At 35.6% G+C, this 72089-nt stretch overlaps 2 protein-coding genes and 2 long non-coding RNA genes across 4 annotated transcripts; 2 read left to right on the forward strand and 2 right to left on the reverse strand.

Annotated features, from left to right (window-relative positions):
• The first annotated feature begins 1340 nt into the window (after positions 1 to 1340).
• On the forward strand, positions 1341 to 2063 carry LOC127846225 (zinc finger CCHC domain-containing protein 10-like). Its single transcript, XM_052377395.1, has one exon. It carries the CDS (start codon positions 1341 to 1343, stop codon positions 2061 to 2063), a length of 723 nt encoding a protein of 240 aa, XP_052233355.1.
• Positions 2064 to 25793: 23730 nt separating this feature from the next.
• LOC127843974 (uncharacterized) lies at positions 25794 to 39261 on the reverse strand. The gene is made up of 10 exons (XM_052373900.1): positions 39173 to 39261; positions 36419 to 37440; positions 35473 to 35643; positions 35096 to 35268; positions 34112 to 34253; positions 31852 to 31948; positions 30473 to 30645; positions 29401 to 29552; positions 28776 to 29044; positions 25794 to 28458 (listed from the first exon to the last, which is right to left on the reverse strand). Exons 2-10 carry the CDS (start codon positions 37436 to 37438, stop codon positions 27746 to 27748), a joined length of 2910 nt encoding a protein of 969 aa, XP_052229860.1. The 5' UTR covers positions 37439 to 37440; positions 39173 to 39261; the 3' UTR covers positions 25794 to 27745.
• A 2580-nt stretch (positions 39262 to 41841) lies between these two features.
• LOC127844016 (uncharacterized) lies at positions 41842 to 45615 on the forward strand. The gene is made up of 4 exons (XR_008032512.1): positions 41842 to 41910; positions 42408 to 42487; positions 42904 to 43118; positions 43435 to 45615. It is a non-coding gene; the product is annotated as an uncharacterized LOC127844016 (long non-coding RNA).
• A 344-nt stretch (positions 45616 to 45959) lies between these two features.
• Positions 45960 to 48718, reverse strand: LOC127844012 (uncharacterized). The gene is made up of 3 exons (XR_008032506.1): positions 48506 to 48718; positions 47843 to 48028; positions 45960 to 47136 (listed from the first exon to the last, which is right to left on the reverse strand). It is a non-coding gene; the product is annotated as an uncharacterized LOC127844012 (long non-coding RNA).
• Between the last annotated feature and the right edge of the window lie 23371 nt (positions 48719 to 72089).

Genomic DNA, 72089 nt, shown 5'->3' on the forward strand with positions numbered 1-72089 from the left:
CAAATAATGTGAAAGATTATTGTTCAACATGTGATGTGTGTGCAGTTAACAAGCTTTCACGAAAGTCAAACAAAGCACCACTTGGTTGTTATTTAGTTGGCGAACCAATGGAGCGTGTGCAAATGGACATACTCGGACCACTTCCAGTTACAGATAATGGCAATCGCTACATACTTGTTATCATCGATTGGTTCACCAAATGGACAGAATGTATCGCTATATCTGATTTAGAGTCGAGAACTGTTGCAAAAGCGTTTTTGGATAATTTTGTATGTCGGTTTGGAACTGCCCTACAGGTGTACACAGATCAAGGCCGTAGTTTTGAATCTAAACTTCTTGAAGACCTTTGTGATTTCCTTGGGATTCAAAAGACGCACTCCACTTCACGACCTCAGGCAAATGGACTGGTTGAAAGATTTAACAGAACACTTCTTGCTATGCTGCGGTCATATTGTCAAGACGAACCAGCCTGTTGGGACGTCTATCTGCAACAAGTATGTACGTATGTATGTATCGCTCTTCACCTCAAAGTAGCACATCCGTCACGCCTAACAAGATGGTATTTGGCAAGGATATTCGTCTTTCGTTGCAAGCAGTAGTAGGTGTACCAGAAGAGGACACACCGGAAACAAGTGTAGATGGCTATGTTGTCTGCTGAAAAAGAAAATTAAAGGTTGTCATGATATTGCAAGAAGTCACCTGAAGGTTGAAGAAAAGTTGGTATAAGCACCAAACAAGCTGTGAAATGGAAAGGACCATTTCTTGTCACAAGGATGATAGACGATCTCGTTTGCAAAGTAAAGCAGTCGTCAAGAAAGGCTCCAAAAGCATATCATGTTGACAGATTATTTCCTTATACAGGGACTTGCATTCCAAGTTGGATAAAGAAGGTCCAGCTGCAAAATTTAATGGAAAATAATTAACATTGTGAACACAACTGACTTGAACTGTTTATACTGTTAATGTATGAATAAACTTTTTTACAAATGTGTTAAACTTTTAACTATGGTGGAGACCCTGTGCGTCTGGTATCGATATGTGTCTGTCTATCAAACTATTTACAAATTAATATGTTGTATACAAAAAAAAGTCTGTGCATGGATTGTCAAAGACAAATTTAACATTTTAAATATTGTTACATTGGATTGTTGGTTACCATGTGTCGGTATTTCAGGGAAAAATGCTGGTTGTGTGACAGGATGTCACTTAATGTCCACCTGATCTCTTCAGCCCATTGACGACTTTCTGTGATGTGCGCTTTGTGTGAGGGGAAAGAGAACGTTTACACCCGTATAGCGGATCTGGAATCCCATGTGAAGAAAGTCCACCGAGAGGTAACAATGAGCAAGGACCAGTTTACCAGGGCGAATGGGTTTTACTTTGCCAAGTATCCTGAGGACTACGCTAAAGTAGTTGACAATATCAACCCTTACGACTCCAAGGCGGCCTATGAAGCGAGGAAAGCCATGAGAAGTTGGAGCGATACATTTTCGGACAAGCAAGCTAGGGGAGATCAATGGACGGCCGGTTGGAGGAAAGGATTGGAGATTTTAAGAGGTATGGCGAAGAAGAGGGAATCCAGGGAGCGGAGCGTGTCGCGAGACAAGAGGACCTTGGTTGAGAAATCCGCAAGAACTGAAAGACAAGTGGTACGGGAAGATAGCAGTTCGGTTGCTCAGTTGGAACAAGGCACAAGCTCGAAAGTAGCAGCTGAAGAAGACAGGCCAAAAGAAACTGAAAAGGGACTAAAACGTAGGAGGAAAGAGTCGGAAGGGGATCAAAACTTTGATCACAGGGACAACATAGAGTTGGGTGAAGAAGCCGTTTCGGAAAGAAATATGGGCCCAGATCGAGACAGGGTTGTTTCTCCAAGTGGTGAGATATCTTCCTCCTCCTCCTCCTCCTCCTCCTCCTCCTCCTCATCTTCCTCTTCAGCGTCGTCCTGCTGCTCATCCGTGCTGGGTTCAAGCAGCAGCTTAAAAGGACAGAGCCTTCCGGATTCTGAAGAAGGGCTGTATGCCCATGTGTCCGTCTGCGAAAAGGGACTGGTCATTGGTCAATGAATTCTCAATGGAAGCAAACAACCAACAGCAATCTGTTGGCCGCCAGCAAATTGGAAGAAGATGACCCCTGATCAGAAACTCATGGCCCATGAGTATGTGGCCATCTTTCTTGAGCGTGTGGAGAGCACCAACTTCCCAACCTTGTCCAGGAGAGCCCTTTTGGACAAGTACAACTTCATGTCCCTCGAAGCTGAGGGTAAGCCGACAGTGGAAGAAGGAGAGGCAGAGAAGATGGACTCAAAAATTAGGTATTATAACTTTAATTACCTCAAGGCCATCGTAAATGGGGAAGTGGAGGAGAGTCGCGTGGCAGAGGGTATTGTTTGGGGACTTGAACTTGCTGATAGGTGGAAGGACACAGATATTATCGCTGAAAAACTGGATGAGGCAAACATTAAAATACGTGTGGGTGCATAAGAGTTTTCTGATGTGTGTTATTTGCAGACTGAGAATAGTTACATTGTTTTTCAATTGTTCATTTTGCTATGCAATTTGTCTGATGTGTGTTATTTGCAGACTGAGAATAGTTACATTGTTTTTCAATTGTTCATGTTGCTATGCAATTTGTCTGATGTGTGTTATTTGCAGACTGAGAATAGTTACATTATTTTTCAATTGTTCAGGTTGCTATGCAATCTGTATGATCTCGTTGCATAAATGTTAAAAGTGCTCATTTGTTATTTTATTGGAGATAATCCAGGAGGATTATTTTAATAAAGTGGGGGGAAGTGTAATATAATGGACTACAAGTAATCCTAAGCAAAACTAATAATAAGGTTTCATAACATGTTTCATTATCTAGGATATGGGCAAAGACCTACTCACCGAATGTTGACAGATTCTGACAGTTCGTTGAATTACATGACATATGCATGTTGAACAGTTTACTGAGGTTTCATGCATATATCATTTTATCTACATCTTAATCCTTATAATCCTTAAATGTTACTCACAACTTTAGTTATTAAAGGGGCCTTTTCACAGATTTTGGCATATTTTGAAGTTTGTCATCAAATGCTTTATATTGATAAATGTAAACATTGGATCTTAAAAGCTCCAGTAAAAAATCAAGAATAAAATTAAAAAAACAAAAAAAAGTAGCCGGTACCAGGGCTCGAACCAGTGACCCCCGGAGTCCTGGAGTAAGTCTTAAGTAAAAACGCATTAACCATCTCGGCTATTCCGCCGGGTATACACAATGTAAGTATTTTATACCTTATATAAGCAATCTTCGTAGTTTCATAAATTTAAACGACAACAACAGAACTCTCCAAATTATTCAATCGTTTCGCGTTGCAACGCTTTGTAATTTTTAGGTTTTCAAATCGTCAAAAGATACATATAATGGCTATATTGGACAATAGGTAATATTCAGTAATTCTGTATCCTCACAAATATCATAACTAAAACGAAAATTTGCGAATCTGAAACATTTTTTTTCAATTTTGTCAATTTACTAAACCGTGAAAAGATCCCTTTTATTGTAATTCCATAAAGAATAACACTTCCTTGTCACTCATAAACAGTGTCGACCATGCTTGTGACGTCATAAAAAGATATTTGTGATTTTAGCAAAAGACTGTGCCATATAGTTAAAGGTTACAGTAAACTATGTTTTATTGTGTTAATGTTAACGATTTGCTACTGTTTTATATCAAGTTATTGTTATTAGATTGATAAGCATAGATATAACATTTGGAACTATTTCCTGATGTGCGGAAGCGTTTTGAAGAGTTCATTTGGCGCGCATATTTGATTGGATGACAGCGATTCAAGCATTCTGATTGGTCGGAGCTGTCGCATAACCGTTTACGGAGTCTGAGGAATTGTATCAAGGGGCATCCATATAAAAGACGCGCCGCAGACGACTTAGGACACATTCAACTTTTCGGCCACACAACATCCAAAATTATTTAAACTTTTAAAACCTTTAATTATAATAATAACAAGAAAGAACTGGGATGTCGGACAAAATGTAACTATATTATATTCTTATACATTTGTTGTTTCATGTTGGTATAATTGTGAGAAGTATAAATAAATTAAGTCTCACTGTTTTCATCTCTTTATTATTGAAGACATCTATTCACAGACTAATAACATTTTAATAAACTAATAACTACCTGGTTGATAGAAAGGAAACAGTATTTATCGACGGCACGAAACCGTTACATTGGTGTCAGAATTGGGGATGTAAAATATACTTTTAGCATCTCAGAACTTTTTCGTCACCACGGGGAAAACAGCAAGGGACAGAAACGGGAACGGCCTGACGAAAACGGGAACGGCCTGACGAAAACGGGAACGACCTGACGAAAACGGGAACGGCCTGACGAAAACGGGAACGGCCTGACGAAAACGGGAACGGCCTGACGAAACGGGAACGGCCTGACGGGAACGGAAACGGCCTGACGAAAACGGGAACTTCTTTACCAGAACGGAACAGCTGCACAAGAACGGAAACGGCTGCCATAGAGCGGGAACGGTTGCAATAGAACGGTAACGGCTGCACCAGAACGGAACGGCTGCATAAGAACGGGAACGGCTGCAATAGAACGGAAACGGCTGCACTAGAACGGAACGTCTGCACCAGAACGGAACGGCAGGGACGTTAAAAGACAGAAACAGAAGTAGATGATCGTTTCCTAACTGCTTGTTGTGTAATTGTGTAAATTTATATGATTTATGTTTTATTGTGAATAATAAAGTGCAAATTTTCAAGTTCTTTTTCTTTGTGCCATTACCTTCACATTAGTCGTACAATGGCTGACAACAATGACCAGTCCGACTCCGAGGTTGACTTCAATGTGAACGAGAACGGAAGAGGCGAAGGTCAAGAGTACCAAGAGGGCCAATTTGACGAGGCATATGGTGGCTTTTACAGACGTGGACCGCGTCCAAACATTAAACCAGACCCTTATTCCGGAGATGAAGATTAGGGACCAGTACATCGCATACTTCGAAGATTGTGCAGAGCTTGCACAATGGAACGAAAAGGAGAAGTTACTATACCTTGCTACATCTCTTAAACAGCAGGCTCGCATGCATTACAGTTCGTTACCTGTTGCAGAGAAACGGTCTTGTAAACTCCTGACAAACAGATTAGAAAGAGGTTAAGAAGCAAAAGACAACAGAACAGATGGCTTTCAAAGATGCAAAACAGAATGAGGGGAAAAACAGAAACAATTGCTGCTTTTGGGGATGAAATACGACTACTGTCTCAGAAAGCCTATTCAACACTAGATCAAGAGGCCCAAGAAATGCTTGCATTACAACATTTTTATAAGAATGTTTCAGCCGAGATGAGATGCCGTTTAATGGATAAAATTGCCAGACAATTAGTGAAGCTGTGGAGGTGGTTGAGCGTTATGAAGAGGTGTTGGGACGTCCGGGGCAAGGTGTAGGAGCGCAGATTAGGGGTGTTACAAATACAAGCAGCAGAGAGAGATCTTTTGAAACCAACCCGGTACATGAGGGAACTTATGTTTACCAGTGCCATTAAGCGTATTGAGCAACGATTGGACGAACTTGAATCTACCATGGGAGGCAGAATCTCTGGAAGATCGTGCTACAGATGTGGTTCTACAAACCATTTCATCAGAGAATGTCCGATAAAAGACAACAGACGAGGACTGTAGCAGGAAAACTTCAGACCGTCACGTCAATAGGTCGTGATGCGACGGTTCAAGTGAAAAATCGACCGAAACAAATAGAGGTGCCATGCAGACCAGATGAAAAGGCATTGCGGGTTGGTCACTGCAGCGATCTGATGAAAACGAAAGACAATTGTTTGATTAATAGACGGAACTGCGGTAACCTTGCTATTAGATAGTGGAGCAACAACCACTTTAATATCTAAAGACACCCTTGAGGCTATAGGAAAGAAGACAGATGATTTGCGTGAGCATAATCGTACAGTTCGTGCCGTAGACGGCACACCTTTAAACGTTCAAGGTTCTGTAGAGTTGATGTGTCGGGAGTTTCACGACTGCAATTGACGCCACCGTTTGCGATATACCAAATATTCAAGGAATTCTGGGACAAGATTTTATGGCAAACCACATTAAATCCTGGGACATTCAAAATCATAAACTTCACACACTGGATGGAAACAGTTAGTTTGGAAGCAGGATATCTTGTTGGCGAGTGTTTCCCAGTTGAGGACCCCATAATTTCTAAACAATTTCAAACAGATACGTGCGCGACAGTCAAAAGTGACACGGGTGTGCAGTCTGAAGAGGTCATTTTGCCAGAACATGTGAAAAAGATGTTTGACGACGGTGTTGAATATTTGGATCCCGAACAGAAAAACAAGTTTGCAAAATTGTTGTATAAGTACCAAGATGTGTTTGCAAAGTCGTCCGACGATCTCGGGTGCACAAACGTCGTGAAACACAAGATAAACACTGGACGTGCTAACCCCATCAGGCAGCAACCTAGACGACAGACATATTGAAAAAGAGAAGTGGAACGAGAAGATGCTTCAAAAGGGTGATTATAGAACCGTCAAACAGTCCATGGTCTTCGCCAATAGTACTGGTGTCCAAAAAGGTTTTGCGTGGATTATCGAAAACTTAACGATGTGGCAGTCAAGGACGCCTACCCTATTCACAGGGTAGATGACTGCTTAGATGCACTCTCTGGATCAAAATGGTTTAGCTCAATGGATCTTTGTTCAGGGTTTTGGCAAGTGGAAATGGATGAGAAGGACAAACTTAAGACAGCTTTTTCAACGAGTCATGGCTTGTACCACTTCAAAGTTATGCCGTTTGGACTTGTTAATACAATGGATAGAGTCATTGCTGTATATCGATGACATCATAACCCCTGGTAAAACAGTCGATGAAAGCTTGACACGGCTTGAAAACGTTTTCGAACGGTTAAGAAAGGCTCATCTCAAACTGAATCCTTCCAAATGCAAATTCTTTCGAAAATCAGTGTCTTTTCTGGGTCATATTGTATCCGCAGAAGGTGTTGAAACAGACCCTGAAAACGTCAAAACAATTAAAGAATGGCCAGTTCCAGAGTCAAGTAAGGAGGTTCGGAGCTTTCTTGGCCTAACATCGTATTACAAAAGATTCGTAAAGGGATTTGCTGACATTGCCAAACCACTTCACAAATTGTGTGTGAAAAATTCGAAATTTATTTGGAATCAGATGTGCCAAGAAGCTTTTGATTTACTCAAAGAGATGCTTACATCAGCACCGGTGCTAGCGTACCCTCAACTGGGTTCTCAGTTCAGATGTAGGTGTTGGAGCCGTTTTGTCTCAAGTTCAAGACGAGCATGAAAGAGTTATTGCTTACATGAGCAAAACAGTGAATGTGCATGAGCGGTCTTATTGCGTAACAAGGAAGGAACTTCTGGCAGTTGTAACCGCTCTAAAACATTTCCACAGCTACTTATATGGACAGAAAATACTTGTCAGGACTGACAACGCAACGTGAGCTGGTTAAGATCGTTAAAAGCACCAACTGGACAAGTCACACGATGGCTTCAAGAACTCAATACATATGATTTAACAGTAGAACATAGAGCCGGAACAAGCCACAAGAATGCCGATGCTTTGTCCAGAAGACCATGCAAGTCATGCGAGCACCAACAAGATAATCAAGAAGCGATGATAGATAAAGCTGAATCGACTGATAAAATAATTAGGTCCGTTACAAGAAGTAACGTGGCTGCACAGTCAACAGAACTTAAGATATCTCATTGATGGTTGGGCACATGCAGACATCGCTTACAGACAACTGAGTGACAGTGCAATAGGTGTAATTAAGCTTGCAAAAGATGGAAATGAAACCAGACCAGAATAGAAAGACATTTCAGATTCAAAAGCTGAAATAAAAACTTTGTGGAGACAGTGGGATCGCCTAGTAATTGTTGGAGGGTTGCTGTTTCGGAAGTACGCGGAAAACAATCGTGACATTTTACACCAGCTGGTAACTCCGGCTGATCGACGTGATGTTGTTTTGAAATTGCATCATGATGTTGCCAGTGGCAGTCATCTTGGGGTGGAAAAGACTCTGTACAAAATCAGAAAAGCATTCTATTGGCCTGGTATGGCAAATAATGTGAAAGATTATTGTTCAACATGTGATGTGTGTGCAGTTAACAAGCTTTCACGAAAGTCAAACAAAGCACCACTTGGTTGTTATTTAGTTGGCGAACCAATGGAGCGTGTGCAAATGGACATACTCGGACCACTTCCAGTTACAGATAATGGCAATCGCTACATACTTGTTATCATCGATTGGTTCACCAAATGGACAGAATGTATCGCTATATCTGATTTAGAGTCGAGAACTGTTGCAAAAGCGTTTTTGGATAATTTTGTATGTCGGTTTGGAACTGCCCTACAGGTGTACACAGATCAAGGCCGTAGTTTTGAATCTAAACTTCTTGAAGACCTTTGTGATTTCCTTGGGATTCAAAAGACGCACTCCACTTCACGACCTCAGGCAAATGGACTGGTTGAAAGATTTAACAGAACACTTCTTGCTATGCTGCGGTCATATTGTCAAGACGAACCAGCCTGTTGGGACGTCTATCTGCAACAAGTATGTACGTATGTATGTATCGCTCTTCACCTCAAAGTAGCACATCCGTCACGCCTAACAAGATGGTATTTGGCAAGGATATTCGTCTTTCGTTGCAAGCAGTAGTAGGTGTACCAGAAGAGGACACACCGGAAACAAGTGTAGATGGCTATGTTGTCTGCTGAAAAAGAAAATTAAAGGTTGTCATGATATTGCAAGAAGTCACCTGAAGGTTGCAGCTCTATATCAAAAGAAGCACTATGACAGCAATGTAAAGAAGAAGAAGTTTTTCCCAGATAAGGTTGTGTGGTTGCATGATCCATCAAGAAAAGTTGGTATAAGCACCAAACAAGCTGTGAAATGGAAAGGACCATTTCTTGTCACAAGGATGATAGACGATCTCGTTTGCAAAGTAAAGCAGTCGTCAAGAAAGGCTCCAAAAGCATATCATGTTGACAGATTATTTCCTTATACAGGGACTTGCATTCCAAGTTGGATAAAGAAGGTCCAGCTGCAAAATTTAATGGAAAATAATTAACATTGTGAACACAACTGACTTGAACTGTTTATACTGTTAATGTATGAATAAACTTTTTTACAAATGTGTTAAACTTTTAACTATGGTGGAGACCCTGTGCGTCTGGTATCGATATGTGTCTGTCTATCAAACTATTTACAAATTAATATGTTGTATACAAAAAAAAGTCTGTGCATGGATTGTCAAAGACAAATTTAACATTTTAAATATTGTTACATTGGATTGTTGGTTACCATGTGTCGGTATTTCAGGGAAAAATGCTGGTTGTGTGACAGGATGTCACTTAATGTCCACCTGATCTCTTCAGCCCATTGACGACTTTCTGTGATGTGCGCTTTGTGTGAGGGGAAAGAGAACGTTTACACCCGTATAGCGGATCTGGAATCCCATGTGAAGAAAGTCCACCGAGAGGTAACAATGAGCAAGGACCAGTTTACCAGGGCGAATGGGTTTTACTTTGCCAAGTATCCTGAGGACTACGCTAAAGTAGTTGACAATATCAACCCTTACGACTCCAAGGCGGCCTATGAAGCGAGGAAAGCCATGAGAAGTTGGAGCGATACATTTTCGGACAAGCAAGCTAGGGGAGATCAATGGACGGCCGGTTGGAGGAAAGGATTGGAGATTTTAAGAGGTATGGCGAAGAAGAGGGAATCCAGGGAGCGGAGCGTGTCGCGAGACAAGAGGACCTTGGTTGAGAAATCCGCAAGAACTGAAAGACAAGTGGTACGGGAAGATAGCAGTTCGGTTGCTCAGTTGGAACAAGGCACAAGCTCGAAAGTAGCAGCTGAAGAAGACAGGCCAAAAGAAACTGAAAAGGGACTAAAACGTAGGAGGAAAGAGTCGGAAGGGGATCAAAACTTTGATCACAGGGACAACATAGAGTTGGGTGAAGAAGCCGTTTCGGAAAGAAATATGGGCCCAGATCGAGACAGGGTTGTTTCTCCAAGTGGTGAGATATCTTCCTCCTCCTCCTCCTCCTCCTCCTCCTCCTCCTCCTCCTCATCTTCCTCGTCAGCGTCGTCCTGCTGCTCATCCGTGCTGGGTTCAAGCAGCAGCTTAAAAGGACAGAGCCTTCCGGATTCTGAAGAAGGGCTGTATGCCCATGTGTCCGCCTGCGAAAAGGGACTGGTCATTGGTCAATGAATTCTCAATGGAAGCAAACAACCAACAGCAATCTGTTGGCCGCCAGCAAATTGGAAGAAGATGACCCCTGATCAGAAACTCATGGCCCATGAGTATGTGGCCATCTTTCTTGAGCGTGTGGAGAGCACCAACTTCCCAACCTTGTCCAGGAGAGCCCTTTTGGACAAGTACAACTTCATGTCCCTCGAAGCTGAGGGTAAGCCGACAGTGGAAGAAGGAGAGGCAGAGAAGATGGACTCAAAAATTAGGTATTATAACTTTAATTACCTCAAGGCCATCGTAAATGGGGAAGTGGAGGAGAGTCGCGTGGCAGAGGGTATTGTTCGGGGACTTGAACTTGCTGATAGGTGGAAGGACACAGATATTATCGCTGAAAAACTGGATGAGGCAAACATTAAAATACGTGTGGGTGCATAAGAGTTGTCTGATGTGTGTTATTTGCAGACTGAGAATAGTTACATTGTTTTTCAATTGTTCATTTTGCTATGCAATTTGTCTGATGTGTGTTATTTGCAGACTGAGAATAGTTACATTGTTTTTCAATTGTTCATGTTGCTATGCAATTTGTCTGATGTGTGTTATTTGCAGACTGAGAATAGTTACATTATTTTTCAATTGTTCAGGTTGCTATGCAATCTGTATGATCTCGTTGCATAAATGTTAAAAGTGCTCATTTGTTATTTTATTGGAGATAATCCAGGAGGATTATTTTAATAAAGTGGGGGGAAGTGTAATATAATGGACTACAAGTAATCCTAAGCAAAACTAATAATAAGGTTTCATAACATGTTTCATTATCTAGGATATGGGCAAAGACCTACTCACCGAATGTTGACAGATTCTGACAGTTCGTTGAATTACATGACATATGCATGTTGAACAGTTTACTGAGGTTTCATGCATATATCATTTTATCTACATCTTAATCCTTATAATCCTTAAATGTTACTCACAACTTTAGTTATTAAAGGGGCCTTTTCACAGATTTTGGCATATTTTGAAGTTTGTCATCAAATGCTTTATATTGATAAATGTAAACATTGGATCTTAAAAGCTCCAGTAAAAAATCAAGAATAAAATTTAAAAAACAAAAAAAAGTAGCCGGTACCAGGGCTCGAACCAGTGACCCCCGGAGTCCTGGAGTAAGTCTTAAGTAAAAACGCATTAACCATCTCGGCTATTCCGCCGGGTATACACAATGTAAGTATTTTATACCTTATATAAGCAATCTTCGTAGTTTCATAAATTTAAACGACAACAACAGAACTCTCCAAATTATTCAATCGTTTCGCGTTGCAACGCTTTGTAATTTTTAGGTTTTCAAATCGTCAAAAGATACATATAATGGCTATATTGGACAATAGTAAATATTCAGTAATTCTGTATCCTCACAAATATCATAACTAAAACGAAAATTTGCGAATCTGAAACATTTTTTTTCAATTTTGTCAATTTACTAAACCGTGAAAAGATCCCTTTTATTGTAATTCCATAAAGAATAACACTTCCTTGTCACTCATAAACAGTGTCGACCATGCTTGTGACGTCATAAAAAGATATTTGTGATTTTAGCAAAAGACTGTGCCATATAGTTAAAGGTTACAGTAAACTATGTTTTATTGTGTTAATGTTAACGATTTGCTACTGTTTTATATCAAGTTATTGTTATTAGATTGATAAGCATAGATATAACATTTGGAACTATTTCCTGATGTGCGGAAGCGTTTTGAAGAGTTCATTTGGCGCGCATATTTGATTGGATGACAGCGATTCAAGCATTCTGATTGGTCGGAGCTGTCGCATAACCGTTTACGGAGTCTGAGGAATTGTATCAAGGGGCATCCATATAAAAGACGCGCCGCAGACGACTTAGGACACATTCAACTTTTCGGCCACACAACATCCAAAATTATTTAAACTTTTAAAACCTTTAATAATAATAATAACAAGAAAGAACTGGGATGTCGGACAAAATGTAACTATATTATATTCTTATACATGTGTTGTTTCATGTTGGTATAATTGTGAGAAGTATAAATAAATTAAGTCTCACTGTTTTCATCTCTTTATTATTGAAGACATCTATTCACAGACTAATAACATTTTAATAAACTAATAACTACCTGGTTGATAGAAAGGAAACAGTATTTATCGACGGCACGAAACCGTTACATTGGTGTCAGAATTGGGGATGTAAAATATACTTTTAGCATCTCAGAACTTTTTCGTCACCACGGGGAAAACAGCAAGGGACAGAAACGGGAACGGCCTGACGAAAACGGGAACGGCCTGACGAAAACGGGAACGACCTGACGAAAATGGGAACGGCCTGACGAAAACGGGAACGGCCTGACGAAAACGGGAACGGCCTGACGAAACGGGAACGGCCTGACGGGAACGGAAACGGCCTGACGAAAACGGGAACTTCTTTACCAGAACGGAACAGCTGCACAAGAACGGAAACGGCTGCCATAGAGCGGGAACGGTTGCAATAGAACGGTAACGGCTGCACCAGAACGGAACGGCTGCATAAGAACGGGAACGGCTGCAATAGAACGGAAACGGCTGCACTAGAACGGAACGTCTGCACCAGAACGGAACGGCAGGGACGTTAAAAGACAGAAACAGAAGTAGATGATCGTTTCCTAACTGCTTGTTGTGTAATTGTGTAAATTTATATGATTTATGTTTTATTGTGAATAATAAAGTGCAAATTTTCAAGTTCTTTTTCTTTGTGCCATTACCTTCACATTAGTCGTACAATGGCTGACAACAATGACCAGTCCGACTCCGAGGTTGACTTCAATGTGAACGAGAACGGAAGAGGCGAAGGTCAAGAGTACCAAGAGGGCCAATTTGACGAGGCATATGGTGGCTTTTACAGACGTGGACCGCGTCCAAACATTAAACCAGACCCTTATTCCGGAGATGAAGATTAGGGACCAGTACATCGCATACTTCGAAGATTGTGCAGAGCTTGCACAATGGAACGAAAAGGAGAAGTTACTATACCTTGCTACATCTCTTAAACAGCAGGCTCGCATGCATTACAGTTCGTTACCTGTTGCAGAGAAACGGTCTTGTAAACTCCTGACAAACAGATTAGAACAGAGGTTAAGAAGCAAAAGACAACAGAACAGATGGCTTTCAAAGATGCAAAACAGAATGAGGGGAAAAACAGAAACAATTGCTGCTTTTGGGGATGAAATACGACTACTGTCTCAGAAAGCCTATTCAACACTAGATCAAGAGGCCCAAGAAATGCTTGCATTACAACATTTTTATAAGAATGTTTCAGCCGAGATGAGATGCCGTTTAATGGATAAAATTGCCAGACAATTAGTGAAGCTGTGGAGGTGGTTGAGCGTTATGAAGAGGTGTTGGGACGTCCGGGGCAAGGTGTAGGAGCGCAGATTAGGGGTGTTACAAATACAAGCAGCAGAGAGAGATCTTTTGAAACCAACCCGGTACATGAGGGAACTTATGTTTACCAGTGCCATTAAGCGTATTGAGCAACGATTGGACGAACTTGAATCTACCATGGGAGGCAGAATCTCTGGAAGATCGTGCTACAGATGTGGTTCTACAAACCATTTCATCAGAGAATGTCCGATAAAAGACAACAGACGAGGACTGTAGCAGGAAAACTTCAGACCGTCACGTCAATAGGTCGTGATGCGACGGTTCAAGTGAAAAATCGACCGAAACAAATAGAGGTGCCATGCAGACCAGATGAAAAGGCATTGCGGGTTGGTCACTGCAGCGATCTGATGAAAACGAAAGACAATTGAAGGATTAATAGACGGAACTGCGGTAACCTTGCTATTAGATAGTGGAGCAACAACCACTTTAATATCTAAAGACACCCTTGAGGCTATAGGAAAGAAGACAGATGATTTGCGTGAGCATAATCGTACAGTTCGTGCCGTAGACGGCACACCTTTAAACGTTCAAGGTTCTGTAGAGTTGATGTGTCGGGAGTTTCACGACTGCAATTGACGCCACCGTTTGCGATATACCAAATATTCAAGGAATTCTGGGACAAGATTTTATGGCAAACAACATTAAATCCTGGGACATTCAAAATCATAAACTTCACACACTGGATGGAAACAGTTAGTTTGGAAGCAGGATATCTTGTTGGCGAGTGTTTCCCAGTTGAGGACCCCATAATTTCTAAACAATTTCAAACAGATACGTGCGCGACAGTCAAAAGTGACACGGGTGTGCAGTCTGAAGAGGTCATTTTGCCAGAACATGTGAAAAAGATGTTTGACGACGGTGTTGAATATTTGGATCCCGAACAGAAAAACAAGTTTGCAAAATTGTTGTATAAGTACCAAGATGTGTTTGCAAAGTCGTCCGACGATCTCGGGTGCACAAACGTCGTGAAACACAAGATAAACACTGGACGTGCTAACCCCATCAGGCAGCAACCTAGACGACAGACATATTGAAAAAGAGAAGTGGAACGGGCTGAAGTTGAGAAGATGCTTCAAAAGGGTGATTATAGAACCGTCAAACAGTCCATGGTCTTCGCCAATAGTACTGGTGTCCAAAAAGGTTTTGCGTGGATTATCGAAAACTTAACGATGTGGCAGTCAAGGACGCCTACCCTATTCACAGGGTAGATGACTGCTTAGATGCACTCTCTGGATCAAAATGGTTTAGCTCAATGGATCTTTGTTCAGGGTTTTGGCAAGAGGAAATGGATGAGAAGGACAAACTTAAGACAGCTTTTTCAACGAGTCATGGCTTGTACCACTTCAAAGTTATGCCGTTTGGACTTGTTAATACAATGGATAGAGTCATTGCTGTATATCGATGACATCATAACCCCTGGTAAAACAGTCGATGAAAGCTTGACACGGCTTGAAAACGTTTTCGAACGGTTAAGAAAGGCTCATCTCAAACTGAATCCTTCCAAATGCAAATTCTTTCGAAAATCAGTGTCTTTTCTGGGTCATATTGTATCCGCAGAAGGTGTTGAAACAGACCCTGAAAACGTCAAAACAATTAAAGAATGGCCAGTTCCAGAGTCAAGTAAGGAGGTTCGGAGCTTTCTTGGCCTAACATCGTATTACAAAAGATTCGTAAAGGGATTTGCTGACATTGCCAAACCACAAATTGTGTGTGAAAAATTCGAAATTTATTTGGAATCAGATGTGCCAAGAAGCTTTTGATTTACTCAAAGAGATGCTTACATCAGCACCGGTGCTAGCGTACCCTCAACTGGGTTCTCAGTTCAGATGTAGGTGTTGGAGCCGTTTTGTCTCAAGTTCAAGACGAGCATGAAAGAGTTATTGCTTACATGAGCAAAACAATGAATGTGCATGAGCGGTCTTATTGCGTAACAAGGAAGGAACTTCTGGCAGTTGTAACCGCTCTGAAACATTTCCACAGCTACTTATATGGACAGAAAATACTTGTTAGGACTGACAACGCTGCCGTGAGCTGGTTAAGATCGTTAAAAGCACCAACTGGACAAGTCACACGATGGCTTTAAGAACTCAATACATATGACTTAACAGTAGAACATAGGGCCGGAACAAGCCACAAGAAGGCCGATGCTTTGTCCAGAAGACCATGTAAGTCATGCAAGCACCAACAAGATAATCAAGAAGAGATGATAGATAAAGCTGAATCGACTGATGAAATAATTAGGTCCGTTACAAGAAGTAACGTGGCTGCACAGTCAACAGAACTTAAGAGAGCAGCATATCTCATTGATGGTTGGACACATGCAGACATCGCTTACAGACAACTGAGTGACAGTGCAATAGGTGTAATTAAGCTTGCAAAAGATGGAAATGAAACCAGACCAGAATAGAAAGACATTTCAGATTCAAAAGCTGAAATAAAAACATTGTGGAGACAGTGGGATCGCCTAGTAATTGTTCGAGGGTTGCTGTTTCGGAAGTACGAGGAAAACAATGGTGACATTTTACACCAGCTGGTAACGCCGGCTGATCGACGTGATGTTGTTTTGAAATTGCATCATGATGTTGCCAGTGGCGGTCATCTTGGGGTGGAAAAGACTCCGTACAAAATCAGAAAAGCATTCTATTGGCCTGGTATGGCAGATAATGTGAAAGATTATTGTTCAACATGTGATGTGTGTGCAGTTAACAAGCTTTCACGAAAGTCAAACAAAGCACCACTTGGTTATTATTTAGTTGGCGAACCAATGGAGCGTGTGCAAATGGACATACTCGGACCACTTCCAGTTACAGATAATGGCAATCGCTACATACTTGTTATCATCGATTGGTTCACCAAATGGACAGAGTGTGTCGCTATATCTGATTTAGAGTCGAGAACTGTTGCAAAAGCGTTTTTGGATAATTTTGTATGTCGGTTTGGAACTCCCCTACAGGTGTACACATATCAAGGCCGTAGTTGTGAATCTAAACTTCTTGAAGATCTTTGTGATTTCCTTGGGATTCAAAAGACGCACTCCACGTCTAGACGACCTCAGGCAAATGGACTGGTTGAAAGATTTAACAGAACACTTTTTGCTATGCTGCGGTCATATTGTCAAGACGAACCAGCCTGTTGGGACGTCTATCTGCAACAAGTATGTATGGCATATCGCTCTTCACCTCAAAGTAGCACATCCGTCACCCCTAACAAGATGGTATTTGGCAAGGATATTCGTCTTCCGTTGCAAGCAGTAGTAGGTGTACCAGAAGAGGACACACCGGAAACAAGTGTAGATGGCTATGTTAGTCTGCTGAAAAAGAAAATTAAAGGTCGTCATGAAATTGCAAGAAGTCACCTGAAGGTTGCAGCTCTATATCAAAAGAAGCACTATGACAGCAATGTAAAGAAGAAGACGTTTTTCCCCGGACAGGTTGTGTGGTTGCATGATCCATCAAGAAAAGTTGGTATAAGCACCAAACAAGCCGTCAAATGGAAAGGACCATTTCTTGTCACAAGGATGATAGACGATCTCGTTTGCAAAGTAAAGCAGTCGTCAAGAAAGGCTCCAAAAGCATATCATGTTGACAGATTATTTCCTTATACAGGGACTTGCAGTTGGATAAAGAAGGTCCAGCTGCAAAATTTAATGGAAAATAATTAACATTGTTAACACAACTGACCTGAACTGTTTATACTGTAAATGTATGAATAAACTTTTTTACAAATGTGTTAAACTTTTAACTATGGTGGAGACCCTGTGCGTCTGGTATCGATATGTGCCTGTCTATCAAACTATTTACAAATTAATATGTTGTATACAAAAAAAAGTCTGTGCATGGTTTGTCAAAGACAAATTTAACATTTTAAATATTGTTACATTGGATTGTTGGTTACCATGTGTCTATTGTTCAAGTCGGTATTTCAGGGAAAAATGCTGGTTGTGTGAAGCCTACTTCCCCGACAGGAAGTCACTAAATGTCCACTGATCTCTTCAGCCCATCGACGACTTTCTGTGATGTGCGCTTGGTGTGAGGGGAAAGAGAACGTTTACACCCGTCTAGCGGATCTGGAATCCCATGTGAAGAAAGTCCACCGAGAGGTAACAATGAGCAAGGACCAGTTTACCAGGGCGAATGGGTTTTACTTTGCCAAGTATCCTGAGGACTACGCTAAAGTAGTTGACAACATCAACCCTTACGACTCCAAGGCGGCCTATGAAGCGAGGAAAGCCATGAGAAGTTGGAGCGATACATTTTCGGACAAGCAAGCTAGGGGAGATCAATGGACGGCCGGTTGGAGGAAAGGATTGGAGATTTTAAGAGGTATGGCGAAGAAGAGGGAATCCAGGGAGCGGAGCGTGTCGCGAGACAAGAGGACTGTGGTTGAGAAATCCGCAAGAACTGAAAGCGAGTGGAACGGGAAGATAGCAGTTCGGTTGCTCAGTTGGAAGAAGGCACAAGCTCGAAAGTAGCAGCTGAAGAAGACAGGCCAAAAGAAACTGAAAAGGGACTAAAACGTAGGAGGCAAGAGTCGGAAGGGGATCAAGACTTTGATCACAGGGACAACATAGAGTTGGGTGAAGAAGCGGTTTCGGAGAGAAATATGGGCCCAGATCGAGACAGGGTTGTTTCTCCAAGTGGTGAGATATCTTCCTCCTCCTCCTCCTCCTCCTCATCTTCCTCTTCAGCGTCGTCCTGTAGCTCATCCGTGCTGGGTTCAAGCAGCAGCTTAAAGGACAGAGCCTTCCTGATTCTGAAGAAGGGCTGTATGCCCATGTGTCCGCCTGCGAAAAGGGACTGGTCATTGGTCAATGAATTCTCAATGGAAGCAAACAACCAACAGATTGTATGGCCGCCAGCAAATTGGAAGAAGATGGCCATTTTTCTTGAGCGTGTGGAGAGCACCAACTTCCCAACCTTGTCCAGGAGAGCCCTTTCATGTCCCTCGAAGCTGAGGGACAGTGGAAGAAGGAGAGGCAGAGAAGATGGACTCAATAATTAGGTATTATAACTTTAATTACCTCAAGGCTATCGTAAATGGGGAAGTGGAGGAGAGTCGCGTGGCAGAGGGTATTGTTCGGGGACTTGAACTTGCTGATAGGTGGAAGGACACAGATATTGTAACTGAAAAACTGGATGAGGCAAACATTAAAATACGTGTGGGTGCATAAGAGTTGTCTGATGTGTGTTATTTGCAGACTGAGAATAGTTACATTGTTTTTCAATTGTTCATGTTGCTATGCAATTTGTCTGATGTGTGTTATTTGCAGACTGAGAATAGTTACATTGTTTTTCAATTGTTCATGTTGCTATTCAATCTGTATGATCTCGTTGCATAAATGTTAAAAGTGCTCATTTGTTATTTTATTGGACATAATCCAGGAGGATTATTTTAATAAAGTGGGGGGAAGTGTAATATAATGGACTACAAGTAATACTAAGCAAAACTAATAATAAGGTTTCATAACATGTTTCATTATCTAGGATATGGGCAAAGACCTACTCACCGAATGTTGACAGATTCTGACAGTTCGTTGAATTACATGACATATGCATGTTGAACAGTTTACTGAGGTTTCATGCATATATCATTGTATCTACATCTTAATCCTTATAATCCTTAAATGTTACTCCCAACTTTAGTTATTAATCCTCGTTCCTATGATTGTAATTCCATAAAGAATAACACTTCCTTGTCACTCATAAACAGTGTCGACCATGCTTGTGACGTCATAAAAAGATATTTGTGATTTTAGCAAAAGACTGTGCCATATAGTTAAAGGTTACAGTAAACTATGTTTTATTGTATTAATGCTAAAGATTTGCTACTGTTTTATATCAAGTTATTGTCATTTGATTGATAAGCATAGATATAACATTTGGAACTATTTCCTGATGTGCGGAAGCGTTTTGAAGAGTTCATTTGGCGCGCATATTTGATTGGATGACAGTGGTTCAAATCGGCGATTCAATCATTCTGATTGGTCGGAGCTGTCGCATAACCGTTTACGGAGTCTGAGGAATTGTATCAAGGGGCATTCATATAAAAGACGCGCCGCAGACGACTTAGGACACATTCAACTTTTCGGCCACACAACATCCAAAACCTTTAATAATGATAATAACAAGAAAGAACTGGGATGTCGGACAAAATGTAACTATATTATATTCTTATACATTTGTTGTTTCATGTTGGTATATTTTGAGAAGTTTAAATAAATTAAGTCTCACTGTTTTCATCTCTTTATTATTAAAGACATCTATTCACAGACTAATAACATTTTAATAAACTAATAACTACCTGGTTGATAGAAAGGAAACAGTATTTATCGTCGGCACGAAACCGTTACAATATTATGATGCGAAAACAGCAAACCATAAATCTTTTCAAACTGTTCTTACCGTTGTACTCATCGCTTGAAACACATGTTTTAACCGTTCCAGATACGCAAATAAACAAAGTTCAAAAATTACAAATTTATAAAATTTGTACTTAGCTTCTTTTTGATGATATTATGATGCGAAAATCAGCAAAGCATGAATGTTTTCAAACTGTTCTTACCGTTGTACTCTTCGCTTGAAACACATGTTTTAACCGTTCCAGATACGCAAATAAACAAAGTTCAAAAATTACAAATTTGTAAAATTTTAACGTAGCTTCTTTTTGATGATATAATGATGCGAAAACAGCAAAGCATGAATCTTTTTCAAATTGTTCTTACCGTTGTACTTATCGCTTGAAACACATGTTTTCACCGTTCCAGATACGCAAATAAACAAAGTTCAAAAATTGCAAATTTGTAAAATTTCAACTTAGCTTCTTTTTGATGATATTACGATACGGAAACAGCAAGCATGAATCTTTTCAAACTGTTCTTACCGTTGTACTCATCGCTTGAAACACATGTTTTCATTGTTCCAGGTACGCAAATAAACAAAGATCAAAAATTGCAAATTTGTAAAATTTGAACTTAGCTTCTTTTTTATGATATAATGATACATCGCTTGAAACACATGTTTTTACCGTTCCAGATACGCAAATACCCCGGTAAACAAAGTTCAAAAATTGCAAATTTTGTAAAATGTGAACGTAGCTTCTTTTTTATGATATAATGATACGAAAACCGCAAGCATGAATCTTTTCAAACTGTTCTTACCGTTGTACTCATCGCTTGAAACACATGTTTTCACTGTTCCAGATACGCAAATAAACAAAGTTCAAAAATTGCAAATTTGTAAAATTTGAACGTAGCTTCTTTTTGATGATATTATGATGCGAAAACAGCAAAGCATGACTCTTTTCAAACTGTTCTTACCGTTGTACTCATCGCTTGAAACACATGTTTCTACCGTTCCAGATACGCAAATAAACAAAGTTCAAAAATTGCAAATTTGTAAAATTTGAACTTAGCTTCTTTTAAATGATATTATAATGCGAAAACAGCAAAGCGTGATTTTTTTCAAACTGTTCTTACCGTTGTACTCTTCGCTTGAAACACATGTTTTCACCGTTCCAGATACGCAAATACTAGTAAACAAAGTTCAAAAAATGCAAATTTTGTAAAATTTGAACATAGCTTCTTTTTGATGATATTATGATGCGAAAACAGCAAAGCATGAATCTTTTCAAACTGTTCTTACCGTTGTACTCATCGCTTGAAACACATGTTTTTACGCTTCCAGATACGCAAATAAACAAAGTTCAAAAATTGCAAATTTGTAAAATTTGAACTAAGCTTCTTTTTTATGATATTATGATGCGAAAACAGCAAAGTATGAATGTTTTTAAACTGTTCTTACCGTTGTATTTATCGCTTGAAACACATGTTTTCACCGTTCCAGATACGCAAATAAACAAAGTTCATAAAGTGCAAATTAAAAAAATTTGAACTTAGCTTCTTTTTGATGATATTATGGTGCGAAAACAGCATAGCATGAATCTTTTCAAACTCTTCTTAGCGTTGTACTCATCGCTTGAAACACATGTTTTAACCGTTCCAGATACGCAATTAAAAAAAGTTCAAAAATTGCAAATTTGTAAAATTTGAACGTAGATTCTTTTTGATGATATTATGATGCGAAAACAGCAAAGCATTAATCCTTTCAAACTGTTCTTACCGTTGTACTCATCGCTTGAAACACATGTTTTTACCGTTCCAGATACGCAAATAAACAAAGTTCATAAAGTGCAAATTTAAAAAATTTGAACTTAGCTTCTTTTTGATGATATTATGGTGCGAAAACAGCATAGCATGAATCTTTTCAAACTCTTCTTAGCGTTGTAGTCATCGCTTGAAACACATGTTTTCACCGTTCCAGATACGCAAATAAAAAAATAATTCAAAAATTGCAAATTTGAAAAATTAGAATTAAGCTTCTTTTTGATGATATGATGATACGAAAACAGCAAGCATGAATCTTTTTAAACTGTTCTTACCGTTGTACTGATCGCTTGAAACACATGTTTCAGTGTTCCAGATACGCAAATAAACGAAGGTCAAAAATTGCAAATTTGTAAATTTTGAACTTAGATTCTTTTTATGATATTATGATTCGAAAACAGCAAAGCATGAATGTTTTCAAACTGTTCTTACCGTTGTATTTATCGCTTGAAACACATGTTTTCACTGTTCCAGAAACGCATATAAACAAAGTTCAAAAATTGCAAATTTATAAAATTTGAACTCAGCTTCTTTTTGATGATATTATGGTGCGAAAACAGCATAGCATGAATCTTTTCAAACTCTTCTTAGCGTTGTACTCATCGCTTGAAACACATGTTTTTACCGTTCCAGATACGCAAATAAACAAAGTTCAAAAATTGCAAATTTGTAAAATTTGAACGTAGATTCTTTTTGATGATATTATGATGCGAAAACAGCAAAGCATTAATCCTTTCAAACTGTTCTTACCGTTGTACTCATCGCTTGAAACACATGTTTTTACCGTTCCAGATACGCAAATAAACAAAGTTCAAAAATTGCAAATTTGTAAAATTTGAACGTAGCTTCTTTTTGATGATATTATGATACGAAAACAGCAAGCATGAATCTTTTCAAACTGTTCTTAGCGTTGTACTCATCGCTTGAAACACGTGTTTTCACCGTTCCAGATACGCAAATAAACAAAGTTGAAAAATTGCAAATTTGTAAAATTTGAACGTAGATTCTTTTTGATGATATTATGATACGAAAACAGCAGGCATGGATCTTTTCAAACTGTTCTTACCGTTGTACGAGGTAATTCGTTTTTAGAGAAATTAACATTTTGGTAAGATTTAGGAAATAGACATAGCAACTACTAGCCTTGTTTACAAACGTTTTAATATCAAGTTTAATGGTTGTTCACTTTTTTAAATAAACAATATTTAAAATTTCTATCTTAAAAACCTCTTGAATAGATAAAAGTAACTGCGTTTAAAGTAAAATAAATGTTTAAATATCAGGATAAATTTTATTATAAATTGTTGGGCATCTTTAAATCACTTGCATAACAACATATATTTTATCTATCTTTACATGTGTCTATTTACAGCAGTGTGACATCCATGATTTCATCTAGACCCTGCTAGAAACGAATCACTGAATGACATTTTTTGACAAACATGCATATGCGAAGTTGTTATCCACCAAAAAAGAAAATCATTTCAAAATATAAATAATGTATTTTATTATTAAAATTGTGTTTTAAGTTTCTTGAACATATGCAGGGATTTCAAAGTGTTGAAGACGGAAGATGAAGTAGAAGGGGGAAATTATCATTTGTTTACTTAAAGGGAGTATATTATATGATTTGAATGTCAACATTGTATTCTTCCTTCCTTACCCAACATATTAATATGTGACCGTATAATGTTAAATGTAATTAATTCACAATCCTCATATGGTTCCATAAATCAAATAGTGTTTACTACAGTGAAACAAGGAAGTCAACACGCATACAGAAGGAGTTGTTTCTGTACAGCAAAAATTTATTTACTATTAAATACACATTTTCTTTCATTTATTTTCTGGTACTACTTTTTCTGATATTTTTTTGTGGAATTCAATTAAAGCCAAAAAAGTATACACAACAATGATTCATGGGTTATTGAGCTTGAAAGTGGTCTTTTTCTTCACTTTAAGGTGTATGCTCCATGCACTTTGTGGGAAGAAGTAGAAGAAGGAATTTAAAGCGATTGCTCATGACATAAACTGATGAAACATAAAAATAATCATGTAGAATATTCTTAAGGAATATAACCAAAACGATAAATACATGGATACTGTTTATGTATAAATAGTTTTAATGAATAGCCATAGATAGAACTAATCTCAAAATCGGCGAAAATTTGATGTGTGACAAAAGCAGTTTCCGTTTTATAAAAGGTAATCTTTAACAATACATTGATATTTTATGTAACCAAATACAATATAATTACCAACCGATTTTTTATAAATTAAGTGGTTTGCGGCCTAATCTTTATATAGTGATTTGTAACCTTTTATATGCGAATTAGACGAAAACTACTTTCCCTTGCATTCTATACATAGATGGTGACGTCACTACGTTATTGTCACATAGATGGTGACGTCACTACGTTATTGTCACCTCTATGCTAGGACGCATCACATTCCCCTGGTTAGGGGATTTGTGATTCCGCCAAAATAGTTCCGCGTAGGAATGAATTTTTTTTTTTAATGAGAAAAACGGTGTTGAATATGTGTTTAAAATGGAATGTTATTTAAAGAAATTTTATTAAATTATGTTTAAGGGTGATTTCAAATGTCTATAAAGAAGAATTGCAATTATTAGAAACATGTTTATCTGTCTTACTTTCGCTTTTACAATTCAATCGTAAACATGGCAAGTCCAAGAGATATCATACTTGAGGTTGCTAAAAAGGGAGGATTTCCCATGCCACTCAAGGAACTGCAAATCGAAGCGTTACTTTGTGTCATTGAAAAACGTGACATTATGGCTATACTCCCAACAGGTTATGGTAAAAGCCTGATTTACCAGCTGGCACCACTTATCCTTAAAGATTATTATAATCTACAGAAGTCTGTTTGCATCGTGTTGACACCTTTGAACAGTATTATGCAAGATCAGATGATTGCACTGCAAAAGATTGGAGTACAAGCCTGTTGTGTGGACTATAACTGTCAGGGTGGTCAAGCATTGTTTGATGATGATGGTGATGAAGGGGGTGCTAAATCAGATGGAGATGTAATATTAACGGTCCCTATGTCCGATACTGCTGATGGAAAGTTCACATTGGTGTATTCTCACCCTGAGGCGCTTTTAAGCACTGATACGGGGAAATCCTTGATACAAAATTTGGAGAATAAAAAAATAATTTCGTGCATAGCTGTAGACGAGGCACACATGATTCTGGAATGGTAATTGTTTCTATTATTTATACTGATGTTTAATACATATACACATGGCTGGTAGATTTAACACTTGAAAAATGGTGATTAAACAGTTACCTAATCCACCCCTGATCCAGGTCTCCAAGTCACCTCACCAACAAAATTTCACCTACTTGATTATAGCCATTCACTAAGCAAATATGAAGATATTCAATGAGTAAGATATGTGAAATACTCCAGAGTTTGGCAGTTATATCACCTATCTTGATTTTAAATTTGATCCTCAAACTGATCCTGGATCACATACTAATTCCAATTTCAATTTCAACTACTGAAATGCTTGGAAAATTTACATGTGTATTCCGTTTGATATTCTGAACAATTAACCCTTTGCATGCTGGGAAATTTGTCGTCTGCTAAAATGTTGTCTGCTAAATTTTTAAAATTAGCATTTTCTTCGATTTTTTTTTCAAAGAATACTATCAGAATAGCAAACAGTTTGGATCCTGATGAGACGCCACGTTTTGTGGCGTCTCATCTGGATCCAAACTGTTTGCAAAGGCCTTCAAATTCCGGTTCCAGCGCTCAAAGGGTTAATGAAGAACAATCTTTAATGAAGTATGACTGAGTTACGATAGTACTTGATCCCGATATAACTTTTGGCACTTGATCCTGTGAACATGGGGCCAGGTGATCACTTCAGGATGCATTTTTTTTTTAAACAACACACACAACTGAATAATATGTGTTTATTAATACATAAAATACATATATAAGTCCAAAAGAGGTATAATGATAAACACAATAATGACATCAATAATGCTGTACTTTTTTATAATGGTTTATGATTATGACAATGATGGTCAGCTGACAATCATTTGAGACACTGCATACAGTTTTCTGCTCAACAACTCTGAATTGACACTTGTAAGAACTACACAGTTTTTAAAATAAGTTAAAACAGGGTCATTATCCATATTTTTTTCACTGAAAATCTTTCATACTGAAAAGAGCAAAACCATGGGATAGTATTATGGACCTATGTCTCTGGCTCATTTAACCTGACAGATAATTGATTTCCAATCCTGTGCATTTTATGTCATGTTTTTCTTTCACAAATAAAAAACATTCAATAATACAAGTTGACATGAGGTGAGGTAGCAACAATTGTAAGATTGAATGACAAAAGTCTAAGTAACACATATTGAATTTCACTTAAATAATTCAAATAAGACAGGAAATTTTACTAATAACACTATTTGTACCTCAATTTCATCAATATCAAAACAGTTTTATCATATACATGTACTTATATTTATATACACGGAAAAGTACAACACAAATTTATTTATAATATTACGTTAAAATATTATTCACAGTTAGGCTAAGAAAATAAACGTGTCACTCATGACCAGAACAACCAAGACTCACACAACTTTTGTCACTAGTGGCTATTTTAAAACATTATAATGAATAAATCATGCAAAACAAGTTAAAAGCTACACAATTTTTAATAGTTAACACAAATTGAAAATAAATAAGGAAGTGTTTGCATATTTCTCATATCTAAACAAGAGATGTGTTTGTCAGAAACACAATGCCCCCTATTGCGCCGCTTTGAATCCATATCTTTGACCTTGAAGGATGACCTTGACCTTTCACCACTCAAAATGTGCAGCTCCATGAGATACAAAATGTACACATGCATGCCAAATATCAAGTTGCTACATGTATCTTCAATATTGCAAAAGTTATTGCAAAACTTTAACCTACGTTAAAGTTTTAGGTTAAAGTTTTGGGACAGAATGACAGACAGACAGACAGGTTAAAAACAATATACCCCCGATCATTCGATCCGGGGACATAAAAATGATTGCATGAACAAGACTGACATATGCTTCATCAATCACATATTACTATGAGTGAAGTAGACCACTCTCCATTGCACATATGTGCCCTCACAAAAAGATTTCTCCTTTTAAAATACTTAACCTGATAATACAAATGCCATACTAGTAACTAATGTTTTCCAACAATTTTGGGTAAAAATATCCAGTGGAGTAAGTTCATATGGTGACAACTATTCATAGAAAGTTCTCACTGTTTTTGCTTCTGATATTTGGGTAGAGAAAAAATGGATGTTATATAGTTAGATGAAAAGTAGAATTCTTGTCTTTTTACATAAATGTAATAACATGCATTCTTATGTGATGCCATGGTTATAGGTCCAGTAAATGCAATAAAACTTTTTTTCTGACATATTTTAGCAATCAGACTGTAAAAATTGTAAATGGTATGACAATTGATACGTATTTCTTCAACAATTAATATCAAAATATTGTGCATCTGGTAGAAGGAATTGCTGGTTGCTAAAATCAAACTTTTGATGGTCTGTGCTCAATATGTACACATGATTTATTTTACAGGTTACAAAACAATATTAATGTTCCATTAATATTAAGCGCCATAAACCATTTCTCAGACTTCAGGTGTGTTTTTTTATGTTGTTTTTTACACAATTTAATTTTCATGTGCACTTAAGTTAAAGAAGGATACAAAACTTTAGTGCAAATAGCAAAAAGCAAAAAAACCCACATTTTTTTCAATTTTGCAAAAATAAGTGTTGAAGATCTGACTACAAAAATCAATTTAACGAGTCCTTATTGGCATTAACAGCATCCCTTATTAGTCTTCATTGTCATCAAAAGCAAGCTTATTAACTGCTCTGGAGCTGTGCCTGATTATAAAGTCCTTTAATTTGTCTTTGTTCACAGCACCAATCACATTTGATGAAATTTTCTTGAAAGGATTCATTTGTCTACCCTTCTGATAGTTGAAAGGCCTTATTTTTCGAATTGCATCCCCTAATCTTGAAATATCTTCTGATATTGACTTTCTGGAGTGTCTATCTTTATGTGTCTTGCTTCCTTCTAGTCCATTTACCATTGCACTGATTACAGGTGCTGCCTTCGATATTCTTAGCATAGCTTTATCACTTTTTCCGGCTCCAAGTCCTCTAATTACGTGTTTGACAAGACGAATATTATTCTCCTGTTCCATGTCTGCTGGTTTGTTTTTTCCTGGTCGGCCTTTTCTGTTGACCAACAATCCCAGTTTCACTCTAGCACTTTCAAAGTCTGACAACAGGCATTCAGTTTTAGTAAGGAAGTTGACACACTCAATAGCATACTTTGATTTGTAGGATGACAATCCTACAAACAGTGGAATGAATCGTTTCATAAGAATTGTAATCATGTCTATATCACCTGATTTTATTGCATCATTGAACATGATAAAATCCATTGCAACTCTGACAATCCCAAGGCTGTATGAAAACACACCATCTTCTGCTTCGTCAGTTTTACAATCTTCAGGCACTCTTATGCGGACAGCTTCACCTGAAAGCCAAACAAAATTATTTTTACAATAGAAAAGCTGTCATCATAAACAAATAACTTAAAGATACAATTAGTTGTAATTTACCTCTGACTGATTAGACTGATATATGTTAAAAAAGCGAGTTTCCAATTAAAGGTTACACATACCAGGAAATAATATAATATTTTTGATAAAAAAAACAAAGAAAAATCAAGACGAGGCATTCAGTAAATGCACATGATCTGGATTGGATGTTTATTAGTGAGTTTTGTGAAACAAAGCCCAAATTAGGTCAAGGTCAAATATGGGTTTGAATTAAGAATTTATATTTAATTACCATTTATTATAAGATCAATGGTTTTCCCGACATCTTTTGAAGGCACCGTAACACAGTACAAATGGCCACTGCGCCGAAGGTATATTTTAGCATCTTTTGGAGCAGAGTATGGGCAGAACAGTGTATCCACCACTTTGGTCACTTGCTCCTGTAACCACTGCTTCTTCCCTTTGGTATTAGAAGTCTTCACTTCTTCCGGAACCAGAGACCCCAAGTCTGTCTTGCAATCAGCCCCCCATCTTTCACAAGCTAACTCTATCACAAGAGCTCTGAAAAGATGTAAAATAATTAACAAACAATAAAATAAAAGCTACAATGACAGGGCCTAAGACATTACTGTTAATTGTATTACTCTGAGCCATCACCAACTCTAACAACCCTGTGTTAGCCCTTATACTAAATGATGAAACCACTGTGTCAACATTTATTATGTTGAATCGCTGGTAATAGCAAATGGCAAACAACTACAGTCATGCATAACACTGAAGTGCCAATTTTCTATGTAAATCTCTTAATAGGCATTCAAAATATATTTCTATAATTTTGCTCAAGCAAGAACCAACACAGTTAACGGATTTTATGATGATAATGTTAATTTATAATGACAGCATATAAGTGTAGAAACCTAGTGATAGTAATGAGGAAGTCTTTGTGTGATTCATATCCATTAGCCTTAACTTGACCATTAACGTTTGTTCTATGAAGAATTGCTCTGTACTGGGCAAGTGATCCCTCTTCACGAGCTGTTTCTGGTATGTAGAAGGTTTTGATGATTTTCTGAAAATACATAACACACATTTTGTTTCATATCAGGGGACAGCAGTTTCGACAAGACTTCAGCAGAATAGGTTCTGATCTCTTGGCAAGGTTTACTAACATTCCTGTTCTCGTGTTCACTGCTACAGCTTCACCAGATGCTCAAAAGAAGATATGCGCAAGTCTTCAACTTAAAACTCCAAAGATAATAGCAATGAATCCTGATAGACCAAACATTAAATATATTAAAACTGAACGACCGTCTTCTTCAAACACACAAGACCATCTGGATGAGATCCTTACTCCTATGGCTGAACAGCTTATCAAAGAAAAACATCAATATCAACTTACTATCATGTACACGGACACATATGTAATAAGCTATGTCTATGCTTTCTTTGAGAAAAAAATGGGTGACCTTCAGTATGTGGGAGATGCCGTGCCGGAGAACAGACTTTTTGCTCAGTACCACCAAACATATACAGAAAAAATGAAACGACACATAGTCAAAGAGCTATGCAAAGAAAATTCGAAGATCAGACTCATATTTGCAACTGTAGCCCTTGGAATGGGACTAAATGCACCAAATATCAGAACTGTTATTCATTACAAGCCACCAACTTCCATCGAAAAGTACTTCCAGGAAACTGGCCGGGCCGGAAGGGATGGATTACCAAGTACGGCAGTTATGTATTATAACAATACTGACATACGAAGAAATCGACCAGGAATAGAGCGGCAAATGATACAATATTGCAAGAACAGTTCAAAATGCAGGAGACTATTAATGCTGGAATGTTTTGGATATTCAAAAAGTGAAAATATTGATAACAACTTGTGTTGTAGCATTTGTGATAAGAATCTTCAAACAACAGTTGACTAATACAAAACAAGAATTAGCCTATATGAAAACTGTCACTATAGAGATACCATTCACATACCTCTAACAAGTCTTGCTGAACATGAAATAGTTCTTCGATGACTGGAGACAACTGGTCAAACCTCTCTGTTCGACTGTGAGTACCAGATCTCAGAACGCGTGCCGAATCAAATGTTACCCGTGTCAGCTGATCACCACCCAGGGGAATACTGGCCATGTTGTTAAACTCATCACCTGAAAATAACCAAAACAAATAATTAATTGTTGCATTTTATTTGTTTCATAAAAATACTAATTTGTTTCAATGCACATTCTTGTAGTATTTTTAGTTGTTTATGTTTTCTTTACCGATATACAATATATTTGGTATGCCTGATGTTTAGGACACTGTGATTAAAGAATTTAAGTGTTATGTGCGTATTTTTCCGAATAATAGAGACACTTATAAATGGAGAAGACAATTAACTTTTTTCCTTGTTTTCGCTCTGTTATTGTATTCATAAATGAAAACTTTGAGCTTTATGTATATAAAACAAAAATGCTTAATATGTATGGTGTTTGTGAAACAGAAAGCCAGTAAAACATTTTCATTAGTATTAGCAATAATAAATACCATTTCTGACACCAATATTTTTGTAGAATGGGAATAGTGTATAACATAATGATGTATATTGTAACTGAAAAGAGTTTCAAACAGTTTATCAAGCAACTAAACTGTAATATGTTGCAACATATTAGGGAAAGATCTAGGATCCGATATGGTACAGGGTGCTGCATAAAAGGAGCAGGGTGGAAATTTGGACCAAAAATTTTCTTTTAGTTTGCTATATCCAGGGTACTCATTAGTCAAATGCATGTGATCAAGGGTTTAAAGCACATCTGCTGCATTTTTCATTAAATATTTGGGAAAATTAAATATTTTCATAATTTTTTGTTGGCCAGAACAGAGGGGCAGGAGGGAAGAACAAAAAAGGAGCAGGTTGCAGCACCCTCCTGTTTTACTTTAGATCTTTCCCTAGACATACATTGTATATAACTAAAGCAAAGCAAAAGTGTGGCCGTAACACATGCTTATTACGTCATATTTTACTAGTACGCGAAGCAGGAAAGTGTAAACATCGTTGAAAATTTTAAAAATCCATGTAAAGTATCTTATTTTTCAATTGACTTTAATGAAATAAAGACGAGACTTTTGAGCCGACACAAAAACCCCATAAAAACACAAACTGAAATTGATAAAAACGGACTATGTAAATATTTCAACAAAAGCATGACACGTTGTGCACATTTTCCTTCTTTCTGGGGGAATTTGTTTTCAAATTAGGGAAAAAATAAACCTTTGGGGTCAAATTTTCGGCCTCAAAAATATGCCCTGTAAAGAATATGGAAAAACAACAATAACATGAACTTGGAAACTGTGGTCTAACTCAAACTAAATACCTCTCCCAGCAGATGTATATAATGACTCTATGGTTCCTAATATAGTGTCCATTATCTGAACACAATTAGGTAATGACTTTGGGTCTTTCATGATCACCTAATTAAAAAAAATCCATGTAGCTTAGTTCTTAACTATTTACTAGTATATATATATATATATATATATATATATATATATATATATATATACAGTGCTCACTCTGGCCTTCAGAAAATAATAGCCATAATTTTTTTCCTTAAAAAATAATAGCCAAAACATACGTATGCGGACTTTTCCGCAAAACGGTACTGAAGGCAAAAAAAAAAGAAAAACAATGAATCTCATTTTATCTATGTTTTATGAAATGTATATCTATTGGTTTTAAGTTATAATATAAATATATACTTAAAAACAAGCATAATATCAGTGTGTCATTTTCTTATAAAATATTATCATGGCTTTACAATAAAGAATACATTCAATGTTGTGGGTGTGACTTAACAAACCATATCTAAGCTCCAGTTACATACACATAAGAATTAAGGGCAGAGGCCCCAACCCACCCAGAGCCCTGGGCTATACTATTTTTTATAGTTTTTCCAATTGCAATTTTTGGTGAATACAACTCGAAATATTATCAACCACACCTTCCGTATCACCGCATGTGTATTTGTCATTCTATTTTTGCTATTATGAACTTCGAAAATAAATCATAATCGACGAAAAAATACAGAATCCGAAAACGGTAATCCGAAAAATTGTACGCGTTTTGCACATGAAATATGCATAATATAAAATATTAATATGCATAATCTAAAATGTGCATATCGTTCGACTACTTTATCTCTTTATACGACGTTTGCCATCGGCCGCAATATTGTAGGCAGAGGCCAATATCAATTGTAAATGATTTATTCCATCAATTAACGTCACAGCGCGTGAGTTAAAATACACCACCTCAGTGTAATTCCAAACACGTGTTTGCTGGCCATGGAATATGCCGGGTCCCTTTGAATCGGAAAAACCAGGTTACCTGGTTAAAAATTGAAATCATTATGTTAAAGCAGACGACAACAGCGGTAATTACGGGGATAATTAGTTGATGGTGATTTAATAATTATTTCATCAAGCAATGTTCAACGTAATCTAATTGCAGAAAAAACGGCGTGAAAAACTAAACCAGCCGACAATATAAGCGGCGATTTCATGACGATTAAATAATAATTGGCGAAAATTTATCAAAGATCTAACAGTTACCGATAATTGGTAAAGCACGGGGAGATTAAAAACGTTTTTTCCGAAATATATCACTGCTGTCGGACACTGATTGAGAAAAACGCTCCAGGCCACAATGTCGCAAAAGTTATTGACGCGTGTATGACAATACACAGGGTCGAGTGTGTACACAGGTAATCTCGTTTATCGATTTTCCTGCTTGATGGCCCGATTTGCAGGCGTTTCGCATTCGCCGGACAACATTAAGAGGCAAATGTTTTTTGATACACAGGGTCGAGTGTGTACACAGGTAATCTCGTTTATCGATTTTTCCTGCTTGATGGCCCGATTTGCAGGCGTTTCGCATTCGCCGGACAACATGAAGAGGCAATTTGTTTTTTGATGTAGGAGGAAAAAATAATCGCCATTTTTTCTAGACAATTTTAAGAAATAATAGCCAGTTGGATAAAATAATCGCCATTGGCGATAATGTCTGGCAGCAGCGTGAGCACTGAATTATTATATATATATATATATATATATATATATATATATATTCTTTAGGAAAATATCTAGGACCACTTAAGTTATACAGGGTGCTGCTTAAGTGTTAACCTTTTAGTAAACACTTATTATTAGTAAATTCATTTGCATAAAAAGACAAGACTGTGTATTTTGGTGATTAGTTAACATGGCAACATAATTGGTGTATTTTTAACATGTCCATTATTCTGTTGCTACTTGATTATATTGTTAACAGGTATTTGATTAAAAGAATATTCCTATTTTAAAACAATTTTGCTTGTTGTTTGAATAATGTTTTAAGTGTGTTTTATTCTAGAAAGTGACCATTTTTCCTACCAAAAAGCTGTAGGGTTGGTCATTTTTGCAAACTACAATGTTTACAGAATCTCAATTAACCAAAAAGTCAAAATGTGATTTTTGACCACAAGACTGATTTTCCCAGCTGCGGTCACATATAATGAAGTTAATTGTCAAAATGTACAAAATTTTCATTTAGCCAATTCCATTATTCATTAAATCATATTTATTTGTCCTACTTACAAACATTGGATGAACTTGTGATGGTCTATCAACCACTTGTCTGTATTTATGGTCCACAAGACGAGGTGTTGCCGTAGAAAACATGGACAATGGCTGTATTTCTTCTACCAGTATCCGCATGACAAGCTGAGTACATCTTTTCCTACAAATAAAGAAAATCAAAGCGCTGAAGGCACTGAATTTGTTCGGCATTGCTGTTGTATAATCTTAGACGCAACTCAGTTTTCAAAATTATGTTATAGCTTTTTATATCGCAAGTTTGAAATGACCACAACCCATTCAAATTTATAAAGAGCTTGTCTTAAAGCACTGGTCAAGATGTGGGTTTTTTTCAAATCATTAATAAAAAGCTTTAAGCTTCATTTTAGGAAAACAGGGCTTAATGCATATGCATTAATTGTCATCCCAGTACCAGAAACTCTCTTTAAACAAAAAACACCACAATATCAGAAAGTGTCGTCCTCGATTAGCCTGTGCACATTGCACAGGCTAATCTGTGTGCACAGGCTAATCTTTTATGACATGCATTAAGCCCCGTTTTCCTTGAAAGCAGCCAATATGTACAGATTTCAATGACAAACACTAGACTGGCCAATGTTGTCTTACAAGCTGTTAAATACTTTTGAATACATACACACTTTGTAGTGTACCAGTGGAGACTATAAACAGGCAGATGCGGTGGATAGGCTAGGATCGTCAGCTTAATTTTACTGCAGTTATCCATACAGGTAGTGGTAACGGTTCCTAGCGTACTTAATGCAGACTGACTTGAAAAATTGTCTCTACATTATTTGTGAGCTAACACTCACATATAAAAAATGAACATTACCTTATGTAATTATCTGAATTGAAAATGTATTGCTGGATTACAAACAGAAAGGTTGCAATTCAATTAACATGGTTAACTGTTTCTTATTGTTCTTTTCTTCACTCACATGTTGTATTTGCGCTACTTTCAATCAAGTTGAGAAAATAAATGAATACCTTAATGCTTCATGTTCGTTTGAAGACAAAAAGAAGATGGTAGGGTCAGGTCCTTGGGCAGTTATCTGTTTCGGTTGTGTGCTCAGTCCTTGAAGATCTCTTGGGTCAAATCTGTCGATAAGGATCGACCAATGAGTGTAGTGAAAATCTCTGTTTCCACTACCAAGCCTGACCTGTGGAAAATAAATTCATATTGCTCCTGTTGAATGTACAGACTCTATCTGTTTTAATTGTTGTTTTCTCATTTTTTTATCAAAATTATTCTTATATATTAAATATATATTTATATATTAAATATTGTTAAAGTGCAACAAATAGTAAAACATTGATAAAATTATACAGCTTAATTAAAGTTACAAACATATTAACTTCCTAACCTGATAAGCTTTTATGTGCCCGTCAATGTTATCAACTGTGATTTTGATGGTTTTCCCAATAGCCAAAGCAGAAAGTACATCCCGACCATTTATTTGTCCAAGGTCATCCAACATTGGCAGCTTGCTTTTTGTAGGTATTGACATTCCCAGGTTGTGTAAAAACTCCATGAGCTGGAAATGAAATTTGAAATCTCAAGCATTGTTTGATATTTAACAACACTTAAAGCTGCACTCCATAAACTCTAAATCAATATGTTTGACATTGGCATAGGTTGCTTTGAACATAAATGATTTTTATTCAAACTAAAACTAATTTGTATTAACCAAAAAATGTATGTTTGAAAGTTCTAGGGTACATGTATGACTAATTGTACATATATGTCCGTTTTAAATTGGTAAGAGAAGAAATAGAAACCTTATCTACAATGTAGACTAGTAGTTTAATATATATATATTTATATAAAAAAGCCATCTATGGAGCGTGACTTTAAACTACAGATACATCACAGGCATTCATGATAACCATTGATTGAATCTTCATGCACATTACAATTATGTTTTAATACCGTCATTATGTGCACATTTTTGTATGAAATTATAACAGACATTTAAAAAAAGTTCACACAATAGTGTGAGCTGTTACAGCAAAATGGAAAGAACATGACTGCACATATAATACATTGTTAAATATGATATAAATTTATAATAAAGTACACATACATAATCCAGAATGTAAATGCCAACCATTTCACAGGCTTATAAACTAACATTTTGAATCCATTAGCCCAACATTTTTCTTTTAATCTGTTTGTGTAGTGGATATAGGAGTTATCTCTGAAATTTTACTAGCCCATCACACATTTTAGGGGCCATGGCTAATTTGGGCTAAAGCTAATTTATATCCCTGTTACAGTTAATGTTTTAAGGCCAGAATAAACATACTTACTCCATTCCCTGCATTATATCTTATACATGATGCAGCAACAGCTTTTTGAAAGGCAATCATGTGGTTGTTCCGTAAGTACATGCCAAGTGAATACATAGCTGCTATACCATGTTTTTTCTCTGGAACTGCAAGATCCATTGGGCAAGACAGGGTTATCAGAAACTGCAACACCTTCGGACATTTCAAGTGCATTTCTTTTACAATGTCACTGAAAAAGGTTTCAGGTTCTAGTTCTGACACCTTTGTCCTTAAAACACTTTTGTCTTTTGTTCCACAGATCCTGTTTAGTTCTCCAGATAGTCGTTGCAATAAACATAGATATAGTCTTTCATTTACAGAAGGGAGATCAAGAAGTTTTTCCAAAACAGTATTAACACTTACAGTGTCTTTTGATGATTGTTCAAATATTGTTATGACACTTTTCTTTTCGTTAACAGTAATTTCAGGAGGCATCAGTATTTTCTTCTTATGAAAACTGTATGGATTATTAAGATCTACATTTTGATTTACGGTTGTTGAATACAAATGGTCAAGGCTTTGTGTTTTTGTTTTGCTTGGTATACCAGAGTATGAATGATCAATGCTGCCTGATTTTGGACTAATAACTGAATCAATACATCTTGATGGAGATGGAGATGGCATCTTAAAAAGTGCCCTTGAACTTTTTCTAGATTTTACTGGTACAGTTGTGTCCTTGAACTTCTTAACTACTGGAGAAACAGAATGCATAATTAATCTCTTTGTTCTATCCTCACTCTTCTTTAGTTCTTTCATGTTCATTTGTAAATTCAACTTCATTTCTGATAGTTTGTCCAATATTTTCAAACATGTGTCACAAACCAACAGATTCTCATGTCCTACTTTCACAAGGTCTTCAATATTGCAGCCCAGACATTCAAACTGTTTTTTCAGTAGTATGGATCGCATAGCTACATTTCTTAAGTTTTTTAAATGTCCTTGAGATGAACGATTACAGGTTAGACAGGCCCTCACTGACTTTACTGGAGTTGCTGTTTCCATGGCTACAAAAGACAATAACATAGTATTAACAAAATCTGAGCATGACCTTTTCACAGGCTTGTGGTCTTCAAACTGGATATTAACCACCGCATGCCAAATCAAGTTTGTTAGATAAACTATATACAAATGATGTTTAAGCATACACTTAATACAGCATAGTTAAAGCAGGGCTTTTTCATGCTGATTTTATAGCCGTTATTCAGTCATATTCCCAATGGCAAAACATACCTTTTTTCCAAAATCCACTAAAAACATTCCCAATGGTGAATGGATAGTTTCAGTTTTCAAAGTATAGAAATAAAAAGATTTTCAGTGTAGAAAAAGGACTGGTAGGTTGAAATAACCATTTTTCTGATAGGGTTTCAGTTTCTATTTTATAACAATTAACTTAGAAATTTTACTAATAATATTTACCCAATTTAGGGTGAATTGACACTTCAATTCCCAATTTCAAGGGTATGGGTCATGTTCCCAAAGTAGGGTATACCTAAGGTAAAGGAATAAATCAACAAAGTTTAAGCAAGAAAGCTTTTGTATTATGCTTACAGGGGGATAAATGCAGCAAAAAGTTAACTGGAACTGATTGAATTAGTTATGTTTTGAAATGTGAATATGGATATAGGAGGCTTTATAATTTTCAAATAAACTTTTTGCTGATTGATAACAAATGCCATGACAATGTTTTGAAATACTAATTATATTATTATTATGTAAATGATTTTTAATAATTCTCTAAAGGGTGAACTTTAATTGGCTATTTTTGACAAATAACTGCATATGCTGTCTTGCCTAATCTGTTATCATACAAATAAATTTTACCCTTTATTTTTACATCTTCTCACATTAACACTAAATCCCGAAAGAATTATCGTGGTAAAAAAATTCAAAGTTTTTTGCCGGGTTATTCTAACCTGGTGGACTGACTGTACAATATCATACCACTTTCGGAGACTTACATGTAGTACCACATAAGAATATGTGTTCAAACCTATGAAAATGTGTAAATGCTTTAGTTTAGAATAAAGGTGTGATATACATGTTGAGCAATATAGCAACTCATTTTGCTGTAATAAATTATTTTACAATCTGAGAAAATAATTACTAGTACATGGGAAAACATCTTCAATTAGCATTAATGTGAAAATACTGAGCAAAGGCCTGGGATTGAACCCAGGACCTCCAGAGTGGTAGTCAGACACTTTAACCACGGCGCTAAAGATCTATCCCAACAACAAGGCTGTTGGAAGTGACCTTATTTCACTACACTCCTCCCCCTTTTTAATGTTTCAAGGCCCAGATTCGCCCGCTACAGCATGTCTTGCATCCGCATGGCCCTCCCAGACACCATTGAACAGCTCAGACCCATTCCCGCATTCACAGTTCTTTTTTGCCTCGTCGCCATTAATGTGAAAATACTGGGCTCAGGCCGGGGATTGAACCCACGACCTCCAGAGTGGTAGTCAGACACTCAAGAGCTAGCCCAACAGCAAGGCTGTTGGAAGTGACCTTATTTCACTACAGCTTTAATGTGTGTGGTTCATTGTTGTAAAATACTATATAACATTACTATGACATTGACACCGACAGTTAATGTAATATATCAAATAGCTTTTTATTGGTGATTTATCGTATTTCATCTAATTAAACTTACAGCCAAACAATGTATGCAACAATAAATAATAACTACAACTTACATGATTGTAACTGACAATCAGTATACTCATATATTGTTACCTTGAACGTTGACAAACTGAGATGATGTCAATCGGCAGCCATGTTGAAAAAGTAGTGCTACCCACAATTCCTTTCGCGATAGTACACAGGTCAGTCAGTAAGACCGGTGTGTACACAATGCTTTCCCTTGTCAATGTAGATCCGATAGGTGGCTCTGTAAGAGAGCGTTTTCCTCGTGGCCGAGTTAATCCGTTCAGTCATTCAGCGTTGGGATTGACTGATCGATACACACGTTATTTTTTCACTACGTTAACTTGGTTTTTGAACATAACCACGCGGTCTAGCGATGATTGTTCTTTTCTTGAAAAATTGGACTCGAATAGCTTAATTATGGAACTTTTAAGTAGAAGTGCGTGAGCAGAAAATAGGATCATCAGCCGAGTCGAAACAGTCGTGAATAAGAAAGCACTTCAAAAGCCGTCAGCTGCCGTTACTTCCGGAAGCTTGCAACGTGGCGGAAACACTACATGAAGGGAAATGCAAAAGACGGAAATGGTCCCTGTTTCGCTTGTGCAAAAATCACACACAAAATCGAATACAACTGTCTGTACACCCGGCGGCTCCCGCAGCCGGACGTCCCTACCAAACAGTAGCCACAGCTCGCAGAATCCCGTTACAACAGATATAGATTTAAAAGATGAGTATTCATTGTTTACTGGTATCTTTGCTTACAGTCAGGACATATTTCATGACAGCTATATTGAGTACGAACAAAGCCATAAAGAAATACTGATTACACGAAAGTTGAAAAATCAATTTAAGTTTTGGAAAGATATTGGATCTAACTGATTCATTTTAGACGTTATTTAAAATATATAAAAATCCGTTCAAAAAGATTGTTGGATGATTAATTTTGATATAACGCCTGCATATCATTTTGTGGATATTGTTCAGCCATACACATACCTACACATTATTTAGGTATTGGTTGAGAAGATTGATCAGATGATGACATTGGCATCGTAAAGACATAAAATAATTATGTCATGAGAAATTAAGTCAGATTTGTTGTTATCCCGCTTGATGCCCAAATTTGACAAATCATGCTTATAATGGGGTGTAAAGCCGATTAAATTTTACAGACGCTAAGATTATTTAAAAATTTTGAACTATGTCTATGTGCTAAACAATTGCTAGGTTTGTGCGTCAAATTATATCTATGGGTATTAATCTCGGGACGGTATCTCAAATTATCACTACGTGTTTAAACATAGACATACATAAAGCCAAACTTTGGAACTTTTACATTAATACGTCTGAAGAAAGTAAGGTTCAACTTTCGATTTGGAAAGAACATTTACAAAGTTTAAATGTACGATCATTCGCAGTAAGCCATGGCTGTAATAGAATTGACGCTAGCAGCACTGGTTTAGCAGGATATGAGCTTGAAATGCCCAGCGGTGTAGTGCATAACACGTGGTCGCCGTCGGAAGCGGCAAAATCCTCCGCATGGAGAGAATTTTGTGCTGTTTACAGAGTTCTGTTATCGCTTGAGCACGTGCTTGGTTTTTTGAATGCGTGTTCTTAAGTTGAACTTTTTATCAACACGAAATGTGTGTTAATAATTGAATATCTGTTCTTTCAGAGTCATGAAGATGATAAAACGCGCTTCCTGAAATCTTGGTGGGAGAGGTTTTATTGCTGCCGGAGCTACTAAATGAATCATGATCTATTAAATCGTCATGTGTTATTTACCGAGGGAGGTTATTTCGGTTATCATAATAACTATATCATGATAAAGGCGCTTGCCTAAATGACTTATGCTGTTTGTTAAACTTAACCCTCTATTCAAAGGAGGGAGATTACTCGTTAATGAGTATGCGCTGAGTCGTACAGCGGTTATCGCGCATGTCTTATAGAAGCCGCTGTGGATTGTTAAACACGAGATGTGGAAACGTGCGTGTAAGCGCTGTACGATGTGTCGGTATAGGCTGTCGTGTTAGTTATATTTATTTATCGACGTATAGTGTGAAATGTTGTGTAACGCGTTATAACAAGTTTATAGTGAAATATAAGCGATTTCTATTGGTCAGGTTTTGCACGAGGAAATCGTGATAAAGTTTTAGGTTGTGTGTAGTAATTCTCCCATAGGCTCTCACTTCGTTAACATCTATTTTATATTACATAATTATTTTGTTTGTATGTTTTTTCACGAAAGGACAATTTTGTGATATTGATAAAACATGTCAACAATGTATGTTAAAGACGAGATACATAATTTACATGTACTGAATGAGGCCCAACATTGTTTGTGATCTGAGAAGGGTATTGGTTCCGGACATTTTACAATGGGATTTACATGGTTTTCTATAAAGAATACTAAACATTTGCGATATAGAAACAGCTGATTATTTGTGGATTTCTCTAAAATTAGAGGTTTCAGGAGGTGATGAAGGCACCTAGACACCGGTCTTGAGCCATGGGTCCTCATACGTCCCCCTGCCATTAAAGGGGCTTGTTCACACTTAAATTGCATTTTTTGAAGTTTTTCATTTAATGCTTTAAATTCATAAATTTAAACATCGCAAATAACGTGCTCCAGTATAAAACAAAAATAAAGTTAAAATAAGAAAGAAAAAAGTAAGCCGCACCAAGGCTCGAACCACTGACCCTTGGATCGGTTTTTTCCCCGACTAAATATAGATTTTAAATGTAAATTTAAATATAAACACGCATTGTGACAACAACAACAACAACAAATATGGCGGAATCTGTATTGTCAAACACGGAAGAAGAAGGTAAAATATGTTTTTTATTGTAAAACTCAATAGTGCGTATGATTTTCTTTTTATAAAAGTAGATTAAAATAGTATAACTGATCAAATGATTCGTTTTCGTTACATAAGTATATGCATATACATCACAGAACGCGTAAATACTGATTCTCTCGTTTACACTTGAGTTACAGACAGAGACTAAAATTAAAAGCCAAGTTGAATACAGAATTAACTTTAGTATTCGCGCAAATAAATGTGTATTTCAACAGTACATTGTATTTTGAATAAATCAAATACAGGTCTTCTGAAATGCATGTATCATTATATTTGTAAAAGCCAAGAATATTCTGGATATTCCTCTTTTTTCAATTGTTTTGAATATCCTCAAGATTTGATTTCCTTAATGTTGAAGAAAACTTATTAGATAATAATACCACATATTTACAACTCACTTTTTTAATAGAGACCATAAATAGTTTTAAAAAGTGGTTTAAATTGTGTATTTACTTTTTCAATAGGATACAACCATAATTAAACCAAGAAGTTTATGAAGAAGGGATCACTGGAATTTGTCACTTTGGTACAAGAAACAGAAAAGGTATACTTATTTAGCTGCATTTTTTTTCTGTTGATTTCATTTGAGAATATTGAAATAATTTGTAGATAATGTTTTCAGATATTCAGGCAAGTTGAGATTTCATTAAAATTTTTTTATGTCATTTCACAATATTCTTGAATGGGAACAGAAAAAAAAGTTCAACGCACTAATTGTTGATATATAAAACAAAGTCTTTGTATGTAAAACTGTGTTGCTACATGAGCAAAGAATTTAAAAAATGATCCTACACTACACTAGGTGAATATTGAAATTTTACAAAAAAATCTGACAGGAATGTTAAAAAATGGTGTCATGAAAAATAAAAAATTCTATATGTACATGTAGCTACATCTTGTGTCAAATTCTTAGCTTTATGTTCAAAACATTTATTGTTAAATCCAAAATGTCTTTTCAAGGATATCATAGACCACCTTACTTATACGGAAGCATAGGAGCTGTTGAAGGAGCCAGACAGTCAACAGTTATCACTGACAGCCTGTCCTGGCCCAGCTGGGACCATCCTCAAGCTAACCATGATGATGTGTTTGCAAGAATTGTCCATTTGGTAGAACATGATGAAGAAGAGCTTTGTTGTGGCATGGCCTGACAATACTGTACAAGCCAGAGACCAGTATGTTTACTGTTGTTGAATATGACCCATTTTTCATGTTTATTTTTCTGTGGGCCTGTTTAACAGAATTAATAATGCACTTTATCTATTTCAAATATGTTATTTTTCTGTGGACTGTTAAACGGAATTATTAATGCATTTTATCTATATCAAATATTTTATTTGTCTGTGGGCCTGTTTAACCGAATTAGTAATGCATTTTATCTTTATCAAATATTGTTGCTTGTAATATGAATATAGAACACGTAAAACTAGATAGATAGATAGATAGATTTAGCAAGGGGTTTTGAGTTTTTTATGTGTTCATATTTTTCAGAAAAAGGGTTAAGTGGTGACTGATCCTCTCACCCTCATTATCCAGGAAACGTTTCAGAACAACGTGTTGGCACTGAAGATGTGGAGGACACAGATTGATCACAGTACATCCTTTGGATACATGAACACCTTCAACGGGACGACAACAAAACTGTACCTGCCTTTTTTTTGAAAAGAAGTAGTTAATAAAATTATTGTTAACAGCTTTTTTAGTCTTGTTGTTTAAGAATGCTTGCAACATTTAAGTGGATAAACGGTTGTTTTAAATTTGAAGCTTCAGTAATGCATTCTTTATTAAATGATGTAATCTTATTTCTTTCAATATAGTGTAAGTAATAAGAACATAATTATCCTTTGTATACAAAATGAAAACCAAGTTTACTGTTCTATTAATCATTATTTATTTATCTTGTTCTTTTGTCAGAAATATTACAGGGGCATACATACAGTATTCCTTAAATAAAAGGGGCAGTTCTTAGAAAATTAACATGTATTTTAGTAATGCATATTCAAACTTTTTCCACATTTATAACCAGCAACAATATGTAAGTATTATAATGTAACACAAATTAATACTATGAATTTACTACTGATTTTGCCGTGCCTGTCATCAAATAAACATGTTTTACTGAAAGTTTCTTAAAAGATGTTATGTGGAAGACTTAATTAATCATTTAATAAATATTTGAGCCTCGCTCTTGGAAAAGGGGGTTTAATGCATGTACTTAAGGTTTTCCAAGATTAGGCTGTGCAGACTGCACAGGCTAATCAGGGGCAACACTTTCCGCCTTATCTGGATTTTCTCTCTCCCTTTCAACAAAAAATACAATAAGGCATCAATTGTCTGCCTGATTGGTATGATCAGCACATGTTAATCTCGTACGACAATTTATGCACATGCATTAAGCCCCATTTTCCCAGGGCAAGGCTCACCTATTTAGGTTTTAGCTGTCTATATGCTCTTTAACTTTTGAATCATGATGCAGTTTCATATAATAATCAGGGATCATATTTTCCCGCAACATCAATCGGTCCGGATATAAATGGGGAAAAGTATCCGAAAATGTGTGTCCGAAATCATGACAAATTACGTTAAAATATATACCATTGATTTTGCCAATCATGAAGGTGGTATAATACATGTACAAGTAAAATTTCCTTCGGCATTTTTTTAAACGGAACGAGTTTTACTGGCTTTATCATTTGGTATTTCATTGTTGTTTCGTGTGATGTTTTAACAGACTTTTTTCATCGTTGTCAATATTATTAATCTGTGTAAGTCGATGTTTTTAATTGTTGTTGACTCGATAATATCTTACCAACATGCACTGAACCAAACAAATGTCTGTGCGTAGGTTGGCTACTGACAACAACAAACCAAATAATTAAGAAATAATTTGTTGTCAAATAACCCACGTACGATAGTTAAGATGAGTATGGATTTAATCACGAGAGCGAAGCATTTGAAACCACGCATCTGATTTTCCGGTCGTGAGTTATTCAACAACAAAGTATTAAGTACACGAATTATTTTGATTCTAACACGGTTTTACTAAAGATTTATTCAATGTTTATTATTTTTCTTGTGTACTATTTTATGTGAAGTAAATAAAAATAACTTTCGGCTGTTCTGTTGATCAGATCCGCGACTTTCATGCATAATTACATTACCGGATTATTACGCTGGTGGAAAATGTATCGGCATGTTTTGTTTAGTTACAGCGCGTGCATTCAGACGCGTCTTTTCGGATGCGTCTTTAATCCGCTGTTCACGAGTTTTTGATTCTTGGTCTGACGTGCAATAAACCGGCCCTGACCGGTTTAGAGACTGCAGCGAATGGTTTATCACACCTACTTGAGAAAAGAATGTCATTAGGGTGTGTTAGCATGTACACTGTGTAATCGATTTCATGACATGGCAATTTTAATAGCAAACAGAATCGGACCGACTGTTTGGGATTTTCAATCGGTCTTTCATGACCCCAATCGGTCTAGGACCGTCAAAACCGAAAAAAATATGATCCCTGATAATAATGTATTATGAGTCGTTTTTAATTGATGCATATTCTTTTGTTCAGTGTTGAACTCAACATGTATTATAATAAGGTGTTCACTTAACATTCTTGCAGTAATGTTTTGCTGTGTAATATACATGTAATAATAAATCAAAATTGAACAACTAGCTTCTTATTTCTTCATGTTATTTATTAAAACATTTTAAACCAAAACAACAAAATCCATATCATAATGAACACAAAACATAATACTCTATACTGAGTATTCATGAAACAAAACTATAATTGATAACATTTTGAATAAATGTTTCCAACTTTCAACATTTGACAGATCAAATTATTTCTGAATTCCACCAATTTTTTATTTATGGATAAACAGCACTTTATCATCTTTATGACAGTTTATGTAAGGCTATTACAATAAATGGTTGTTTATAGACTGATAAACAATGGAAAACAATACATAATCTATATATAGCATTGTGCTTTGATGTCATTATTAATGGAACATAAACAAATGTGGTGTGCAGCACGCACTCAACATTGACTATGGTAACTTATACCTAAAAGAGTCAATAATTCCTTTTCATAGTCTTTACTTGTGACAAAAAATCAGGAAAATGCTGAGCCCAGTGTTTATTTATTTATTTGCCAGACAAGGTTTTCACAAATTCTTCTGTTTCAGAGTGACCTATGATCAAATACTTTGGATCCTCTATTGTAATAACAAAACAATTAATTCACCATGTTTGATCATGGGTCTCCCATAAAAAACTTAACACAAATCATGATACATAACACCTATAAGAGTCAACAATTTCTGTTAATGGTCTTGACTTGTTACAAAAAAATCTGGAACTTGGCCCATTGTTTATGTAGTTATTTGCCAGACAAGTTTTTTACTTATTCTTCTTTTTCAGAGTAATCTATGATTGAATACTTTGGATCCTATATTTTTATAACAAAACAATTAACAAAATTCACAATACCGTACACACTTAAAACTCAAATACATATTCTCATGGCATTTCAGGGCACTTGTATGCTATGTTCATCAGTATTTTATCAATGATATTTCTGCCCTATGTTTATAAGCAGTTCACTTATTAAAATCACATTTTATCACCATGATGATTACAGGACAGTCGACCATAATGTCACACATTTGGTCACGCCTTCATATTACACAAATAAATTCAAGCATCATTTCAAATACTAAAGTCATCTTCTGACTGAAAAAACAGCAAGGGTCACACATGCACTTTTATACTCAATGGTATACATCCTATAAAACCATGCTGCCAAATTCACACAACATGTTCCTACCCATAATCAGTTATCATTGATTTCAGCTTTGTCAATTTTTTAATTCATAATAATGGTATGTTGAAGTTAGTTAAAACAACATAGTTACATACACCATGTACCAATTTGTATGAGTAAATCTTCATATTGTTTCTGGGTTGCTTGCCCTTGACCTATTGGATATTGCAGCTCCTCATTAGCCGCAGGTGGATATATAAGGGGCAATTGTAGAGGCAATCAGCTTTGGATAAGCTGAATCAAAAAGGAACTTTGATCGAAGGGTTTTTTCCTTGATGATCTCTGTGTACTCAGTGCATGTACGTGTATCCCTTCTTTTCATTGATTGGCACCACCGTCCAATTGTTGGCTGCCTTCAATTTACTCTGAAATAACATATAAGCATATTTGTAATTTTGAAATGTACACTAAAACTTATCATGAAATTTGTTTGCTATTTTAAACATTATTTTATTCATATCATGCCAATCAGGTAACATACCAATACTTTTTTGGGCTACTTGATTCACCAGAATTAACTTATGAACCTACCAATACTTTTCTGGGCTACTTGATTCACCAGTATTAACTTATGAACCTACCAATACTTTTCTGGGCTACCTGATTCACCAGTATTAACTTATGAACCTACCAATACTTTTCTGGGCTACTTGATTCACCAGTATTAACTTATGAACCTATCAATACTTTTCTGGGCTACTTGATTCACCAGTATAAACTTATGAACCTACCAATACTTTTCTTGGCTTCTTGATTCACCAGTATGAGCTTATTATATGATGAAGTTATCATACTTGAGTCACTAACTGACAATTACTGTACAACTAGAGATTGGAGGAGAATGGCATTCAAATAATTTCATGACCAATCACCATGCAAGTTATCTGAACGGTTCAGAAAACAAACCAGCTATCGGATATCCTCTGGTTTTCATAACATAAAAAGTTTCTGGTAAAAAAATGATAAAGCAATTATATTACCAATGAACTTTAGGAAGCACATAGAATCTTATTGAATATAAATATATTATTTTATCAATTAAAATATGCTAAGACATGGTTGTTTGCATACTCTAAGTAAGCTGTTATCTCTCCAATTCCTGACACATGACCAGGTGTGGTACTTCCTTGTGACACAAATGACAGGCCAGGACCTGGCGGGGGCTGATGACCGTGCATAGGTGAAGAGTTTGTTGTTCTAACATTATGCTGAACAGTCAAACTTGCAATAGTTTGGCCGGCACGTCTTCCTAAATACCTTAAAAAGAAGGTTTGTATTAGATTATAAAATTGATCACATATCAATTTAAAGAAAAAACAAAATTGATGTTAAAATCAGGGAATAAACTGTGTAATCATATAATCATATCATGATAATTTATTACATAATATAACATATACATTTGCATACCAGTATATTTTATAATATATAAATAAATCATTCATAATTCATCATTTATCATTAATTTCATGCTTCATTTGACTCGTGTTGGAGTGTTCCTTATAAGTTATAACGAATTCATTAAATTGATACGAACATCTTGGCATAGGCGCATAAAGGCTTATTTTAAAACGCGCAATGAACAAATTATGTTATCAGTGCGTATCTGGTTTCGTTGGAGAGTAAAATATGCATACAATAAAACGAAATACCTATCCAAACTTTTGCTAAAATTCCTTTGTAAACAGGCAACACTTGCCAAAAACTAAACGTAGCTTCTAAAATATGACTTACAATTCGTGTGTTTAAGCCATTACCCTGTCTTCGTCTCTTCCAACGATACTCCTATGGTTCTGCAAACACTCAGTCTTGTCGCCAAGATTGAATAAATTCGAGCGATGTCGCTGGCTCCGGCTTTTGTTTCTCTTTTTTATATTTTCGATCACAGAAATGAGATGCATTGTTTGTAAACCAAAAGCGGATAAGCGCAGCGCGCATGCGCAGGCTGCATTCTGGTATACTAGTTGGGATCCCATTCACAATTTCTGACTAAAAATAACTGATTTCGCGTCTGAGACGCTTTATAATTTTTAGGTTTTCAAATCGTCAAAAGTTGCATTTAATGGAAATTTTAGAGCATGGAAACAATTTGGTATTTTTTTTTAAAGCAAATATCATAACTACAATGAAAATTTGCAAATCCGAAACAATTTTTTTCAATTTTGTCAATTTATCAAAGTGTGAACAAGCCCCTTTAAAAGAAAAATGAAAAATGAGCAGTGGGGTTGCGTATCCCGCTCGCGGTTAAACCTGAATCGTTCGTTACCACCGATTATTGTTTGGGGTGTACATGAAGTCATGTGCACTTCTCTTAATTTGTGATAATGGATAAATCTTGTAATTATCGCAGCTGCTGTTAATAAAACTAATGTTTCACTTTATGTACTTGTCGCAAATTGGCGTGGTGGATGGGCATAGGGGGGCGTCCCCTGTAAGCTTTTGGCATCGGCGGCGGACGGGCGGTTGTGAGGGCCGTGGCGTCCTTGGGCTTGTGCTTTTGAATTGTGTAGTTAAAAGTGTGCAATTGTATGATTTTAAGTTTAGGCTTGACGTCTGATGGGTATTTATAATATATAATTATTCGCATGCAACGCATGTGCATGTTTAATGATACGTATAACGACGTGTTTTTACAGAATGGTCATTCTTGATCTGATATGGGTTAACAAACACGCATGTTAAAAACGAGGTTTTGATTTTAATTTTGATGTTTTTTAAAGATTGTGAATCACCTTTTGATTTACGACTTGGTAGATATGTGTAAGAAGCTGCACATAAAAACAGCAAATTATTGACCACTGTTGTGTAATGAAAATGGTCTGGTTATATCATTTGTTCAAGATTTTGTAGTTTTGCCTTCCAACACAGAATTCTATACACCATGTAGAAATGGTGTGGGCATCTTTGGAAATGTGGATCTTAAATTTCGCATGTTAGCTTTATCAAAAGAGTTTGTGTTAATGGGAATGCAGTTTGAACGTATGTTCACATGAATGACGTATTCACAAGCCGGTATCGGCGATGGTTTATTATCAGTGTGATATGAGGTTTCTTATTATTGTATATCAAGTTAATAATGTAGAGTAGCTCAGACAGAAAACAAGTATTTGTCCTATAACACACTTAGAGAATTGCTGTAAATTGGCATTTAAACCGCATGTTCAAGACATTAGCAAATATTGCGTTCACTCTTTTATAGCTGGTTGCGCAATTCCTGCGGCTAATAATGGCATTCGTGACATGCTGTTTAAACTTAACGGTAGATGGCCGAGTGCGTTGTAGTAGACTATGTTGATAGCTAAAGACGGCTATGTTAAAAGCTCTGTTGATGAGAGGTTTAGGGTTCCAATGTCACTTGGATTATAACCATCGATGTATTCTATAATAAGCCAATTATTATTTGTAATATACTTACAAGCCCGTTCTTTTAGTTCAGTCACTTAACCAAAAAATATGTTGTTGTATTTTGTTGTTTTTCCCTATCGGGAGCGTCGTTGTGAAGGGAAATATTGTTTTCGTCGTTTGAGCACGTGCGAATTAGACGAAAACTACTTTCCCTTGTCAATGTAGATCCGATAGGTGGCTCTGTAAGAGAGCGTTTTCCTCGTGGCCGAGTTAATCCGTTCAGTCATTCAGCGTTGGGATTGACTGATCGATACACACGTTATTTTTAATTTGTTTTGAATAATAGTTAAAGTAACATAACAAGTGTTGTTGTTTAAAAGTTAAATCTACATGCTTCTTATCCTGGTACGAGCTTATTTTGAAATTTAGGATTGTGTTTTTTACAACAGGTCATGTGTTTGCTCACATGGAGGATGCATTCAATGTTTTCAATATATACATGTAAACCAGTATCATATTATTTATCCCAAAGTGGGATTCGGTCTCCGGAAGAATATGTTTGGCTGCCTTTATAGTTGCTTATGAGGAGGGACTCGTGTAGGCATACAGTATGCCTGGTGATGTAGCAGTCTAGGTTGGTAGGCGCGGCTGCCTTTATAGTTGCCTACGAGGAGGGACTCGTGCCGGCATACAGTAGGACTGGCGTTGTAGTAGACTATGTTGATAGGCGTGGCTGCCTTTATGTTGCCTGCGAGGAGGGACTCGTGCCGGCATACAGTATGCCTGGCGTTGTAGTAGACTATGTTGATAGGCGTGGCTGCCTTTATGTTGCCTACGAGGAGGGACTCGTGCCGGTATACAGTATGCCTTGCGTCGTAGTAGACTATGTTGATAGGCGTGGCTGCCTTTATGTTGCCTACGAGGAGGGACTCGTGCCAATATACAGTATGCCTGGCGTTGTAGTAGACTACGTTGATAGGCGTGGCTGCCATTATGTTGCCTACGAGGAGGGACTCGTGCCGGCATACAGTATGCCTGGCGTTGTAGTAGACTATATTGATAGGCGTGGCTGCGCTTATGTTGCCTACGAGGAGGGACTCGTGCCGGTATACAGTATGCTTGGCGTTGTTGTAGACTACGTTGATAGGCGTGGCTGCCTTTATGTTGTCACGAGGAGGGACTCGTGCCGGCATACAGTATGCCTGGCGTTGTAGTAGACTACGTTTTATGATAGTTGTAAATGAGAAAGCGAGTGTTTGTATTCATGCTGTTATGTTTGTTTGATGACTATGTGTGGATTATGAAAATGTATGGATTTGTATGAAATATATTGTATGCTTGTATGTGTAATGCATATGTGGAATGTATATAAAATGCGTATATAAAATGCGTGAGAAGAGAGGAGTAATACACGGTATCAGTCAGTCGGTCATACCAACGACTTAACCAAAAATACGTTGTTGTATTTTGTTGTTTTTCCCTATCGGGAGCGTAGTTGTGAAGGGAATAAATTAGAATTGAAAAAGTGAGTGCAGACGAAGCTTAAACCAGTAACAATTAGCTAAAATGCTGAAAAGTTAAATCGCAACAACGTTAAATTTGTCAAATAAACGTGTTCCTCGTGGATAACAACCGCAACTTACCCAACTATTGCTCATGATCACGGGTAAAACTCACAGGTGTAGGGCGCGTGGCCAAGTCACTTTTACACTATCAATTTGTCATAAAACAACATTTTTTATCATATTGACAAAAAATATATATATTCTAAAAAAATTTATTCTGATATGATATATATGAACAAGGTAGGTATCTCTTGACACAGAAAAATCACCGTCATCAACATTTTAAGCGATTAATTGCATAAATGGCGGTCGATTTTCGTAAACTATGTACCATTTTGTTGGGAAAGGTTGCCTCGTGATGAAAAATGACCACAAACAGCTACTTGCCAACATAAACTACAAGAAAATATATGTACACCTGGGGTAAAACTGCTTTCTGAGAGCGAATGGTAAATGCATCACGAATTCTGACAAATAAACCGTACTGTACGTTGCCGTTATTCACCGGACGTTGTATGCGCAGTGGTAAGCTTCCCATTTAAAATTTGAGAGCTCAAATAACGCCGATGTTCATGAATTCAGCGAATCATTTTTTTAAACAGTTTTATTTATTGATTTGTGAGGATAATAAGAACATTAAAATATTGAATTTATCAGATCAAATAAATTCGCAACTAAACAAACGGCGGCAGAACATGGACAAGATAAGTATTAAAGGGAGATAATTTTATCGCGAAAATGTATGTCGCGTGACGAAAATTTTTGAGATACATCCGTCTATTTTTTTTTCTTCTAAATTTCCATATGTTTGAACGGTCAACGACCGCTACGCGGGCTTTTGCCCGTAAAAGTGGTGACATTAGTTTTTACACACAATCGAAAGAAAGATAACCCGTCTAAATTGTATGACGTACATCCGGTTTCAACAAATCGAATAAGATATAAAAAAAACTCGCATTTATTTGTTTCAATCAATATCACTGTCTCGTTGTTATTTTTAATCTTTCAAATTATTTTACAATTGTTTAAAAAGATTTATTTGTTCAAAACATGAACGACCGCGTTTGTTTCATCTTCTAATATACATGACTCAGTGACGCCACTGTTTTTGTGAAACAATGACGTATCAGTTCGATAACTGAAAAGGGAGTGAAAAGTGGAACTGACTTCTGATTTTTGTTAACATTTTAAATGAAAAACAGATATGGAATAAAAATCAATTGGTAAGTAAATATATAACTGATTTATTGCATTTGGTTACAAGAAATATAAAGCTAGATCTATATTGCAAAATAATGCCTTTTATATAACAGAAACGGGTGGACATAAACCGTTTTCGTCACAAAACATTTTTTGCCGATTTTAAGTTTACTGTTATTCATTTAATCTAAATAAACAAAAAGTGTAGCCTTTTATGAACAGTGTTGGTGTAATTTTTCAAGTTTATTCTACATGATTATTCCAAGATCCTCTATTGTTGTTATGTTAAGAACTTCTTAAGATAAGGTTATGATTGAAAAACAATAGTTCAACTCGTACTCGATCATGTTTGCACCAAATTGTTCAAAACTGCTATTAAGTGCTAATAAAACTGTGTTGACATAAACATCGGATATTGGCTTCGAACTATAATGTATTTTAATTTTGTTAAATATCTTAGAAGCTGTTCTGTCAAGCGCTTGGCTGCACACATTTCATGAATTATTCTGACTAGATGCTATTAAAAAGTACTAAACGCCTCGATTCTGGATCTATCAAAATGGGTGGGATTGAAATATAAGCAACTGTGAACTCAACTGTAGTGTTCAATTTTTGTGTTGAATTATTGTGATGGAACATAAGTGAACTGTAAAGAAAATGCAGTTATAATGAAGAGTATGCGTCTGTCATCAAAAAGCAGCTTCATTATAAAACAAATCAGATATGCAAACACTGTGAACGAGAAAAGAAATTAACAACTAGCACAAAGCAAACATGTTGCATTTATGTAAATTCTGATATTGCCAATGCATTTATAGAATGTTTCAGTAAGTTTAGAAGTTAATAAAAAGCATGCCACAAGAAAGAAAGCACACTGAGTTTTGGGACCATTGTGTTGTGAAGACTCCAACATAACATTGAACTTTTACACATTATTTAAAAGCTTGATTTAATATAGAACTTCTTGTTTATTGTGTATTGAATGTTCCTTTTTTGTGCAACTACATATTTGCTTAATGCAGTGACATAAATATAGAATCTTGCATGAGTGGTCATTTTGTATTGTCTTTATTAAACAAGTCATCTAAATAAACGAGGTTTATCTTTATTTAGATGACTAGTTTAATAAATTCAATACAAAATGACCACAAATCTAAGATTCTATTTATAACATGACCAACAAATTTTCTTTTTATTTTATGCTCTTTTCACCGTTTATTCACATCGTAAAAGAGTTTAACTGAAGAAATTCGCTGGAATAATGACGTCATTTCATAAAAAATGACGTCATTTCACATTTATATAACACCCGTGTAATAAAATTAATTGAGCATTACGTTATTTCACCCCTGGAGCGTATCAATCGCACATTCTCGTCTCTTTCCGTCAAACATCGGATAAGTACCTCGAAGGAGATAGTATGAATACACATTTCGGAAGCGGTATTGTGGTCTACCTACGCGGGCCTACGCGAATCAAAATTACATAGTAAAAACAAACATGGCCGGTTTTGCGAGTTGTTTACATTTTGCAAAGATGAAAATGGGGATTTTCTATGCTCTGAAGCCAGAGCAAGTACAAACTCTACAGGAATTTTGGACGCCATCGTTGTTATTGTTTTTGTTGTTGTAACATTCTTAGAATGGTATCACGTGGGCGGACTACTTTCAACCCGTATTTTTCCCGAGTCCGATTATGATAATCTGCGAGGGGTACCGAATGGGAGCGTATGTCATGTTATAATTGTGAATGTTTCAATTAAAAATACCTGTTGTACTTCTATGTATGTTTTTTTAATTCCTGAATAAATAGTAATTTTACATATTTATGTTTATGTTTTTATGTTTAATCAGTTTACGCCATGACCAATACTTTAAGGCAGCTGTAGGCTTACGCCTTAGGCTTAAGCAAAATATCACTTCCATGATAGATGCAAACACTTCGGGAATCACTGTTTACTTTTGTATAGTTTATTGACTTTGATTTATACAAATAGTTTTTAATTCATTTATGCAGGCTTTTCAATGAGACCTGCGATGAAAAAAATGAGGTTCAACATCGTATTAATTTACTTTTTTTCCGGCATAGCTGTTATATCCAGCTTTTCACCTTTATATGACCTATATTGATAGCTATAAAGTGCTGAGAACATTTCCAGGAGACGCGAATGAATACATCCGAATATTTTTTTGGCTGATTGAGAGAAATCCTCCAGAACATCGGCCACATCACTACGTCTTTTAGTCCATCAAATAGTATTTAACACTGTTCAGTATATAGATATCCGAACTGTTCTCGGAAACTTCTAAAAGACTCATAGACACAGAATTAGGCTCAGTTACTATTACACATTAAATTTCACCTTGCAGAATTTCAGGGTCAGTAATCTGTCAGTTAATGGTTAGAGGAATACATAATGGACTACCGTTAAGGGCCTTATGATGATAACACAGTATTGCTTTCAATATATACAATAAAATGAATGATTGAGAAAAAAATGAATGAAACCCAATTGGTAAATGCCATTTATTTGCATTGTGAGAAAAAAACTACCAAAATACTAAAGGTGTCGTGATAAGGGGAAAATCGTTTAATTATCCAACCGCACATGTATGACGTTCATTTTTAATTACACGGCTGCGTTACAAATATGTTTTATGTGATAAACATCGCGAGATGTACCATGTTTAATGGTAGAAACTTTACAAACTGTTCATGCAATAAACTTTTAAAGTTGATAAAATAATTGATTTACGACGGATAAGGGATTAACAAGTGATGCACGTTTAGCAATATTAAGTTTTTTAATTAATCTATATGCAATACCGGCGTATATAGAATTGTTTATTTTCAACTATCATTTTTTTAATTAGCGCTGTATATCGTGTTTAATATATTTATTGTTTAAGCTGAAACTGAGTATATACGTACTTATTACTTTTAAAAATAAATAAAACGTGGATTAATGCAAACTATAATACAAGTTCAGAAGAAGTAGCACCAGAAAATAAAGGAAAGAAAAGTTGTATTTAATAGTAAATATTTTGCTGATGAACAGCCAAAAACTCCTTCATGTACAAAAGATATGTACTCCGTTTATAAATCCCAATCAGTCTTTGCAGATTCGTTCATTCCACACAAAAACACAATTACGAGTCTATGTGTCTGTATCGATTTTATCTTGGTTATTATAAATTTCACTATAGTAAACAATTATTGATTTTATGAACCATGTAAACATTGTTGATTAATTTTTTAACATTCCACAGTCATATTCATGTGTTGGATTTACAATGATATAATATAATGTTGACATTGAAATCATAAATACTAGCTTTAAGTAAAATTAATTCTGTATTTTATTTCCCTCTTCTACTGAATCTTCCATCTTATAAACATACTGACATCCCTGCATATTTTGACTTGTTTGGAAATTATTTCCTCTTTTCGTGGACCACCACTTAGCAGGAGTTTGTTTGTCAAAAAATGTTGTTCACATGATTCAGTTATTTAATTCTCGCATGTCTAGACGAAAGCATTGGTGTCGCACCTCTGTAGAACAGAACAGAACAGAACAGAACAGAACTTTATTTGTTTTCACAGGTTACAAAACAATGACATTTTGTAATAACATGTGAGCATATGTATAAGATAATTACACAGATATCAAACAAACAGTATTATATACGATAAATCATAGTAGATCAATTGGGAAAGTGGTTGTCATGTGAAAATTCTCCAGTAGAGGGTCAGTAAATGGTTATTTAAACAATATATTGTCTACAAACAAAAGAAAATTTGGGTTTCGAACCCGTAGGTGTTGGATAATTAATAGTTAAGTACGTATGTGAATTCGTTCTAATTACAAAATAATGTATAGTGATCACCAACAACAACATTTGTTATAATAGTACTTCTACAAAAGTAACACAAACAACAACATTAAATAGTTAACAGTTAGTGGTGGAATATTTATGTGGATACACTCCATATTAAAGAGTAGGATTAATGATTTACAACAACAGCGTTAGTTATAATAATACTTCTAGTAATAGTAACAACAACAACAACGATGCTAATAATGATAGTAATACTGATAATGATGATACTAGTAATCATGATGATGATCGAGATGACGACAATGGTGATGGCCATGATGATTATGATAGTGGTGATTATAAAGCTAGGAAGAGCAAATATTACGATTACACTTACCATAAGACAGGGAACATAGTTCTACCATTTTTTTTATTATTATTTATTTATTTTTAATCATTTTTTTTACGTGACATTTTCTTTATTTAATACATACAAGAACATGCATTCGAGTAGTGAGTTTTAATTTTTGCAATATCCATTTTTAATGTGATTTTATGGTTGAACGTAGGTAGGTCTTCCTAGTATAAATAGAGTACTCTCCCGTCTAATAAAATGAGGGAGGGTAACCGTCGGGGAACTATTAAGCAATTAAATAGTTCGGTTAGACGTTTATCAGGAATTTCAGTTCATAAAATGTAAACGGTAATAAGCGTACAACCCTCTATGGTGCCCCTGCGTTGTGTGGATTGTCGATAGAAGCGATAACTGGCATTTCATTGACGGGAGTGTTATATAAACGTGATGAGACAGTGTAGCGTAATATTTCATTGATGGATGAGTTGGACTGTTTGTAAACGTAATAGAGTGGAACTTTTAACAATGGCAATTGGATTATTTCGTGCGCCATAGCGAGGTAGGTTTTATATTATTATGTGGGTCATTAATTTTAGAGTATTAGAGGTATACTTCTCAAAAGAAAATACTGTGTCTTTAGGTACGTGTATGCAACTATTTTATTACGAGCGCCGAAAGGCATTGATTAAGTGTTTCATAAATAAAGCTGTGTTTTTAAGTGTGACAGGATTGTTAGTGCACATTAAATCATGGAATTTAATGACGTTTGGACGGAGCGTATAATTAGAAGGGATTAATTTTGTTCTTTTTTCTTTGAAGTGAGGACATAATAAAAGGTAATGCATTTCGTCCCCAATGTCGTTTGTATTACAGAGGTTACACTTTCGATTCTCATGGGGTATGAAGTTTTGAGAAAAGCGGCCAGACTCAACTGGGAATAGATGGTTGCCGGTGCGGAAATGCAGCATACTTAATCGTAGTGATTGAGGTAAGGCTGTAAGATAATGTTCAAAGTTGGTATTATTTTTAAATAATCCATACATTTTGCCTTTAGATGAACATTGTATCTGCGCATTCCAACACTGGATAAACTGATCAGTTAAAGTTGTCTTGACTTGCTTATGTATGTTATTTGTCGAAATGTTCTCTTGCTGTAACCATAAAAATGAAAGGCCAGTAGAGTTTAAGATGCTGGCAATAAAGTTAGTCCATTTATTGTTTATATGTGAGTTTATCATAAATTTATACATCAAAAAGGAAAATTTAGTGTGTTTGCTTGTTATTATCTTGTTCCAAAACCTTATCATTCTTGTTTTTATAATTATATCCAGCGGGTATCTTCCAAGTTCTGCATATAAGCAATATCTTGGCGTAGATTTTTTAACTTTAATGATTCTTCGTAGGAAAGAACAATGGACATTCTCGATTATGTCTAGATTCTCATATCCCCATACTTCACAACCATATGTCAAAATAGGGACTATAGTTTGGTCAAATAGTTTGATTTGCAGGTCAATTGGTAAATTAAGATTATTTATTTTTGTGAACACGTGGAACAGTGCCTTGTTGGCTTGTTCTACGAGATATTTTCTACAATTTAAAAAACTTCCAGATGAAGAGAAAAAGACACCTAGATATTTGTATTCTTTGACTGTTTCGAGCAATTGGTTATTTATGTAGAATTTATATTTGGAGGTTTTAGTTGTCCCAAAAACCATAACTTTAGTTTTGGAATAATTGACATTTAATTTCCAAGTCGTGCAATAGTTATAGAAGCAATTCAGTTTGTTTTGGAATTCTTCTTCATTTTCACCGAGGATTATGGTGTCATCTGCATATAGTAAGATAAGTAATTTTAGGAAGTGGATGGCATCATTTATATTAACTTCTGTAAATAGAAATGGTGAAGGTAGATAAAAGATATGATGTGAGGGCAGTGATTTAATGATAAACAATAGTGTACTTAACATGTTCCCCTAAACAATTTGTTAATTATATATTCTTCAAATAACATCACTTTCTTCTATTAAATAGATTTTTAAATTTAAAATGTCTAATAATGTTCCATTAATCAAAGCACTGAAGGCACTGTAGGTGTTCGCTGTTGTATAAGTTTAGACGCAACTCAGTTTCACAAATGTTATAGCTTTTTATTTTGCAAGTTTTAAATGAACACAACCCATTCAAATTTATAAAGAGTGTGTCTTAAAGCACAGGTCCAGATGTGTTTTTTTAATCATTAATAAAAAAATATAATTTAAGCTTCATTTTGGGAAAACAGGGCTTAATGCATATGCATTAATTGTTATCCCAGTACCAGAAACTCTCATTAAACGAAAAACATTACAATATCAGAAACGTTGTCCTTGATTAGGTTGTGCGCATTGCACAGGCTAATGAGTGTGCACAGGCTAATATTATTTGACATGCATTAAGTCCCGTTTTCCCTGATGGCAGTCAATATGCACAGATTTCAATGATAAACACTTGACTGGCCGATGTCGTCTTAAAAGCTGTTAAACACTATTAGTCATATACACCAGAGACACTGTTATACACCCACTGTTGTCATCTGCAACAGGCAGTGGTTGTCTTTCATTAGCGTAGTTAAGCAGTTAAGCGCATACTGATTTGCAAAATGTGCTCTGTAACATTAGCGTGAGCTAACGCTCACACTAAAAAGAGAACAACAATCAAACTGAGTATTAAAGAGTTTGAAAACAAGATTAATGGTTGTTTCATCTAAAGCCTAACTCTTATTTTTGTTTGTTTATTTGTCTAACAACAAATTACATTTTATTGGTTTGTTCAGTTTACATATTATTATGTCAAACATTTAAATGTTTTGTTTCACAATAATGATTATGTGAAGACATTTACAACTTATGTTATCTAAAACAGACATCTTATTAGCTTTTGCCCGTTATTTAGGTAGCGCCTATAAACATATTACATGACTGCGTGTGTAGATTGGTTACCTCCTCTTATCTATCGCATACTCTATATAGGAAATTGATCGCATACTCTATCACTCTGGATCAGCAGACGATTTATTTCATAAATCAATCTCTGGGTTAATGGTCGCCATCTTTCGAACTACTTTCAAAAGTACAACAACAACAATAACAGTAGAAGACAATTTTAATTGCGAAAAGTTGAAAAATTGAGTACATGTGTCACGGTTGTTGAGTGGAATAGTGTTATTTTCAACTGTGTACGAAGCATGTGAACTGGTAGTGGAATAACCGAATTGTTGGTGGAAATGGAATTTAGAAATATATCTAATAATTCATCATTGTTCATGTCATGATCGTGTAGAATTATCATCAGCATCATTTCTGTGGAACATTGCAATATTCAAAATACAAGTGTTTCATAGCTATGGTGCTTTTGACATAGTTCACTAACCATCAAGACTGAAATGATTCATGCACACAGGTAAAGTAAATAATTGAATTTGTGCAGAATGTTTATTTTTTACAAATTATTATTTAATTTAACCAATTTATTTTAGATAGATTGCACTGAAACTCAAAGTCTAAAGCTTAGTAAGACACTTAAGCCAGTTTTCTGAGAAGAAACAATACTTGTTCAGAGTATAGCAGGCTCATGCGGCCTCTGGTTTATTTATTTGGCCTCGGCCTTTAACCTGGGTCGCTTTGATTTCAGGTGTTTAGCCCCCATATCAACAAGGCTTTCTCGACCCTATATGTACTTATTCATATTGTTTAAAGATTTTGAGAACCCTCGCTCAGTGCCAGTGGGGATAAAACAGGGACCTTCTTATAGCTAGATGAATGCATCAAATATGCCAGCAACACTTTATAATCAATAACTTTATAATTGATGATTCTGTTCTTTTAACTACATTACTAATTTACCAAAACAATGTTAAACACATTTTTATGCTCCCAAATGAGGGCAAATAGTGATCGCACTGTCTATCCGTCACACTTTGCATTTAGGTTTCGAAAAAATGCTCATAACTTCTATGTCGCTTCAGATGTAACATTCATATTTGGTATGCATGTGTATATGGACAAGGCCTTCCCATACACACAAATTTTGACCCCTTTGACCTTGAACTTAGGGTCGGCGTTTAGGTTTTGAAAAATGCTCATAACTTCTATCAAAGCGTTTATCGGGGGCGTATGTCATCCTACGGAGACAGCTCTTGTTTTTGCTACTGTCCTCTGCACAAACCATGATATATCTGCATATATGCATCCAACCAAATCAGTAAAACTATTTGTCACTTAATTACAGTAAACTTATTGCATGTTAACTTTTCAACAATATATATATAATCAAACTTCAAATTGTTTTAGTAAATTATAGGCTTTAAAGTTTAATTGGTATTGTGACATTGACAGCACTCATGCATGTGACTATACAATTATACAACTATGGAACACATTATTTATGAGAAATTCCAATACATCAACAAAACGTCTAAGATTTAAGGCAGATAATCTAGTGCTTTTTTGCTGCCATTTTTACTATTACACATTTTTATCCCCACGCTTTTTGAAAAAAAGGTGGGGATATTGTGGTTATCTCCGCCGTCCGTCCGTCTGTCTGTCTGTCTGTCTGTCCGTCCGTCCTGGCCACTATCTCCTCCTACACTTAAAGCACTAGAACCTTGAAACTTACACACATGGTAGCTATGAGCATATGTGCGACCCTGCACTATTTGGAATTTTGATCTGACCCCTGGGTCAAAAGTTATAGCGGTTGGGGTGGGGCCGCGTCAGAAATTATCACTCATTTTTTTAGGTTATTTTACATTTACTTCTTTATTTCTACACCGATTCACTTCAAATTGATACTGGACCTCTCTTATGACAATACGGTCAATCTCAACCATGCATGGCCCCATTCCCAACCCTGGGGCGCCCCGCCCACATAGGCCACACCCACCATAAATTTCCATTTACTATAATTTCTTCTTTTCTACACCGATTCACTTCAAATTGATACTGAACTTCTCTTATGACATTAGGCTCAATCTCAACTATGCATGGCCCCATAACCAACCCTGGGGCCCCGCCCACATAGACAACACCCACCCAAAATTGCCTTTACTATAATTTCTTCATTTCTACACCGATTCACTTCAAATTGATATTGAACTTCTCTTATGACAATACAGTCAATCTCAACTATGCATGGCCCCATTACCAACCCTGGGGCGCCCCGCCCACATAGACCACACCCACCCAAAATTGCCTTTTACTATAATTTCTTCATTTCTACACCGATTCACTTCAAATTGATACTGAACCTCTCTTATGACAATACGGTCAATCTCAACTATGCATGGCCCCATTACCAACCCTGGGGCCCCGCCCACATAGACCACACCCACCCAAAATTGCCTTTTACTATAACTTCTTCATTTCTACACCGATTCACTTCAAATTGATACTGAACTTCTCTTATGACAATACGGTCAATCTCAACTATGCATGGCACAATTACCAACCCTGGGGCGCCCTGCCCACATATGTTAAAAATGCAGACCAGACACACTTCTAACAGAAACAAATGTATTTTTTTCTGCATTTTTCCAGCATTAATACTCTTCAAGTGTATTTTTTATCATCCCAAATACACTTTACCAGGAAAAAGGTATGTTAAAATGCATTTTTAGTTTGTTTTAAGTATATTTTCAAATGCATTAAGACACTCTTTTGCAAAAAATGTTGAACAAAAACTTATTTAATATACTAAAGTAAAGTAATAATTAAAGTTTTGTAAGAGCATCAAAAACAGTGTCAAATTCATACCAGTGCCTATTTAGTAGCAGTAGGCCTTATATGGTCTACTTGTGGTAGAAATAATGCATTTTGTATAATACATCATACATAAATTAAAAAATATAGCTGCCCATACAGTTCAATACAATGTTCAATTAACTACACTATGCAAAGTTGAAATATGACATCAAGCTTGGAATAATCTTTTCAATAATGTATAATATGCTGTTTTAATTAATAAGTGAAAAAGACACTTGCATATAAAAACTGATTTTACATCAAAACTAAATGTTTAATTTGATTTTTAGCTCCACTGGCCAAAGGTCCTGTGTCCATCGTGCGTCCGTGCATTAACTTTTCCTTTAAACATCTTCTCCTAAACTACTGGTCCAATTCTGATGAAATTTCTTAGGAATGTTCCTGGGGTGAACCTCTTTCAAATTTGTTCAAATTATGCCCCTGGGGTCAAATTTGACTCTGTCCCAGGGGTCACAAAATTGAAAATTTGCTTATATAAGGCCTTTTTTGTGAAAACTTTCAAAATCTCCCGTCCATAACCATTGGGTCTAGGGCTATCAAATTTGGTATGTAGAGACATCTAATAGTCCTCTACCAAATTTGTTCAAATTATGCCCCTGGGGTCAAATTTGACCCTGCCCCGGGGGTCACAAAATTGAACATATGCTTATATAGGGTATATTTTGTGAAAACTTTACAAATCTTCTCGTCCATAACCATTGAGCCTAGGGCTACCAAATTTGGTATGTAGTGGCATCTTATAGTCCTCTACCAAGTTTTTTCAAATTATTCCCCTGGGATCAATTTTGACCCTGCCCCGAGGGTCACAAAATTGAACATATGCTTATATAAGGCCTATTTTGTGAAAACTTCAAAAATCTTCTTGTCCATAACCATCCGGCCTAGGGCTATCAAATTTGGTATATAGTGACATCTAATAGTCCTCTACCAAATTTGTTCAAATTTAATCCCTATGGTCACATTTGACCCTGCCCCGGGGGTCACAAAATTGAACATATGCTTATATAATGCCTATTTTGTGAAAACTTAAAAAAATTCTTGTCCATAACCATAAGGCCTAGGGCTACACAATTTGGTATTTAGTGACATTGTATAGTCCTCTACTTAGTTTGTTCAAATTATGCCCCAGGGGTCAAATTTGACCCTGCCCCGGGGGCCACAAAATCAATTATATGCTTATATAGTGCCTATTTTGTGAAAATTTTAAAACTCTTCTTGTCCTTAACCATAAGGCATAGGGCTACCAAATTTGGTATGTAGTTACATGTAATAGTTCTCTACCAAGTTTGTTCAAATTATGCCCCTTGGGTCAAATTTGACCCTGCCCGGGGTCACAAAACTGAACTTACGCTTATATGGGGCCTATTTTGTGAAAACTTTAAAAATCTTGTTGTCCATAACCATTGGGCCTAGGGCTACCAAATTTGGTATGTAGTGACATCTAATAAACCTCTACCAAATTTGTTCAAATAATGCCTCTGGAGTCAACTTTGACCCTGCCCCAGGAGGTCACAAAACTGAATAAACGCTTATAAAGCGCCTATTTTGTGAAATCTTTAAAAATCTTCTTGTCGAAAACCATTCAGACTATGGCTACCAAATTTTGTATGCAATAACATCGTAAAGTCCTCTACCAAGTTTGTTCAAATTATGCCCTTTGGGTCAAAATTGATCCTGACCCGCGGGTCACAAAATTGAACATTATATACGCTTATATCTTGCTTATTTTGTGAAAACTTTAAAAATATTCATGTCCTTAACTCTAGGACCTAGGGCTACCACATTTTGTATGAAGTGAGATATAGTAGTCCTCTACAAAGTTTGCTCAAATTATGCCTCTGGGGTTAAATTTGACCCAGCCGAGAAGGTCACAAAAGTGTACATGTGCTTAAATAGGGCCTATATTTAAGTATTTGCACATGCAGAGAAATTTGTTTCAGCCTTTTTTTCAGCAGTGGAGCGATACAGGGCCATCATGGCCCTCTTGTTTAAATACTCAAAAAATGAAACCGTGTTCATGCTTGCATGAACACAGTTTATAAATGCTGTCAGAATAATAAAATATGCAATTACTATAAATACAAATGCCAGGGAAAAGTGCTTTTTGTACTAAAAAATTCGAATGAATATTACAATAATACATTCTGAATACTTTGGTATGTAATTAACAGTTTTGTCTGAGGAAATCACTAAATTTTATATATTTATTCAAATTCACATAAATCATATTAACAATTAATTCAAATCCTTTCACACAATACTGAAAAAAAATGCACAGTTTCTGATTGTTATTGATTCTTTATTAATTTATACATGTACCATTTTTTAATCTTGATGTATCCTCAATTGTATTATGCACATCTTAATCTGTTTTAACAATTATAATATAAAGATTAAGGCTGACTCAGTAAAATAATAATCCATGATTTCTGCAGTACTTGCAGACAAACTAGGAATACTGCTGTGATATTATCTATCTATCTAATGGGATATTAATTTGGCTTCAATAGAAAAAAATCAAAGCATACAAATGTATATAATGTGTATGTATATATATATATATATATATATATATATATATATATATATATATATATATATATATATATATATATATATATATATTAGACTTAGTTAAACTTAGTATATATATATATATATATATATATATATACTTGTAAAACTAAAAATTAAATATGTATGTTTCTATTACATCATTTAGGACTCTTATTTTCAGACAAAGTAGAGTGAATCTTAAAACAGTATCCAATTGTAACAGTCAATTTTGGGAAAATCAACCTTATAATTATTTTCTGTGTTGGTCAATGTCATAATTGGTATACAATGTATATTGAACTGGAAGTTTTCTTTATTTTAAATGATAACATTTGCTTGGTCAGCCATAATTGTCACAATCAAGTGCTCTTTTTACACTGTAGTTTTCTCACTGACTATGGGTTTGTTCTGAGAATGAGCCACACAAAGTATCGTTGGGGAGATGAGTTGTCAATTTTATGTTTATCAGTCTTTCATAATCCAGTATACCTGTAAAAAGTGAATTTGTAACTAATAATCACACAATATACACAATTAAAATTGTATGCATTTAGTTTATTTAGTACTGCACATTAATCATTTTCCAAAAATATGTAGCAACATTATATTATATAATGCTGCAATACGAAAGTAAATAACTAATTAAAGGTCGCTGATGTGTAATGGATGTGGTGTCCACCTAATGATCTGGAGGTCACTGGTTTGATCCCCAGTGTGGGAGCATTCTTAAGAAATCTTCAAGAGACACCCAAGTACTGGTTCTAGGCCCAGGAAATGAACTCAAGAGCATTTCACATACATGTACGTAGTTAGTAATTTAAATTTAATCGAACTAAAAATGGGTTAAAACTAACAACTGAAACCCTTATTAATACATTTTATTTTGAATCAAGCAAATGTGGAAATTCATTAAAAATAATGAGTAAAATTTAAAAATTATACTTTAAAGTAATCATGATAATTTAGATTATTTTCAGAATATTTAATGATGATAATGATACAATTATTTATTCCCTTAATGATAAAAATAAAACATGTCATGTTAATTTATGAAAAAAACGTTTATTTTTATCAATATCATGGTAATTACAACTAGATACAGGCAATTAGATCAGAAACGTGCATTAATTATATTAATGAACAACGCTGACATTTGTAGTGATTTATGGTCACTATTTAATTAACGTTCTATACATGACCTGTCATAAAAGGTATTTTTTAGCCAGTACTACAATCTGCAATGATAGTCTGTATTGCATACATATTCCAACGTCTATTATCGATTCGCTTCCTCAAACTGAACAAATATTTAATGTTTACATCGTGAAACGTAATGCATCCAGTTTCACTTTCGGTTTGGTTGGTTTTGTAAACACCGTAATTTCATCTTAAAAATTGGATGATATGGTGATTAAATAATAATGGAAAAGTAAATCACTTGGATAATAGGTCAAAGTGCAACACAAATGAACGTTAATAGTGCTCTTAATATCAAAGTTTCGGTAAAAAGTTTGGCGCTAGTTCAACGCGCATCGTATACAGCCTCATAACAATAGACTGACAACCTTTTGGGTAGTAAAGTAGTAATACAAGGCAATATGGCGACTGTTAGCCACGAGGCCTATCTTACGGAGGAATCCGAGATAGCCGATGTATCACGATTGATACTCTATATAGGAAATCAATCGTGATACATCGGCTATCTCGGATTCCTCCGTAAGATAGGCCTCGTGGCTAACGGTCGCCATATTGCCTTGTATTACTACTTTACTACCCAAAAGGTTGTCAGTTTATTGTTATGAGGCTGTATACGATGCGCGTTGAACTAGCGCCAAACTTTTTACCGAAACTTTGATATTAAGAGCACTATTAACGTTCATTTGTGTTGCATTTTGACCAATTACCCAAGTGATTTACTTTTCCATTATTATTTAATCACCCTATCATCCAATTTTTAAGATGAAATTACGGTGTTTACAAAACCAACCAAACCGAAAGTGAAACTAGATGCATTACGTTTCGCGATGTAAACATTAAATATTTGTTCAGTTTGAGGAAGCGAATCGATAATAGACGGTGGAATATGTATGCAATTCAGACTATCATTGCCGATTGTAGTACTGGTTAAAAAATACCTTTTATGACAGGTCATGTATAGAGCGTTAATCAAAATAGTGACCATAAATCACTACAAATGTCTGGGTTGATCAATAATATAATTAATGCACGTTTGTGATCTAATTGCCTGTATCTAGTTGTAATTACCATGATATTGATAAAATTAAAACGTTTTTTTTCATAAATTAACACTACATGTTTTATTTTTATCATTTAGGTAGTATATAATTGTATCATTATCATCATTAAATATTCTGAAAATAATCTAAATTATCATGATTACTTTAAAGTAGAATTTTTAAATTTTTCTCATTATTTTTAATGAATTTCCACATTTGCTTGATTCAAAATAAAATGTATTAATAAGGGTTTCAGTTTTTAATTTTTATCCAATTTTTAGTTCGATTAAATTTAAAGTACTAACTACATACATGTATGTGAAATGCTCTTGAGTTCGTTTCCTGGGCCTAGAACCAGTACTTGGGTGTCTCTTGGAGATTTCTTAAGAATGCTCCCACACTGGGGATCAAACCAGTGACCTCCAGATCATTAGGTGGACACCACATCCATTACACATCAGCGACCTTTAATTAGTAAATTGCTTTAGTATTGCAGCATTATATAATATAATGTTGCTACATATTTTTGGAAAATGATTAATGTGCAGTACTAAATAAATCTAAATGCATACAATTTTAATTGTGTATATTGTGTGATTATTAGTTACAAATTCACTTTTTACAGGTATACCGGATTATGAAAGACTGATAAACATAAAATTGACAACTCATCTCCCCAACGATACTTTGTGTGGCTCATTCTCAGAACAAACCCATAGTCAGTGAGAAAACTACAGTGTAAAAAGACCACTTGATTGTGACAATTATGGCTGACCAAGCAAATGTTATCATTTAAAATAAAGAAAACTTCCAGTTCAATATACATTTTATACCTATTATGACATTGACCAACACAGAAAATAATTATAAGGTTTATTTTCCCAAAATTGACTGTTACAATTGGATACTGTTTTAAGCTTCACTCTACTTTGTCTGAAAATAAAAGTCCTAAATGATGTAATAGAAACATACATTTAAAATTTTTAGTTTTACAAGTATATATATATATATATATATATATATATATATATATATATATATATATATATATATATATATATATATATACACACATATATTATTGTATCTTTTTATCGATGGTCAATCAATTTAAGTTTAACTAATATATATATATATATATATATATATATATATATATATATATATATATATATATATATATATACATATATATATAAATACATACATACACATTATATACATGTGTATGCTTTGATTTTTTTCTATTGAAGCCAAATTAATATCCCATTAGATAGATAGATGATATTACAGCAGTATTCCTAGTTTGTCTGCAAGTACTGCAGAAATCATGGATTATTATTTTACTGAGTCAGCCTTAATCTTTATATTATAATTATTAAAACAGATTAAGATGTGCATAATACAATTGAGGATGCATCAAGATTAAAAAATGGTACATGTATAAATTAATAAAGAATCAATAACAATCAGAAACTGTGCATTTTTTTCAGTATTGTGTGAAAGGATTTGAAGTAATTATGTGTTTTTGATATATGATTTATGTGAATTTGAATAAATATATAAAATTTAGTGATTTTCTCAGACAAAATTGTTAATTACATACCAAAGTATTCAGAATGTATTATTGTAATATTCATTCGAATTTTTTAGTACAAAAGCACTTTTCCCTGGCATTTGTATTTATAGTAATTGCATATTTTATTATTCTGACAGCATTTATAAACTGTGTTCATGCAAGCATGAACACGGTTTCATTTTTTGAGTATTTAAACAAGAGGGCCATTATGGCCCTGTATCGCTCCACTGCTGAAAAAAAGGCTGAAACAAATTTCTCTGCATGTGCAAATACTTAAATATAGGCCCTATTTAAGCACATGTACACTTTTGTGACCTTCTGGGCTGGGTCAAATTTAACCACAGGGGCATAATTTGAGCAAACTTTGTAGAGGACTACTATATCTCACTTCATACAAAATGTGGTAGCCCTAGGTCCTAGAGTTAAGGACAAAAATATTTTTAAAGTTTTCATAAAATAAGCAAGATATAAGCGTATATAATGTTCAATTTTGTGACCCGCGGGTCAGGATCAAATTTGAGCCAAAGGGCATAATTTGAACAAACTTGGTAGAGGACTATGCGATGTTATTGCATACCAAATTTGGTAGCCATAGTCCGAATGGTTTTCGACAAGAAGATTTTTAAAGATTTCACAAAATAGGCGCTTTATTAGCATTTATTCAGTTTTGTGACCTCCTGGGGCAGGGTCAAAGTTGACCCCAGAGGCATTATTTGAACAAATTTGGTAGAGGTTTATTAGATGTCACTACATACCAAATTTAGTAGCCCTAGGCTCTATAATTAAGAACAAGAAGATTTTAAAAGTTTGCACAAAATAGGCCCCATATAAGCGTATGTTCAGTTTTGTGACCCCGGGCAGGGTCAAATTTGACCCAAGGGGCATAATTTGAACAAACTTGGTAGAGAACTATTACATGTCACTACATACCAAATTTGGTAGCCCTATGCCTTATGGTTAAGGACAAGAAGAGTTTTAAAATTTTCACAAAATAGGCACTATATAAGCATATAATTGATTTTGTGGCCCCCGGGGCAGGGTCAAATTTGACCCCTGGGGCATAATTTGAACAAACTAAGTAGAGTACTATACAATGTCACTACATACCAAATTGTGTAGCCCTAGGCCTAATGGTTATGGACAAGAATTTTTTTAAGTTTTCACAAAATAGGCATTATATAAGCATATGTTCAATTTTGTGACCCCCGGGGCCGGGTCAAATTTGACCCTAGGGATAAAATTTGAACAAATTTGGTAGAGGACTATTAGATGTCACTACATACCAAATTTGATAGCCCTAGGCCGGATGGTTATCGACAAGAAGATTTTTGAAGTTTTCACAAAATAGGCATTATATAAGCATATGTTCAATTTAGTGACCCTCGGGGCAGGGTCAAACTTGATCCCAGGGGCATAATTTGAAAAAACTTGGTAGAGGACTATAAGATGCCACTACATACCAAATTTGGTAGCCCTAGGCCCAATGGTTATGGACGAGAAGATTTGTAAAGTTTTCACAAAATATACCCTATATAAGCATATGTTCAATTTTGTGACCCCTGGGGCAGGGTCAAATTTGACCCCAGGGGCATAATTTGAACAAATTTGGTAGAGGACTATTAGATGTCTCTACATACCAAATTTGATAGCCCTTGGCCCAATGGTTATGGACGGGAGATTTTGAAAGTTTTCACAAAATAGGCCTTATATAAGCAAGTTTTCAATTTTGTGACCCCCGGGGCAGAGTCAAATTTGACCCCAGGGGCATAATTTGAACAAATTTGAAAGAGGTTCACCCCAGGAACATTCCTAAGAAATTTCATCAGAATTGGACCAGTAGTTTAGGAGAAGATGTTTAAAGGAAAAGTTAATGCACGGACGCACGATGGACACAGGACCTTTGGCCAGTGGAGCTAAAAATCAAATTAAACATTTAGTTTTGATGTAAAATCAGTTTTTATATGCAAGTGTCTATTTCACTTATAAATTAAAACAGCATATTATACATTATTGAAAAGATTATTCCAAGCTTGATGTCATATTTCAACTTTGCATAGTGTAGTTAATTGAACATTGTATTGAACTGTATGGGCAGCTATATTTTTTTATTTATGTATGTTGTATTATACAAAATGCATTATTTCTACCACAAGTAGACCATATAAGTCCTACTGCTACTAAATAGGCACTGGTATGAATTTGACACTGTTTTTGATGCTCATACAAAACTTTAATTATTACTTCACTTTAGTATATTAAATATTTTCAAGTTTTTGTTCAACATTTTTTGCAAAAGAGTGTCTTAATGCATTTGAAAATATACTTAAAACAAACTAAAAATGCATTTTAACATACCTTTTTCCTGGTAAAGTGTATTTGGGATGATAAAAAATACACTTGAAGAGTATTAATGCTGGAAAAATGCAGAAAAAAATACATTTGTTTCTGTTAGAAGTGTGCCTGGTCTGCATTTTTAAGTGTATTAAATGCACATCAAATGCAGATAAATACAATGCCAATACTGTTACATGTATTGTAATGGACATAAAATGCACTTGTTCTTGTAATTAAATGCTTTAGTGAATTGAAATAACCTTTTATAACGTTTTAACAATTAATAATACCTTTTTATATACATTTTCTTTTGAAATGTGACACTTAATTGATTTTTGCACCACTAGTAAGAGATATAATTTGTTCTCATAATGCTTTATCATTACACTGTATAATATCATTTGTTGTATGAAAATTACCCGTAAAATTCATGTGAAAGCTCAAGAGACCAATAGCAGCGTGCTATACCCTGCTCCTTTTTACATGACTTGATGGTATTTAGTCCCCAATTCTACATGGCCAAGGGCAAAT

This window comes from Dreissena polymorpha, chromosome 9 (genome assembly GCF_020536995.1).
Source record: "Dreissena polymorpha isolate Duluth1 chromosome 9, UMN_Dpol_1.0, whole genome shotgun sequence".
NCBI classification, from domain to species: Eukaryota; Metazoa; Mollusca; class Bivalvia; order Myida; family Dreissenidae; genus Dreissena; species Dreissena polymorpha.

Excerpts from the sequence above, each read along its gene's own strand:
- LOC127846225 (XM_052377395.1), top strand. The coding sequence starts at position 1,341 with ATGAGCAAGGACCAGTTTACCAGGGCGAATGGGTTTTACTTTGCCAAG.
- LOC127843974 (XM_052373900.1), bottom strand. The coding sequence starts at position 37,438 with ATGGAAACAGCAACTCCAGTAAAGTCAGTGAGGGCCTGTCTAACCTGT. Across the intron at positions 35,644-36,418 it reads GATATAATGCAGGGAATGGA|CTCATGGAGTTTTTACACAA; the intron begins GTAAGTATGTTT and ends TTTCATTTCCAG. Across the intron at positions 28,459-28,775 it reads CATTGATCTTATAATAAATG|GTGAAGCTGTCCGCATAAGA; the intron begins GTAATTAAATAT and ends TTTGGCTTTCAG.